We start from the raw sequence: 60,948 nt of genomic DNA on the forward strand, positions 1-60,948 counted from the left end.
GTAAAAAAAAAATTATAAATTACTAATTACAATAATATAATACTACCAATATACAGTAAATAGTACTTCTTATTATAACAAGAACAATACAAATACTAATGCAAATTAAATTGTCATTATAACAACAACAATAATAATCATTCTTTTAGGAAGAATTTACTTCGGCTCAGGGGAGCCAGTTCTTCTTATGAATTCATTTTAATTGATCTTTGTTTCTGTTTTATACGCGGCTCATAAAAGACACAAGGCAAGCTGGCGTTCTTTGAAATACACATACGTTTTATTGGTGACGGTGTGTCCATGAATGCTTGGCATTAATCAAAGTAGATACAGCCAATTGTTTTGTCTCGTGAAATCTAACAGCTAATAAAATAAAAACCAATGAACACGTTTGCATCGTCAACCTAAAAGACAGAGGAGACAGGCTTTTTTAAACTGTGTAACAGGTTAGAGTTTCTTTTTTTTTAAGCGTAAGATGGATATTGCGACAGAGATTCCAGGTCTGGAACTACACTGCATGTTCTAAATAGTGTTGAGCAATTAGTTTTTTTCGCTATGCAAGCTAGCTAGACCGTTGCCCACAATTTCAACTCTTTCGACTCGGCCCACGTCCGGAATTTCCAACAATTTTCTAATCGACATATCTTGAGTTGATATATGAAGCTTTCACGCACATAAAATATCACCTTGTTTTTGCTTGGGGTGCTGCACGGCTACACACGGATATCCTTTGAGTCACATAATAAGTAAAGGTTGCACAAAACACATTGTAGTTATTGGAACGAAAGACAAAACAAACTAAAACAGTGTTACAGTAATAACTTCTTCAACTCAAACGTGCTTCCTCGTGTCTGGTATTGAAGGGACCCGACCGGGTTAAGTTTTCAGCTCAGCAGAGCAGAGATGGGTGCAAATTGGGGAAATCTGTGATCTTCTGCGATCCTCAGTGGGAACCGTGCGGACTTGCAAAGCCTCCAAAAAAAACGCCACCGAATCGGGTTCATGTGCTCAAAAACGTCTCGCAACTGGTGAAGACAGCGATCGGCTTTTTTTTTCTCGTTGTTTTGGGTTGGTTTTTTTTGGCTCATGCAAAAACATGCGTTCAGGAGGCGACTCAAGCTTCTGCAACGACGCAAGCGAGACCAGCATTGATTCACAGGTTGAAAAAAGCAGTCCCCCCCCCCCCCCCCCCAAAAAAAAAAAGCCTCAGAGGTTGTAAGGTCGCTTGCCAGCACGCCAGAAAGAGTTTTTGGGCCAATGTGACGCTCACGACAAAGGATACGGATAAGACTGGAGCCGGGAATTCTTTGTGATGGTGTCCCTCAGGGATTACATCTGGAGCCCTCTGAAATTAAATGCTAAATACACTGCATTTCTTTTTAGGAATTACGAAGGCAAACAGGAGTTCGCTGTATGTTTTTGCCTGAGGTGAAGCAATGCTGACATCCCTATTTGTGTGTATACCTATATATACCTATATATATATATATACCTATATATATATATATATATATATATATATCTCTCTCTCCAAACACACACATATTACGTAATCCTTTCCTTATAGCCCACATGGATGTTAGCCTTTTCTACTCAATCTGAACAGAAGATACCTACAGCCACTATGTGGTTATTGCTCACTATTAAATCCACAATACTGTAGAGAAAATAAGCTATGTTTGTTATGTATTAAAACGACCCAATTCAATTTGCAAATATTCAGCAGCAAGCTGGAAGCATAAAGCAAAAAATTAAAATAAAATAAAAAAATGGATGCATAATATCAACAATATTTTGAATATCTGGTCAATTGAACACCAGAAAGCTAAATGATTGATATTGCTGGAGGGTTTGGATGCTTACAAACTCAAGGCTGAAGAAAATAATACGGAAAGTAATACAGTGGAGAAACGTGTTAATGTTACTGCTATATAAGTATGGAGGTATTCAAGTTTCTTTTTTTGGGATTGCTTACACAGCAACACACAGGCAACATTTCCCTTCGCTCACTGATTGAATACAGCGATCAAACCGCTAGAGTTATGGCTATTGAGTTCAAAAAAAAAAAAAAAAGAAAAATCAAGAGATGTCAAAGCACGCACACACACACACACACACACACACACACACACACACACACACACACACACACACACACACACACACACACACACACACACACACACACACACACACACACACACAACTCTCAGCTCTAAAGCTGCTAAAATAATTGCGCTAAAAATCTGTACAATATTTAAATACTGTATTTACAGAAATAAACACATAAACCCGACTGGCATGTATTTCTGCTTATGGGCAGCAAATTTCTTAAGATTAATTCCAAGTGGGAGCGTTATGTGGCTTTTTGATCCACGGCCGTAAGCATGAATATGAAATAAAAAGGCAGCGAGTCATGTATTTCATGGCTATACTTTTTTTTTTTTTTTTTCCCCCCCAGATTTAAAGTAGCAGCACAAGTGACCGCCGTGTTACGGAACGTTTCACATTCTAGGATTCACTTTACACTTTAGAACGCCTCAGATCGTGGCGAGGCGGAATTGGGACGCACTTTGCAAAGCCAAGGTGTATTGTGAAGACACTGCCGACAAACTAGTGCACAATTCATCAAGTCTCAGCAGCCATCGTTAAAGCAACGTGAAGGTCACGAGATGATCAAAAAAAAAAAAAAATGAACAAAAAAAACCAAAACACGTACTTCCATTTCAAGTGTCAAGTGAAACAATGATCAAGTATGGCGTTACAGTAAATCAGATTTCCATTCCTTCATCTTCAGGAACTCTCAAACACTTAACTTCACAAGCTTTAAGACAAGAATTAAGACGTTAGGAAGATCGCTTGTGGCAGCCCCCGGGAATTTAAGCTCTCAAAATTGAGTTTCTGTACAAGCGTTTATGAAAAGAGGTTCACGGCGAAGGGTTTTGGGAGGAAGCAGGGGTTGGGACATGGTGTCAGTATCGGTTCATCCTGCCCTGGTAGAAACAGCGAAAGCAAACAGCCGTTACTACGCTATCGTGGTTCCTACTGTTGAATCTTACTATGTAGCATCAAACAACATAAAACATTGTGAATGAACCACCTTCAGAAGAGGCTTGAAACATAAATGGATCCGATTTGTTTTTCTTCCAAATGATAACAAAGGTACTACATCGGGCATTCATCTACCACATGCTACGAGGAGATCTGACCGGGCCACAGACTTATCGACCAGAATTTTAACTTTAAACCCCAAACTTTGACAATGATATTGTTGAGTGCAGCCTCCGGAACATCGAGATTGTCCGCACTCAGCGATTTGCATTACAAACACATCTGCAGTACGGTTGCTGCGGTTACCGGTGTTACCGGGTGTTCGGGTGTACACCGATTACAGTACTTGCCCGGCACCGTTTTGCTTTTTTACATATTTCTTTAGAGGGATAAAACCCATTTAGTTCATTTTTGCGCATCGGCGCCGGCCTTCATCACGACAAAGAACCTCTTAATTTGTAAAATACTAAGCGTGTTATCGATACTAAGTCGGACGCTACCAAAGTGAAAGTTTCTGCTTGTGTGCGCAGCAGAGTCCCAGCACAGTCTGCTCATCACGGGAGGGGAGAAGGCCACAGAAGACCTTAGATCATGTATCGACCGGGACCGGTCTCCCGACATCCGTAATTAGCAACCCTGCATAACTGGGAGACTCCAGGCTCCAAGCCCAAACTGGTTACATTAACTGGTGGGAAAAATTCCTCACTGTGGGACCCCTTGATAAACATTGTAGAAATATTTATTAGATTATTAAGCTGCGGAGTACTGGATCCTGATTGCTCAATAGCGGCAATCGGTGGTCCAATATTTCTGAATAATGACAGCGGGCCTGTTAATATTGCCCGTTGTCACGAGCAACCACCTCGGCCTGGTTTCACATCCCTGGTATCACCCTGCCGACATGCTAATGGTGCCATGTTGTGATGCTACATAGAAACTACAATGGAAGACTTGAGGAAATGAATGCGGATGTCGACATCAAAATCCCAAAATGTCCCATTCGGCGTGACTCATTTCATGATGAGTGTGATTGTCCAATTGAATATTAATAACGGTAAATAGTTAGGCGATTAGTTAGGTTGTAGCAGTGTTATTCATGTGTCTGTGGACTGTTCTTCTTACCGGAAGCTATTCAACTAAACTAGTTTTAATTAATCCAGTTTTCAAATCGATGTGAATGCGGACAATCCAGATTCTCCAATGATTGATTTGAACCCTATAACACTGCACTGGGTAAGCTTTAAGAGGGCCCATATTGCAAAAACTTAACCCCACCCCCCTCTCCCTCACCAAACTATGAAACACTACTCTAGTGGTTGAGGAAGTCGATGCCGGCCTTGACCGTGCGTTGCGTGGCCACGTCCACGGCCATGGCTCGGATCTCCGTGTCTCCAAACTGCATGAGCGTCTGGATCTCGCGGCGGGGCGCCGAGCTCTCGGTGCCGCTGACGTCCAGGCGCAGCGTGCCGCACTTCCTCACGCCCGGCTCGCTGATGAAGGCCACGCCCTCCCGCTCGGCGCAGTAGACGTGGATGACGATGACCTGCTGCGACGGCTTGGCCGGCGTGTAGCTGCGCTTCACCAGCTCGCCCAGCGCCACCGACTGGTCCGCCGCAATGAAGGTGTCGAAGACGTCCGTGCACCAGCGCGTGCCGTCCTTCACCAGCAGCTTGTCGGGGGGGTGCTTCCCCTCCACGAAGCGGTTCAGGACGCCCACGCCGTAGGTGAGCGGCGAGCGGCGGACCTTAATGATGCCCGGGTCCAGGCCGAACAGCACGGCGCCCTTCAGGATGGTGAGGCCCACGTCGTGGGGGATGATGATGCGGCTGCGGCCCTGCAGCATGTTCTGCACAGCCTGCTGCAGCAGGGGGGACTCGGCGAAGCCCCCCACCAGGAAGAGGAACTTGATGTTGCTCACCTCGGGCTTCTCAAACAGATCCACTGGAAGTGAAAGGAGTTACGGAGTTAGCAAACTGAGGCTGCGTTTGAAAGAGAGGGCTCTACATTACACATCAATTGAGGCCAAATATACTTTAAGACATTGTCACATCTATATAGAATTGTTGTATCTTTTAACTTAACATTTTCTTTACCTATTAAAGTCTTGTTTTGTGCGGTGTTGCCATGCGTTTCTCAAATAATACGCACTGTCTCCACAAGTGAAGTTCCTGCTTAAGCACCTTTCACACATGCAGTCTATCCCTGAAATGTTCCGGAACATTTCCTGCACGGGGTCATGTGTGAACGGGAGCAGTGATTGATAATCCGGAAAATCTGTGCCGGCAATTTCCCACCTCAAGACAGAGTAACATTTCCGGGAAAATGCCGGTACGGCTGTGTTATGGCTGTCTTGTGAATGGAAGCAGTAACATTGATGGAATAAGCACGTAAAGTGGGGGTGGGGCAGAAATTCCGAACAATGTATCTGCAAAGCACAAATAGTGGGTTGTCAGGAATATTTATTTGGTACAAATACTTCAAAAATTTTTGTTTTTCAGGAATAAAAGAATAAACGCATAGTCCGAATAGTGGAGCTTAGGTCGTTTTATCCTTAAATTTTATTATTTTTCTTCTTAAAAATGCCACTCAGACTCTAGACATGTCTTTTAGAGTAAGGGGTGCGGTGCGGGGACATTAAGGACAAGCACTTTTTGTGTCTGCCGGCTGCACCGGAGTGTGGAGCCAGAGGGAACAAGCGGACAGGGAGAACGGGTGGAGAACGTTCCTTCTCCGGAGGCAGACAGTGTAGAACAGGTTGAAAATGATCACACTGATTTATTACATTGGGTTAGGGTTATTGCGTCTGGGGACAGGGGCTCAGCTCCTTCAGCGGAGGAAACCGAGTTAATCCGGGAGGTGCGGGGAGACGGGGAGGTGGAAATCAAAGCGCTGGTCTCTGATAGCCAGGAATTTTTTTTTAACAGATTCAGATTGTGGGTCGGTTTCTGACAGGTTGTCCAAATGATTGGAACAGACTGTCCCTTGCTCCTATTTAGAGATTGTCGTGGCATGTGTGAAAAGGCGCAAGACGGAAATGTTCCGGAATGCAGCTGCATGTGTGAATAGTGGAGCGTTAAGATGAGCAGATGTGTTAAAGGGGACCTATTATGCTCCTTTTTACACATGATAATATAGGTCTCCCCAGGTCCCCAAAATATGTTTTTGAATTTTTTGCTAAAAATACCACTGAGATTATGCATTCGGGTCATCCTAACATGCCCCCATACCATAGTGTTCCAAAATGGGCGGTTTCAGTGTGTGCAGCTTTAATTGTATATGAGCCAAGCCCCTAGTTCTGAGCCAATGGGGTTTGAGCACAAATTCCGGGTTCTGTGAGCCAATGGGAGTTGAGCTTTACTCCAAGCTCCCGTTTTATTACTTTATAAAGTAAACTTTCACTGATTTCACCGAACCAGTACACAAAAATGTTTTGTGTCAAATTTGAGGTGAGAAATAAGCAATCCAGTTGCTGAATCTTCCCTCATATCAGATCTACAAGGCCTCATTTAAGAGTCAGTTCCGACTTTGGTTTGCTGTGTTCCAAGCTTGTGGGAGACATGGACACTGCACCGCGACTTCCGCACGTGGGGATTTTCTGTTTCATGTAAGCATCGCAATAAATAAAAGAAAAGAAAATATTGTCAAAATTTGACAATTTATATATTTATACTTTATATACAATATATGAACATCCCACATCTTAACATTATATATATGACAGATAATAAGGAAAATGCATAATAGGTCCCCTTTAAAAATATAGATACATGAAAAACAAAGCTAATAATAACTCTTAAATGGATGTGATCTAAATTACTTTGTCATAAATTAATAAATAAAGTATGAAAAAAAGAGAACTATGAAAAATAACTCATTAATTAATTACAGTAATTACAATAATTATTAGACATTACTACTATAATAAAATTATAATTATAATTATATATCTCAAAAATAATACATAAGAAGAAACTGACCGTTACTTAATTGCAATTCTCGAAAGACAAAAGAAAACATTTTCCTATATACTGTATAAACTGTTCTCCACCTCGGGCATAAAGCAGACTAAACCACGCCAAAGCACTGTCCTACTTTCTCAAGGTTGAAAACATTGTGAATTATTGAGGTCGACTAGTTTTAGAGCGCTGCCAAACCAACTGCCAACCAGCACCATCGCTCCCCGTCGGTTATGTCGCCAGATCTCTCTTTCTTTCATACAGAAACATTGTACAGATAGCTGTTGAAACATCGATCCAGACATTTGTGTTTGAATTGCTGTGAGCTGAGTTAACTATCCACCTCATTTCACTATCAAGGTGACATTTGAACACTCACTGTTGAGTGGAATATAGTTAAAGCCTTTCAAATTGTATAATACATTTCCTTACACAATTCAGTGACACAATTACGTAAAGATACAGCTATTATGTTCCTTTCCACCGAATTAATATATGGTCTCTGAGGTCCCCAAAACAAGCTTTTAAAGGTTTTTTGCTGAAAATACACATTGAAGCCATTCAAACGTGCGTACAATCCACCCTGTCCGAAAACAGTTTGTTTCAGTGGGAGGAGCCACCCTGCCGAGGCCCCTGGTTCTGTGAGCCAAGGGGGTTTGAGCGTCGCTGTATTCACACCGTAACTTTCACCTACTCAGTCCACCAAAATATGTTTCCGAACAAATTTGAGGTGAAAAACGAGAAATTAGTTGCTTAATCTTTACTCACATTAGATCTACAAGGCCTTATTTAAAAGTTTGTCCCGACTTTCACCGCTGTGTCCAGAGCAGCGCGGAGCTTGGAGTCCAGCTGGATACGACGGGGCTTGGGCTTGGGGCATTGTTGTTTTATTCAGTTACGGAAAGGTCAGAAAACAGGGCACGACTTGCGGACTCATTAGTATCATTTTCTGTGCATAACGCATGGAGAGGGGCTGATCGGGGAGAGAGTTATGGAGAAAGTGTCCCCATTACACCTGGTTTTGTTCCATACACACTTGTTTTGCTCCACAAGGAGATGTGAAATAAAAACACACTGTTCTGGTGCGCTGTTCGCGGGCACCCAATCTTTGGTGCGCGCATCGCCGGTGTCGTTGGAAGGGGATAGGTGCGCGGCCCAATCCGATTTGACTTATTAAATTTGTTATTTGTGTGCATATTTATCTTATATTATTTTATTTATTTGTTTTCTAAAAAGTTTAATGTTCTCGCATATAGAAACTGTAATAAGATCTAGGTTTTTCAAGTTGACTGGAAAACCTTGCACTTGTTGACAAAATGGCGTGGGCGAGGGCTCTCCAAAATCGGGATCGGCATCAGACCCAAAAATCGGGCATCAGTCGGGCTCTAGTTCCCAGAGAACTATGACAGCAATGGAGAGCGAGTGGATCGGACGAGGTCTGGTGTGTCGGCGTTGTTCAACAGTTGTAGGGTACGGTATGTGTGCGGAAACAAATTGAAACACTCCTAATGCACAAGTTTTATTTTTTATTTTTCTACCATATATTGACATTTAAAAGTCTAAACCATGAATATAAGACAACACCACTTTTCCAGACGTATTTCCAGGAAAAAAAAACCTGTCTCATATTCAGGTCAATATGGTAGGTGATAAAATAACACTATTTCCTTTTAACACATCTTTAATGTTAAAGAATAACAAGAGTTATACGTACTCCACCTCCAATCCATGTGGCATAGATGAAAATCAAGGTTTTCAAAAGCTGCTTATTATATTCCCTTTTAACTTTAAGGCGTCAGCAGACCTTTACATTTTTCATAATAGTCGCTGCTTGATAACTTTCAGTGTCTGCTGCCATAGTAACTGTCCTCCTACATTTGTAATGGATTAACTGCATCACTTCCATGCGGCAGCGTTATATCCCACTTGAATACACTCCTGCACACTGCGTAATCAATCAAAATGTACTCAAATTTCCTCCCCCAAACAATGGGAATACCAAAAATTCAGAATGAGACATATGTCATATTTAAATAATAATAACAATAAAAAACAATAAATATCAAAGTTTCTCCTTTGAACAGAAAAATGTATCAATCTTTCCTATTGAGCGTTTTCCAAAAGGATATAACTCAAGTTGAGTGGATCTTTTCCCCCATCTTCCCTCTCCCTCACCGCACTTTTACAAAAGATTAGCTTTTGTTTTATCACAACGCCAATTTTTCAACAACGCCACAAAATACATCACTCTGAATAAATCAGTCGGCAAATTACGGCAAACGGCATCTTAATTCATGAAAGAAACCAGTACCATGAGTGACCACAGGGGGAAAATGCTGAAGAAAGCTGCTTGTCGACACGTCACAAACCAGAGGCGTCTCACTGAATTATGTTGTGTTTATAGCCGATATTTAACCAAAAACGTCACCACATGAAGCTTTAACTGTGTCTGTAATAAGAGAAAAATAAGTGATAATAATAGTGCGTGAGACGGCCAGAGACTTAAACAACGTCGAAAGAGACCCATCACACGGATGAAACTCACCCAGGTGCTGGATGATGTGGTCTATAGTCGGCTTGAAAAGGGAATTCATCGCATCCGGATTCATCCTCAGCATCCCCTGGGACGACCACTTGACAAAGTCCACACTAAGGGGAAGGAAGACAGAGGAGGAGGTGGAGGAGAGGCGGTTAAACGAAACGTTGGGCCTCATTCATGAACAGTGTGTGGCAAAGATGCAGCCTTAAATCCTGCGTACGCACGGTTTGCGCAACAAGGTCTGGATCCAACAATATGTTCTGACATGAATTTGTTCTTACTTGAGAAGAAAATTTAGAACTGCCTCGGATCATTTGTACGCAAAAACCACCAAGACGTCAGAACCCCGAAAAAATATATTGCCGAACTTTAACTACACATAAGTGGCATATTAGAACCAAAATTACAATTTTTTAAAAATTATTTAATATTATACAATATAAAAAAAATATATATATTAACCAATAATAATCCAACATCTATTATTTCTCCATTTCGTGTACATTGATGTGTGTGTGTGTTTTTCTATATGTTAGAGGCATTTAAGTGTGATCCTCCGGAGAAAGCAGCATGTACTGGCTCCGGTGACAGCAGACTCCGCAGCAGACGTGCGCTGTAGAGCTGGCTCCTCCTCTTTTGTTTACCCCTGCGCCAGAACTAGGAAGTTCCATATTTGGAGAAATCAAGGCGTGGTTTATGATAATTAGCAATCGCGAGCACGTGTCGGTCAATTTAGAACGGTTCAGATTAATCTACATACACACGTGTTTGGGGAAAAAAAAATGTGGCCGGTACGCACACGTCATGAATCCGGTGCTGACTATGCGTGTCCAGCTCTTTTGCGCGCAAACAACATTTCTACGCACATATTCACGAATGAGGCCTATTATCTAACTATTGAAATGTGTGCACTTAAGAACATTTCCTCCCAGATAATTATCATTTTGCAGCGCGCCTTGAAGAGTCTCCACGTGTAGAGTTTTTGCAGCTTTTCTTGAAACATGCAGAAGGATAGATTTTCTAAATTGCAGATGCACACGTTAGGATGTCCAGCTGCTCTCCTAAGGCCTTTAGGGGTTTCTGTCTGCCTGTTCAGCAGTAAATCCTCAAACAGTCCATAGTGTCCATTTGGTAACATCCACAGTGCTTCATGCTTTATGAGTCTTTTTGGTTTTTGGACAGCCAGTTTTGTCAGTATGTGTCAATGTGCACTTGTGAACCTTGGTGCTGTCCCAACCATTTGGGGAAACTTCAGCTAATGGCATGTGGTATTCAGATATATAACAATTGTATACATTTCTCAGAGAGAAATGTACACATCAGCATTTGAAGTTGTAATTTTGAATGTGTTCTTATTTGTGTTAAATATAGCTATGCATAATCTGTTTGAGCATTGAAGGACGTATTTGAAAATTAAACTTTGTTGACGGCTGAGGGCGGAATCTGTAAATATATTGATAATTATTTTGAGAGCTATTGGACTTAATGAATTATTCGAGAATTGCTCATGATAAATAATTAAAGAGCAATAATAATTCAAAATCTTTTGCTGAGGAATGATTGTGATCCTTGAATGTCTTCCTCTAAATTGATGACCCAAAGCTGAAATTGAGCATAATTATCGATAATAAATCCTTTCATTGTCACTTAGGAATGCAGTTGAGGATGAAATTAAACTCGCGTTCCCTAATTGTACACATACTACAGACCTGCCAACCTTGGGAAAATATTGTGAGTATCACAATAGTGTAAGAGGGAGTCTCTGTGGTGTTGAGTTACAGCAGCTAAATGACTCCATCAGTTATTCACACCGTAGCCGTCTCGTAACGAGGCTCATCACATCGTGTGCGAGCTACTACTGCTAAATATATATTTACTAATTTATCTCATGAGGATAAATCCCTTGAAGTGCACCATTTTATAAAGTTACCGAAGGTGTTTACCAACTGGAGATGCACCGATTGCAATTTTCCTGGCCGCTTCCCACTTATGATTTTTTTTTGACCTGCAGATTCTGATTTACCAACTGCTGTACGTCAATGACAAATACATCCTGTGATCCGACCACGCTCACGTGATAGGACAGCCGCGCACACACCGACTACCGCTGCAATTTTCAGTTACCACAATAGTGAGATTGCTGATTTGGACACTGTGTGTTTATTATTGTTCATTATTCACTATGGAACAATAATAGAACATGAAACTGTCCCCGAGTTCCAATAAAATAAAATATTACATGGAATGGTCAATGAGTTCCAGTAAACTAGAATATGGGACGGTCACCAAGTTTCAGTCTAATTCAACTTGTAACACCCACTAAGTTTTAATAGGACACAACATACAGTATAACTAAGATGGAAATGTCCAGTTCAAACTTCAAATGAAAGTCTTTTCATTTTTAAGTGCAAATATACATTTAGATTATATGTTTATGGTACTTGCCATTCCAAAATAAATTGCAATCATGACAAAAAAAAAAAAAATAATAAATGACTGGAAGTTCACTGGAAGTCCTCCTTCGCTCACCGTGGATTGAACCAAGTGAATCAAATGGAACCACTCGTTTTACTGAGTGACTCAAAAGAGAGTCAAACCTTTCATCACGAGCGGACCTCGTGTACTCGGAACAACCCGAGCAGACGCTGCAGTGACAGTGGCAGATAAATAATTGATCTAATCATCTTCGTTTACATTGAAGTACTTCTAAAGAGCCGACATTTTCTTTCTCTCGCTCTCTTTTTTGAGCGTCAACTTCAACTCAGTTCCATGACGTCGGTACCGGGTTTGAGTATCGGAGCAATTTTTACCAGTACAGTACATGGGAACAGTATGAGGCGTGTACATTTCACCGCCAAAGAATGGGATGTGTCTGACGCGGACCGATCGGTGCGTCTCACATTTTATATATTAACATTACGGTCACATGAGTGCTTGATTATTACTCCGCCACTTCCCATTTTACCTCTCAATGCAGCGTTGCGCCTCGGTGGATAATAAAGTACCGGTGCACTCAGTGGATGTGGAGTGAGTGAGAGGAGAGGGAGGGGAGGGGTTACAAGCCACAGGTCATAGCATCTGGTCCAATCTGAGGGATGTACTTTTAATACCCAATAAATGTACACTATTGTTTTGTATTGATTGTTTTCTGTAATTCAATTACAATAATATATTTTTTTGCGTGGTTTCAGCTGGCACTATATCTTTATACCAAGAATTGCACAACATGCGTGCAGGTTGGCAGGTCTGCGTACAAGGGTTAAAAATAAAGAAATAAATTCATTAATTAATAAACGTACTTGCTCTTGCGCAGGGCGTGTTCCACGCTGTGGCCCCTGAACTTCTTGTAGTAGTCGATGAAGGAGAAGGGCAGGTTGATGTTGAGCGGGTTCGTCCTGTCGGGGGCCGCCGCCCTCTTCCGAGACTCGAAGGCGATCATCAGGTCGACCCAGGCGGCCGGACGCTTGATCTTGAACTGGTCGATGAAGTCCTGACCGAAGATCTTACACAGGAGCTTCTCAAACTCATAGTCGATCCCGATGGAGCCGTAGGGGCCGCCTGGACCACGACGAGGAAGAGGGGGAAGAGGGAGCGGGGGGGGTCAAGGGAGGAAGTTTGAGTATAAATGGAATGATCTGCATTACATTTAATCAGCATTTATGTGTGCAGGCTTATTCTTGTTTTCTCCATTAATTCTCTCTCGTCCGTCCTTCAATCATTTGGAACGAGCGATTTCAATTGCTTGCTGTGATCTCAACTCAAATGAAGCATCAAGCGAGGGGTGGGCAATAGGGAAAAAACATCATGTCGCAATTTTTTTCAGGTAGGATCATGACCCACTATCTTATCTAATATAGCCCTACAAGGTAACAAAACCTACAAGAATTAAGAAACGACCTACTGTTTGATATGATTGGTGTATCTCTTTAATTGTAAGTCGCTTTGGATAAAAGCGTCTGCTAAACGCAATGTAATGTAATGGAAGGCGTGTAAAATGGCTTAAACCTCCTTTGTCACTTACTTTCAATACATTTTGGGTAAAATTTTATGTAATTTCCCATTGAAGTTACTCGCACATCGCTTGTTTGCCTATTTTAATGCACTTTAAATCTGATTTAAGAAAAAAAAAAAGAGAGAGAGGCTCTGGCTCGAGCTGCGGGCCGTTTTGGATTTCTTTTTCCGCAATTTAAATTTGCGCTCCGAGAGGGCGGATGGGGGAGCAACATACATGTTTTGCTCTTCATGTTATTACCGAAGAGAGACGTTTCTGGATCGTTTTTAACAAAATGTTATCGGATTATCCTATTATTCTGTCTTGATTAAATTGACAAAAAAAAAAAAAGATTAAAAAAAAAGAAACAGCCTCTCAGACGGCAGCCAGCTCCCAACGTAATAGCAGCCAGAGCCGCCAGCCGCCATCACTTTCTCTGCTGCTCTTCCGCGTTTCCCCGAAACAAAACAAATAGAAAGTGTTTTGTTTTAGGTTATATTATATTTATAAATTACAGACTAGCAAATATTGTGATTTAAGATGATAAAGCAATTTAGGATGCGTGTACAAGCCATAGAACCGCAACTGATAGAATTTGCGCCGGAGCACGATACTAACGATCTCTGAAAGGGCGGATCGGGGAGACATTTTAATGTCGTCATATCGCACACCCCTAACCTTGAGCATTAAAGCTAACCAGCTAAATCCACCGTGGGGAGCGCCGTTAAATCCCGGGAGAGACGAGGCAAAACCAGCGCTTTTCCAGTCAAAACTGAGAACACACAGGAAAAGAACAGAAAAGAGAAATGCACGGAGCTGGTTGCCGACGCTCTCACCCGAGGCCTTGTAGAGCTCCTTCAGGTGGCCTTCGGGGAGACGGATTTGGTGGACGGTGAGGTCCACAGTGCCTCCACCGCAGTCCACCACCACGTAGCGATCACCTAGACACACACACAAAAAAAGCAACCGTTTCAACAAAGAACAGCCATCTTCCTGTTAGTATTTTTTTTTTTAAGCTGACAGAATAATAGTAACTACATAACGCCGCCCAAAGCACCGATTATGTCACCGGAGACGCAGCTGGGAGTTTCAATGGGACTCGCTGACCTGGAAACAATTGTTTGAAAAGGCCTTTTGGGGAGTGAGAACGGTTGAGGCCAATTCATAGTCTGGTGCATGAACACAAACTTAAATATGTTTTCTGTATTATTCGTGTCATAAGTATTAACGTATTAAGGTAAATATTTGATTCAAGATATATTGCGTTAAAAAAGAATTTTTTTTTTTAAAATGAAAGCGTTCTCAGATACTGTCTTGATGACAACCCCCTATATGTTAATACATCTTATTTCCTCTCAGTATTCTGGACCTCCCTCCCTGAATGCACATACAATACATGGCTCTATTGGCAGATGTGTATTATTATAATATTATAGGCTTTTACTACGATAGTAGTAGATCAGTAATTTCCTGATCACGACAGCCCTAGTGGCAATCATAGGAGTTACACCCACAATCAAAATAAGTTACAAAAAAAGATACTACTGCCCCACCCTGCGAAACGTGAGAAAGCCGAGGATAGCATGGGAAACTAAAAGCAAGAGAGGTTACCGTCGAGGGGGAAACGGTGGCGAAAGAGGAGGAGTAAAAGAAAGAGAAAGACTCTACCTTCTTCCAGCTCCGACCATAGCTCCCCTATGACATTTTCGACCAAAAAGGTGCGGCTCTGCCGATTACGCCGGACGTGCTCCTTAGCTGGTTATTGACAGAGAGAGAATGACCCAGTGAGTGCGATGGAAGGGCAGAAGCTCCGTGAGGCTGCGAGGGTTGATCACAAGGTGAGGCAAGCAGGCGCTGGGTGCTCGTGTGCCATGGGCAGCCAAAAGTGCAGGGTTATTGATTTCTAATATTATCACTTATTATTCAAATCAACCATCACACCGGACAAATTCAATGATTAGTTCCTTGGTTATCTCTGGTTCAAAGTGTTGCTAACCAGGGAATTCATTCTTGTGTGGTGATTAGTTGGAATGAAACAGAGCTCAGGGCCCAAACATACCCCACGTAAGGAAGCAAAATCTGCGTTCACACTGAAAATGTGTCGCCTGGAAATTCCTAACACGACGACGTACGTTCCAGCTGCAGTACCACACGTTGCAGCGAGGGGCCAGTATAGCAATCGAGACTGGGACATTTCATCTTATATCCCTTAATTTATTTTATTTTTCCCCCCCAAAGTTATTTTATTCCTTATATATATATATATAAAATAATAATAATATAAAAAAAAGATTCTGCTCATTACTTTGATGAGGCTATGCGGGAACAAGTTTGCATACACATTTACTTTTAGAAACTCCTCGTGTGGGTAATTCAGTTGATCTATTCTTTTCTTTTTCTCCACTACAATAAGTGCAAGATGACACATTGCTCAGCATCTGTCATGTTTGTTTGTGATTGTTTATCTATTGCAGAATGGCAGATTATTCGACTAACCAGATCAGATTTGCCTTCTACTTCCCTCCTGGAGGGAGCCAGGTGTATTACATCCACAAAAACACAGGAGCACATGTTGAGTTTGAACAGCCAGAGCTTGCTTTTACAGTGCAGAGGCTGGGCATATCAGATCATTAGCATTTGCGTTCTTACGTAGGGTATGTTCCGGCCCTGCGTTTCGGCCCCTCGATATCACACCGTGACCCGTCCCCGTGGTGTGCAAGGTGTTTTTAGAGTGATTTAGGGTTGACGTGATTTTATGAACCGGGGAAAGATGCCGACATAACATAAGCGATAAAATAAAAATATATATTTTGGTTGATTACAAGATGCATGTCAAGTTCCTGGTGCAAAATTTCGTGTCGCCAACCCAGACACAACCCCATCGATAGGACCTAATGTACCTTTACACCCAAACGACGACACAGGTTGAAGTTTTAAGGTCTCTAGAAGTGGACATTGTTGATGACAAATTTGAAGTAGTATCAGAGAGCCTCCATCACTGCATTGCTATGAAGCTCTACGACTCCACATTGGTCAAAGACCAAAATAAATGTTATATTCATATCCATACCTAAGCAATAATAAAGAGGGTTTATTAGCACAAATGGAGTCAAAATAAAGAGCACTACGGCCCGCGTGGGCGGGGTGATGACATACTTAGAGGACGACTGCAAGTCCCTGACTTCACAACAGGAAGACACCGTAGTAAAGGGCGGGGCCGTAGCGACAAGGACGTCAAATGGACACTTCCTCCTCCTGCGCCGGGGGAAACAGCGGGAAACAGCTCGTTCCAGCACTCGTTAGCACCGTGGAGGGCGAGAGAGGCCCGTCGCCATTTAATCGCGGTCACGGATCGGTGGAAACGTTTAGCAACGTCGTTCCCGCTGATATATAAACAGCATTCCAAGGAGTGATTAGTGTTGGCGGAAACCGGTTAATGTTACCTCGCTGCGGGCAGAGCTGACTGACTCCATTGCAATCTATATTTTGTTATAATGTCAGGCTGGATGCTGTTTTGTAAAACAGATGAAATGGCGGAGTCTGAATTTTTCCAATGATTACATTTCAGATAGAACTCTGCCTGTCTGACGTGGAACGGCCAGAGAATGTTGATGTCAAAAGGAAACTGCAGCAGCTGGGTAGAGCGTAGAGTTTTCCTAGGAGATTCCCCTCACAAAAACAAAGAGGCGGAAACACCCCTTTCACAGTTATTGGGACGGGGAGGGTTCAGCTCGCACTCTGACGACTCCGCGTTTCGCATATAAAACAATGCCGTTGAAATTCCAGTGCGAAAGATCAATAAAATGGGACGATGGTGTACTGTATATCGGCAACGACATAACATCACTCTCGGGTTTGCCGCATTAGAAGTGGATCTCGCTTGTTCAAATAAATTATTTGGAGAATTCTAGACTTTGAGGATAACATACAGGAACTCTCAAATTAAATATTCAAACTTGATACAAAATAAGTGAGACCTCACCTCTAGAACCCACAATGTGTTCAACGTGCCATTGCTCTGAAGGGAATGGAGGAAGCATCTGAACAACAATTTTTGGTAATTTTGTATTTTTAGCACACTCTCACACACTGCCCTCATTTAAAGTGTCATGGCGTTTAACAGGAAGTTTGTTCGTGTTCACGAATGTCAAAAAGCTCAAAGCACATGGAACAGCATCGGAATATCTGGTTTTCAAACCCGAAGTGTAAGGAGCGGTAAAACAGGCCGTTGAGGCGTCTGCGCGGCGGCCAAAGCGTTTTCGCACATGCTTCAAGGACGTGTTCCCGACCTGCGCGACCGGCAACACGTCCGGTTAACGCGTAAACGTTAATCAATTAGTCGAGTAAACGTGCCTTTCGTCTCACGGCCGGAAGGCAAAACCAGTCTATAAATAAAGAATTAAATAAAGAAATAAGCTGCCAGCTAGGGCAGAGCTGCGGGGGTTCAGTGTAATCTGTCCTTCTCTCGTGACAGTTGAAATGTTTTCCTAAATGACTGAACTTTGCCCAGTTAGTCGATCCGCTGGGCCCGTTACTCAAACCCAAAATATTTCAACCAACATCTCAAGCTGGATCGTGAACAGATTTTGATCAAAAACCGCTCAACCAAAACACACCGTTTGCAGCAAGTGCGTGTGCAATAGAATCGGCACACGGAGTAAAGACCTGTGCGCGCGCTTACAATGCGCGCACGCGCACACACACACACACACACACACACACACACACACACACACACACACACACACACACACACACACACACACACACATATACACACACACACACACACACACACACACACACACACACAATGTAACTGCACTGAAAGCCCACTCTATTGTGTCTGATTTAATAGCGTATATTCTTCTCTAAACCTTGAGGCGAACACTTGTCCATTCATCAACAACCTAATGTCCATCTATTCCCATGTGCTACAATAATGGAACAAATACTACAAGATTCAGGGAACACAAAGATCTATATCTCCACTGAATGTGCGGAAATGCTTTTTTTTTTTTTCCCATGTTTTTTTTTTTTAACGCCGCTTTAAAATGTGCAGCATCCTAAGACATCTATTTTGCTTCATTTCTCAAAAGACGCAGATGAAAATGCCACAATTGTCTGCTTTATCTCTTCACGCTGGATCAATGAGCTGTGGATGCTCGGTGAGGGGAATGGCTCAATTTATTCACTGAAAATGTGAAAAAGATTCACAGTGAAGTACCTCTCCAAGGATGTAGTCTTTGATTGCTTTTGAAAGGAGGCTATACTACGTCCCCCCACTTTAAGGAGGCAGAATAGAAATAATAAACGTTTCTCTCAACGCTACATTTCCTCTGCATTCGCTGTTTGGTCTTTTACTTTGTTGGAACCGCTGAGTGAAAGGCACGAGTAAAACCCTTGTTGGCGCACTGAATTGTAGATGAATGGATAGATGGGAATGGAGGACAGATTAAAAATTTTAAACCCTGTATTTGTCCCAAATGAGAGCTTTTCTCGATAATAGTTATTTGTCAATAGTCTGTTAAAATGGAATTGGAATGAACAAAATATGCTTGTTATGAACCACCTTACTTTGAGATGAGTTAAATACTCGCTTGACATTATGTTTTCTCAATGACATAAAAAAAACAAAAAACAAACAATCAAACAAACAAACATTCTCTGAATAAGAAGCAAAAGCAAATGTTAAAAGGTGATCGTGGGAGAGTCGATAACACAGATTCGTGGGGGTCTCATGCATTTTTTTTGGTGTTTAGAATTGATAGAATCTTTACCATGACAAGGGGAATCTAGCACAACCATCAGAAGAAAGGGGAGGGAAGCAGAACGTTAAAAACGACAACATGAATAATAAAATTTAATCGACACTTAATTCAATGAAACACCCAAAGGGAGAACATACACACATTTGGTGAATAACAATGTGAGAGCTTTTCAAAGCCCATCCTAGAGTATACGCTGTATTTGCTGTGACAAGACAAATAGCAATAATGAAGCCAGGGATTTCAAATGAGTCATCTTAAAAAAAAAAATCTGTGAGTATGAAAGGTGCTCGTCTTTAACATTTTTATCGATCGTCGAGTACCGTGGTGAAGGGGGAAAGGGGGCGGGGCTCACCCTGGGTCATGCCGGCGCCCACGTTGTCGGTGGGGCTGAATCCGTTCTGCGTGGTCCTCGTCCCCAGGTCGATCATCTGGTGGAGGCGGAGCTTGCGGCAGTAGATGGAGGCGGCTTCGGGCTCCAGGGCGATGATCAGCTGCTCTGGGTTGTCGCGGAAGACCAGGCCGGACTAGCGGGGCGGCAGAGCACACAGACAGGAAATGCCACCTCTTTAAGTTCAAAATGAAGTCCGGCTTTATGTTGGGCTGCCCCGCAGGGGGAACTAAAGAGGGAGATGGTATGCTTGGGAACAGGAATCTGAAATCTGTCGAGCGTTGGCCTAGATTGGGCCCAACTCCCCGTCAGCCGGATGTGAAATCACATTCCTGTTGTTATTTTCTGTCCTTGTGAAATTCAATGATTTCTCCTATTTCTCCAGTACAAAGGCAGACAAACACCATTTGCACTCCACGTTGCTCGTGTAGCTGCATTTTGATCGGGACACATGCAGTTGATTGAATACTACTTTATTGGGCACAAATGACTTGTGCTTGTGCACGTCTATTGCCCACACAGACATGGCCACACAGACAAAGACACAGACAAAAATGTTTCCAAGATGAGGTGCCCATATTTTGCACTTAAACCGGAAGACAAAATTCCATTGTTGATAATCAGATTTGCAGTTTGTCCTTAATTGCATCTGCAGATATGATGCTATAAATAGAGGTTTTCAAATAAAATTACCTGTCCATTCTCAGGTGTAGAAATATACCTTTTATGTAACTCAGTAGTTCTCTGACAATGCTTTGGATTATCATTTTATTGATTTTTTTTTCCATCAAAATGACATAAGAATGAATATAAGCATTCACTCTGAAATATTCTTAAGGAAACAATAGTGGCCCAATTTCAAAAAAAAAATCTCAAAATCACCAAAACCTGGGAAATTAATATGCATCTCTGACATACCTTGTGTAATTTGCAGTGTTGAAAAAAAACGTCAAATATTGTCATAAAATCACCACTATATCTATTAAAAACATCCATATGATGGACTCCAGCCATTAATTCCAGCTCTGGTGCAGCACGTCACTAAATTATTCATCTCATTTTTGGGCGGTCGGACTGGTCTGGGCGGAGAGAGCTGCTCGAACAGGAAATTACCGCGGTTAATCATAAATCACACTGGAGCAACATTAAAGCTGAGATGATAAGGGCTATCACGTTTCATATCTCCACAGACGCCCCAGAGATACGGTCTCTTTTCGCCTTTGCCGCAAGGAACGGGACCAGGAAGGACCGGAAGCACAACATCTGAATAATTAAATAACTGCCAGAATATTTGGAGCCATTCAGGGAATGTTGCTTTTAGGGAAGAGCCAAGTTGGCGCGGGGTGGGGAACAAACCTCTAATTTTACAATTGAAAATAATCGTATTTGACCAACCAATGACTAAATATTGACAAAAAAAAATGGATTTTATTTCCGTTTGACCTAAAGTAGGCAACATCAAATGAGAGGATTCAAAAGTCGTCTGCTATAGAAACTCCTTGGTTGATTTGGGACTAGCTCGCATTTATCTTCATTTGGCTCAAAACAAGATGCTCAAGCACTGAATGACGGACTGAGAAAGAGAGACAGACAGAGAGAGAGAGACAGACTGAGAGAGAGAGAGAGAGAGAGAGACAGACAGAGAGATGGACAGAGAGAGAGAGAGACGGACTGAGAGAGAAAGAGAGTTTTTAAAAACACATGGTATCTACTGATTCCGGTGGCACAAGCCCAAAAATTTTAAAGACAATTCGATAAATAAATAAATAAATAAATAAATACATAAATAAATAAATAAATAAAGCAATAAATGAATAAAGAAATGAACGAATATGAGTAATAATGACATAGTAATCATAATAATGAAAAATAAAACCCACAAAAAGGCCACGAAAGCAACCGTTTCTATCACCGCACCATGGAAACAACCAAACAGGACATTTCCCTCTAAAACAGGAAATTATGTCCTTGAGAGAGAGCGAGAGAGAGAGAGAGCAACATGCACTGGTTTTGGATGACATAGCGTTCCCCAGAGGACAATGAGGTCTGATGATGAGATGGTGGGATAGAGGGGGAAAAACAGAGGGACGCAGCAGCACGCCAGACGAAAGGGCGGGTGACTGGATTGTTCAATTTGTTTCACATTCTCCAGATGCTGAATCACCCTGGTGTCCCCTCCCTCCTCGTCCTCCTTTTCTCCCTTTCCCCTTCTCCGCCCCTGTTTCTCTCTCTCTCTCTCTCTCTCTCCAGATATCAGGTGACGGAGCATCTCTGTGTCCTCCCTCCGACAATCCATCGATCCAACCCACCCCACACAACGATGGGGCGGGCTCCGATGTCCTCACTCCTCCGTTTTGCTGTTCCATGGAGCCGCAGGGGAGACTCCGGCTACGGTAAACTACAGTGGCCGGCATTTTCTGAGGGGTTGTAAACACAACGCAGGCCTGTACAAATTACCCAAAATGCATCTGAAATTGCAGCTGGATGAATCGGTTCACTCCAGATATCCCAACATTCACAGCGGTGGACAACAGGTTTGTGTTTTTTTGCCGAATAATTCCCTGTGGAGTGAACTATACACATTTTAAAACGTTGTGAGTGGGGCCAACAGGGGAATAAAAACCTTTTCTTGAATAGCTGCTAGTGGATGGGTGGAGGGAGGGCAAAGCAAGGCGCGCGCACACACACACAGACACACACAGACACACACACACACACACACATTCACACACACACACACCATTCCTCCTCCCAAACTGCTGTGCCCACTGCAGAGAGAGCGAGAGACAGGGAAAGAGAGAGAGAGAGAGAGAGAGAGTCTCCAGACGGGAGGGTGCTCACATAGCCAAGCCCAGGTCAGACAAACAAGACGCACACAGGCACATCCGTGAATCAGCGAAACAGAGTCACGCCGCGGAGAAAATCCACCCACCAGGCTTTCAGGGTCACGCTTATCTCGATTCAGCTTTATCCGTTCTTTCCTGGATCGCATGCGTGGAAACTTTGATTTCCTGTCACAGCGTTCCATCCACGATAAATCCTTCTGGTGTTTTTTTATTCAAGACTGGTTTATGGAAACACCTCAATTGTCTAGACACTGTGTGTCCCTATGTGGCTCAAAGTGTTGTTTTTACTCAATTGTCACTCAAATGGTAATTGGTTTATTAACATGGATGTTATTAATTTGGAAAAAGGTAGCATTCAGCTAACTATGACTTGCATGTAAATTGCATCAGCTGCGAGTGGGAAGTGAAAATTTTTCCATCTGTTTAGGTGTATGATTAACTCAGTTCCCTTGTCAGATACTGCATCAGCACGGCAATGTGTTGCGTGTTCAAAAAAGGTAATGAGGGGCGCAAACCAATCCATTTCTGATCAGGGTTTTCCCCGGTACTGATGCCTTATAAGGCGCACGGTGCAATGGCAGAACGGAGCCTCGCTGCTCCCAGTATTCACTCTCTCTCCTCTCGCTTTGTGTCCTCCACTGCTCCTCCTCTGCTTCTTCATTGCTCTCCTGCATCCAGTGTCCTCTATCCGTCTGTAGGTCAGTCTGACGTGTTTGTGTGTGTGTGTGTGTGTGTGTGTGTGTGTGTGCATGGGCGGGTGCTTGACATTATGCATAGTTTGCTATATGTGACCGTCCCTGAGAGCTTGTGAGTGTGTGTGTGTGTGTGTGTGTGTGCGTGCGTGCGTGCGTGCGTGCGCATGCAAGAATGCAGGTTGTGTATGGCTGCGATTCCTAATTAATGTCTGGCGGTGCAGCACACTGAGCATTTACACCCCACCCCCCATCACAGTAGAAAGACAAAGCAGGCAATACGATGCTGGTCCAAAGTGGAATGCACTTCGTCCATCTACACTGAAAAAACAGGTTGGATTGGAGTCATTGGATCAACATAAAAAATGCTCTCGTTTGTTATACCTAGATTTTTTTAGGTTTTCCGAACAGAAAATGTATACCATCGTTCCTACATTTTAAATTGAGATGCACAAAAAAAATTGAGGTGTAACAAATTCCAGAAATCATGGAGGAAGATGTGCAGAACAGAAGGTATTGGATCCAGATGAGCTGCTGTGGCGACCCCTAACGGGAGCAGCCGAAAGAAGGAGAAGAAGAAGATTTGAAATGATGATGGTCCAATGACTCAGGCTTTTCAATGTACTTTCGAGCGGGGATGTGAATTAGCAAGATATTGTCTTAGATATTACACAGATATCTTTCTGCCAGTTTGATATTTAATGAGATCCTTTAAGACTTTTAGCAATGCATTTTTGAATTGCACATTGTACATTTTGCATTGCTCATCAATATTAAAATGATAAAAAAAAATATATTTTTTTAAATTGTATAGCAGAATTAACTATAGGGCTACACAAGGACCATTACTGTAGAATCTTCATATAAATATTGTGCAGGTCCTCACCTTGTAGGCGGCCTCCCTCATAAACTGCTTGGCTGGCATCTTCCAGATGGCCGGCACCGTGATCACCCATCTCACATCGTTGTTGTCAAAGTCGCTGCCCATCTGGTCGCTCAGCTCCTGCGGGTAGCATGTTATAAATATAAACACTGGACACAAAAAAAACCCCACTCAAAGCCGCATTTTTTACTCCAATGATGGCATCAGTAAGTAATTAAAAATGCATTCATTGTATAAGAGAAATTATGGAAGGAAAACTGTATTGCAAGCATAATGCAGATTCTGTGTCGGCACTTAAAGAGGTACATTACCTTTAATGCCTGCTCCTTGAAGAAGGCCAAGGCGTAGGCAAAAATATCCAGCGCTTTCACCCTTTTCCCATTGGCCGCCTGGATATCCGTCTCAATAGAGAGATTCTGATTTGGCGGAGGAAAGATAAAGAAGAGGTCAAAGGGAGAATCGTGAAGAGCGACACCACACAAGCGGGGTGGATTCACCCACCTGCGTCCACCAGTGCTATCGCTTACGGAGTGAAAAAAGAAATGAAAGCCACTCACACTGGATACCTACAGGCCAAATGCTTATGTGGATGGCAGCTAAAGCCGAGCCACCTTAATGGCCGCTGTCGCCATACTGAATTATGTGCAGTAAGTCAAACGTACGCCTGCAGATGTTGGCAGGGACGCTCCAACTTAGCAGGAACCAGCGCAGAGCGGCGTTTTGCTGCAGTGTCAGTTCGGACCCGGCTGCCCACCAAGGACAGAAAGTCACAGAGTACGTGACTGAGGGCGAAATGTGAATGTTTGTGTGTAGAGCAAAGAGTTTGTACCCTAAAGTTAGTTCCCAAAAGGTCTAGATGCGTTTCTACTTGAATGTGTGAGTGTGTGTGTGTGTGTGTGCGCGCGTCCTTGCTGCATCCATCCCTACCGCGGTGGTGTGGAGCTTCATCTTGAACTTCTCCAGGTAGAGCCAGTGTTTGGACTCGCTGGGGTCCAGGTCGTGGTAGAAGTCACGCGCCGCGTAGCCGAAACTGTGGAACTTTCGGTCCGGCGTCAGCAGGATGGTGGTGGGAGTCTTCTGATTCGACACGCCGGGGTCGCCGCCCTCCCAGCGCCTGAGCAGGTACAAAGTCACAGTCATGTGTAACGCACAGTCAGTGTGCATAACAATAACATGATAAGACCGGTAGAAGCTTACAAAATGCACAGGGTTATCTTTTCAATGGGGAATAATAAAATAAGGGGAATCGGAAATATATCTGTGTGTGTGTGTGTGTGTGAATGGTCCGGATCTGGACACGAACGCGGCTCTCCGTGCACCCCGATCACGGACAGCCACGCCCAGTTCCTCCAACTAAAAACAGTGTGTTTTTAGTTGTTTCATTTGGAGTAACGGGGACAGGGCACAGAGGAGCCAAAATCCAATTTGCCTAGCAATATTCCGAGTCGGGTACAGCCCTTGAAATAATCAACAATAATCTGACACACACAAAATGAATCCCCCCCATGTTTAGTGGACTGTCCCTCCGGGCGCGCAAAGCTGAGGTGACAAGCGGGAGCAGAGCAACTGAAAAGTTTAGTTTCCCCTGAAGCCCTTCGACATAGGACAGCAGACAATCAATGATGATAACTTATCAATGATTAATGTGTTTCTATTTCATATCACACACCATATGCACTCCTGTATCTTTCACCAGCAAAAAAAATAAATACAAAAAAAAATTTGTTTGTTTTTTTTCCTTATTATTATTATTATTATTTGCAGTGATGACGGCAATGAGTTCAACCCCGTGGTGACGTCAGTGACCGCGTAATTTGCAGTATTGCGGTCACCGCCCTAGTTGACATTAATTATTAAATCAAGATGTTAAAAAATCTGGGGAGGATTTTTAGTTTCTGAACCTGGAAGGTTCCACCTCTGCTCCTAGAATATTGTTAAACCTTCGGTTTTGTTGTCATTTATTTCAGGAATACCTAAAACTAGAGTATTTTATTTAGATTTCAGAATTGAAACATTTTAGTAATTAATTAGTTCACTATATCTCATAAAATTTTGTGTGTCAAGTGCTATCTTTGGTAAACATTATCAACATGTGAAAGTAGGTTTTCAACAATTTCAGCATCGCTGACAAGCTACATAGAAAATGTAATTGTCAATTAAATTAATTAATTGTTAGTTTGACTGAAATGTTTCGATCAAGCACTGATTGTAAGTACTCCATCACTTTAAATATTTTGAATAAAAACTGAGAAGCGCAGGTGAGACAAGTCACACCACTTCATAAGGATGGTACCGGGGCCATCTCAGTACTACCTCCAAGGTAACTGAGCTTATTTCCAGGCAAATGAGGGGCAGTTATTATTAGCGGTAGCTCGGCTCCCTGGGGCAGAAATATGTGCTGGATCTGTGCACATCGGGATTATAGAGGTCACCTCATCAGGGGTCCACTGGATGTTAAGAAAAGAGAAAATGAGGGTTCAAAGCCTTTCAGCTATCTGAGGGGTTATTGTCGGAGTAGGTATTAATATTTTAGAAAATTCAACCATAGAATTTCATAGTTTTGTTCAACCCTTGATTTTTTCCACAAAGTAGACCTTTAGCCCCAAGGAAGACTTATTCATAGAATTAAGCCATACTAGGGTAAATGAATCCAACAAAAACAAACAAAAACAAACTAACGTGTAAACTAGGCCAAACTGCAATCATTAAAAAAACACTACCATAACTGTAACCTGAGCTAAGATATGAACAGTCAGAGCAGATTCACTGAAACATGTCATGTGCAGCAAGGGGTGATCAATAATGCATGTGGTCTTTTAACTATGATTCGGATAGCAGCATGTTCATCCACTGGAAGACCACGCCATAAAAGATTATTCCACATGGTCGTGGGTTATTGTTACATACACACACAATTTTCTCATATATGCTGCAGATTTGGGAAAAGGGCCACTGCCTCAAATACAGAGAGAGCGACAGATTTTGAGAAACCCAAGACGCGGCTGAATCACAATTGCTTCACTATGAGTAAGATGTTCTTCTTGACACAACACGGGAAGCCGTGCTCTGCTCCTCTCTGAGGGCTCGTGGCCCAGAGCCTGCTGTTTGGGCAGGGATTTGGAGAGCGGGCGGCTCATTCCAAACTAAATAATCCGAGTGGGATCTGTGGCTGTTTTTACAGGAAGGCGAGCGGCATGAGAGGAAACATCTTACGAGGGCTTTTATCTGATGGCCAGTGTTAATGAGACGCGGGAGGATCCTCTGATCAGTGCCAGGGGTTTGTTGTGCTGGTTGTTGTAGAAACAACGTAACTCGGCTGCTTTTCCAAAATGTTAAATTTGATAGGAAAATAAATGATGTTACATGGATTCTTGTTGATACAAATGTGTTCACAATTATCACTGAAGGCATCAGGGTGTATATATTACAACGATTTTCAATCGTTACCATGAAAAAGAAAGGTTCCGTGAAGGGGTGGACCAAAATAAATAATGGTATCTGATGTCGGTCGAATACAAGGCTAAAATAGAGTATCGGAGTATTGTGTATCTGAGAATATTCAACAAAAGTGACTTGTTTTTCTGCTTCTTGCCACCAGCCATTTAAGTTTTCTTTAACTGAGAAATGAATCATAGTCATCAATCTGCTCGAATGAACCCAAACTCACCAAAACAGTAGTGAAAACACCTCGTCTTAAATGTTACATTTACTGTTATATTTAAAAGTAGACAATCATTTTGTGAAGAGTTCTCTAACAAGGTAGACAAAGCAGAAGAGAAGGAAAAGGAATGAAATGAAAACGAACAAAGACGGCGGTTTAGCCGGCGAGCATTTAGTCGGGCATTTTGTGAAGTGTTTAACTCGTGTTACCAGACCAAAAGACATACAATCCGATGCCGCGGCGAAACCAGCCGCTCGGTGTCACTTTAAAAATACTCGCGGCTTGTAAGCAGGTCTGCGAATGTGGAGAATCACAACCCAAGAGCGACAACTTTTAACACCTGTCAGATTGGAGGCGGGAGGCGGCTGACCCATGCCGTGCCACACACACACACACACACACACACACACACACACACACACACACACACACACACACACACACACACACACACACACACACACACACACACACACACACACACACACACACACACACACACACACACAGAGAGAGAGAGTTAGGGTCATGGGATCCAGCTAAATTTCAAAGCTTTTTGGCTCATGCCGTTGACACCCGTGAATTGTGATAAGCCTTTCCAGAGCTCTGGTCCACTGTTCTTACCTACGGTATGTTCTCTAAACCGAGACCTTCATTATGACCGCAGAGCCATTTCCACAGCACAAATACGTAGATTATTATTATTTTTTTAAACCAAATAAGTAGATTTTTTTTTTTTTTAAACCACATCTGTTCTAAGTAACAAAATAATAACATGTGCCAAGGAACCCTGCAAGAACAAAAAAGGAAGAATGCCACATAAACAAAGCAGAAAAATTTGTTTTTGTTGATTTGTTGATTTGTTTTATCATTGCTTCTGTGTGTGTGCTTTAGGTTGAGTTGAGACTCAACTCTGACCATTTCAGTGTCAAAACAGCCTTCTCCACAATGACCCAATGAAGCAGCTAACCATCTTAAACGGAGTCAGTGCTTCCATAGGCCGGGGGTTGTGTTGTTAAGAGTCAATGAGGCACATAACAGACATGGTTCTCTGACCCTGCTTGTGTAAAAATGAAGTCCCACTACTCCTGTCACGATAACTAGTTCTGTTGGACGATATATTGTCCCAGAAATAATTGCGATAAACTGTATTATTGTAGTTTGAAGACCATTTTTTGTAATGTAATATAATAGCATAATAATGCAAATTTAAAATAGCAATGAACATTTTATTCTTAAGAATATTCAGACATTGTAATGTGAAAATGTGTAAATAAATGGACTCTCGGGCTCGAGTAACACATTATCTTCACTTGGTTCACTGTCGGTGTGTGTGTGTGTGTGTGTGTGTGTGTGTATGTATGCATATATATATATATATATGTAGGAGCTGCCTGAGCCCCGCCCACAGTGAGACTCCGACACAGAGCAGACGAGAGGACAGAAACAGCGCAACAAGAAATGACAGCAAAACGTGTCTCAGTAGTTTCTCTCTGTTCATTCGGCTCGGTTAGATTGATTTGTAGCTGTTGTTTATTTGTGGATTTAGAAAAACATTTATATAATTTTTTTTTAGCCTTAATTATTTGAGATTGTAGATTTTCGTATTTATTGATCCTTTCTCATTAGTATTTATCACATTATATGTATTTGTGAATTGCGGCACATAATTCCTTTCAAAACGTGTTTTTATTAACTTTGAAACATTTCGGTTACACAATGTAAATTAGCTGGCACTTTTGTTCCAAGCCATTTCCAAATATATTTTGCCATAGGTTCAAATATAATTTGAGTAGTTATGGATATAAAAAAAACAGATTTGGTTACCAAGTCATTTTGATCCTAAATTCCCACCTGACTTGGACGCAGCATCTGTATGGTGGCAGCGTCCACTGTGGATTCCAGTCTAGCAGTAGATAAAACTCAGGGGGCCAGGGACTATGATTGCCGTCATTGTGAAAACTTCAAAAGATAAGGAGATTGTGATTTCGGAGGATTTTTCTGTTGCCGAGGTACTGTTTAGGTTTTGTCGCGTTGATACTTGGAGTAGCGGCGTCGCTCCCCAGTGCTGTGAAAAAAAACACGCGTTTTTTTTTGTTTTTTTGTAGGCAAACACGTATGTAAACACAACGGGGAATTATAGAGGTCAAAAAAATTATGTCCGTATATCGAATGATAGGTCAATATAGTAATTAGCCCAACAGGCCGAGGTTCCACGCCGTTATGGCTCAATCTATTTCCCTATAGACAGGGGCTAAATTGGGGGTATGGCTGTGGGTGCACGCCATCCAAGGGGTTCAAGGGGTATTCAGGGGATGCTCAAGGGGTTCCCTTGGTGAAGTAGCAATTTTTTTTTTTTATATGGGCCTTCCGGAAGGGTTGAAACTCACTGACAACTTTGAGGAGTAGCTAGTCTTCGTAGTTAGTCTTTGCAAAAGGTGTGTGCTGATAATTATACTGGATTGCTCCGAGCCCAACGTGCTATTTGACTCGTGAAAATAATGACTCGGATGCGGAGACGGCTCACCTCATGGTGTGAATGCACTCTGGTTCCTTGGTGAAGGCGTAAGCGTAGCCGCTGGAGGTGGTGCCAAAGTCAATGGCGACCACAACCACGAACGAGGGTCCCGATGGCACCTGGTCCGAATCATTTTGCTGTCGGGCGGGTCCGATTAAAATTCACACAAGGCATCGGCAGATACAAACAAGCGCATTTTTCATGTTTTATTCAAATCTACAGTGTCTGAAATGTTGCCTTTCAGATGGTGAAGGAATGTTTCAACAAAATGTTCTGGAACACTGCACTACAGAACCTTATTTGTCACTCCAGCTCTCTCGTCCTCCATATCTCGCTGTCTGAGAGGAAGCTGGCTATTGAAGGGGACAAGGAGTTCCAAAAAAATTCAGAGCAATCAATAAAGAAGGTCCAGAACTTTTGGAGGAGTTGCCTAAAGGACCAGCATATGTACGTTTAGAAAATATCTGCCCGGCCGCAGAGAGCCAATACCCGTTGGGAACGACAGCGAGTCTTTTTGAATTCGGGTTGATGTTACTACCGGAATTATTTTCTTGAATAGAAGTTAAGACACTTTAAATAAATGCATCTGACGAGTTCAGAAAGGTCAAGCAACATGAAATACTTTTTTCTATAAACTGTCCTCACCTGGGTGTGTGATGGAGACAGCGGAGTGATTCCAGGGTCACCCATGCTCTTGGCTGGAGATGGAGTCGCCATCGTATCTGAAGAAGACGAAGGCAACGTCAAAGGACCCGTCAGTAACATTTTATTTGTTTGTTGCGCAATTTTGACCGTGGAGTATGAGCGGGGCGTTCGCAAATGTTGATCGATGCCATTGTCCGCTGATCGATGCCAGTGTCACGCCCCACACTCCCAGACCTGTCAATCTCCACTCAATGCAATCAAGAGAGTTCTACTACTACCACAACTACTACTACTATTACAAGGCTTGTGGTTGCGGAGCATCATGTTTGGCAGGGTTGGTGTGGTTTCTATGGCTTCCTTTAGTGGGCGCGGTGCGTTGTTACCAATCGTTGACCAATACCAATAAGACCAGTAATGTTCATTATAACAAACAGCCCAAGACAAAATTGGTGATGTTATCACCAATCATTTAGAAAAATTATGAACTGGAGATTTTTTTAAACTTGCAGACAGGAAGTGATAAAGCAAAAGTGTATATATATATAAAAAACATAGCAGGAATTGTGCAGGAGAAGGAAGAAAACCCCAAATGGCTTCTGGAAAACCTCCCCTCTAGGATCTACAATGAATCCTAATACTATGGATATTCGTTTCCAAAATTGAAAAATGGTTCTTCAAACGCGAGACATCTTCATATATGTATACATCTTACAATTTCAAAAATGAGTGAGCAATGGCTAATGCGCAACTACGATGTTGTTTAACACAAACGTTCACGAATGCTGTCAGAAAACAGGTTCATTTTTTTGAGTTTCTAGAAAGACGTTCATTTCGCAGTCGATTGCACAAGCGGTAAAGTACTTTCATTAATACACTTGTGGACAAATTATTGCAATTTTGGAGGAAACTTTCAGCCCGTTCAAAGGCTGCAGATGCCCGTGTCACCTGCCTTTTTAGAATCCACAGTGACATTTCAATTGAATTAAAGACTCTCTCTCTCAATTTTCCCCATCATCTTCATTAGTTTAGCGTAATGGCCCTCACAGAAAGCACCTCTTTCATCATACACAACAATAATAATATTCTTGCAATGTGTTATAAATGTCTGCGGGAATTGTCTCGCGACAGGACATCGGGTTATCTACCTCGTCTTTCTGCCTCGCTCAACCTTTTCTCTTGCCCTCCCCCCTATGGAGCGGATGAGTAGTCTGAACGCCCGTAATACACTTCTCCAGGCAATTACAGTACAGAATTACGGACCACCTGTGGATAGACTCTATCTAACCACTACCCAGCCAGCTTTCCTCCAATGTCTGGTCAAAAGAGAAAGCGTCCCTTACATCCTTGGCTTTTTATTTTAAATGATGGAACACACACACACACACACACACACACACACACACACACACACACACACACACACACACACACACACACACACACACACACACACACACACACACACACACACACACACACACACACACACTCGCGTAAGTAAATTGCTGTAAATACCATTTCAGGCGAAGTGTTATTTCTGGAATGTGTCATATTTATTTTATTGTATTGGCTCGGTTTGTTTGTGAGCGTTGAGAGATTTAATTACCGGACTGTTAGTCAATGCCGACGATTATCCACATCAAACTTTCTTCTTTTGAAAAGTGTTGTTGCTTTTAATGGAGCACAAACAGTATGACATTAAGTGAAATCATAACAACCAATATTGTGAAGAGACTCTATGCACTAGGCAGGTATTAGTTCATCCAGAAATCATGTCAGTTATCCGGAAATGTTCGTATCTTTGCAGTTGTTTAACATTCCAGAGGCCATTGCAACGGTTGCATAAATAATGGCACATTCACTTCCTATTGTGCTTGGATTTGTGCTTGATTTTTATGAAGGACCCTGGGTTTGTGTTGCTTGAAGAGGTAATTCTTCGGGATAAAAACTTGACATTTAAGTACGCCATCAAATGAGGTCATGAATACAAACAGTGGCCCGACGTAAATTCTGCTTCCGCAGTCCGGAAAACAAGAAAATAAACATTGACGCGCGGCAAAAAAAGGCTTCAGCTGGAAAGGGCAATGCCCTACAGGACGTAGAGGTTGTCGAGGATTTCCACGCCGCACATTTCTGACAGGCTAAACATCTGGGATTCACAGGGGATACCAGCCCCAGCCTCCAACACACACACACACACACACACACACACACACACACACACACACACACACACACACACACACACACACACACACACACACACACACACACACACACACACACACACACACACACACACACACACACACAGTGATCCAAAAGGTGCACCAAAATTACATTTGAAATATTTTCATTTCTTTGAACGACTTGCTCGCTGAACTTGCTTAGCGACTGCCGGACTGGCTATGCAGCTGAAAAGGATGTGAGCATCCTGAGGTTTTTTTTTTAAGGCCTAGAATTTACCCTCCTCTCGGCAGGAGTGGTGACTTCCTGCATTCCTCCTTTTCCCCAGACGACTAAAGGGTTCAGTATGTCATTTGGCGCAGATGCCAGACCCGGTTTCTATGGGGTATGGATGGCTGAGGCAGAGTACAACTATGGAATACACCTTACTTAGCCTACAAATGTTGAAGCAGAGGCAAAAATAATAATACAAACATTTTTTCTTATAGCGCCTCGGTGGCTAAGAGCAGGGTTATGTGGAAATTCGCCAGGCAGAAAAAAGAATCACTCATCTACTAAAGTGCTGGCTTCCTTATAATTTTATAGACCTAGAAGTCTAGATTCCGAGAAGAGAACGAGGACGCCAATCTTCTAATAGGTGAGATTTGCCTTCTCCATGGGACGGCCAAAGCCCACTCTCACTTATTGAACTAAAAGAAGGGGAGCTAATCTAATCCATGCTTTTAACCTGTGCCCCCGTGGCACTTTGGGGACAGATGAGTGCCTCTTTCAGTCACAGTGACCCCAGACGGCAGGATTTGCCCTCGGAGAGACAACGGAGAATGAGAGGCACGCCGCAGCACCTTCCTCACGTGGCTTCTGAATGTCGTTACTTGATCCTTTCAATGGAACATATTTATTTGTGTGGAGCAGGCGGCAAGTCCTGAGATGGTGTTGAAAGAACGAGAATATTCCAGGTATTTTGCTCATAGCGGGGATGTTCTTTGCCCGTAAGCGGTTCAGACCGAGTCTCCCGTCACCAGCCTTTTTCATCCATAGAAATGCATAGGTATAACCTTTAGCTACTGCACCCTATCTATCCTAACACATCTGCCATCCATTTGAAATGTGGATATAGAGTGGTCTGAGTTTCATTTGCCAGTGCAACTAGTGAGGTCAAACCTGTAAGAGAAACATGAGTGATCTTAATAGGCCGACAATAGTCGTCTGTTTCAGTGGACACTGGGGGCTAAGATGGCGACTAACAGGGCGGATACAATGTGAGGCCCCAATCGACACCTACAAAGGCAAAAGAGGTCCCTCATTAAATTCAACGCCATAAACAGACACACGCACATGCGCACACACACACACACACACACAAATCAGCAATCAAAGACCCACATTCATCAGGACAGAGGCAAAATGAGTTCCTTTTGGAGCGATTGTCCCATTTCTGGGATCTGAGGTTCCATTCATGTCATTTAGGAGCACAGCAAGCAGCCAGACATGGCAAGAGAGAAAGAGAACGAGAGAAAGCACGCAAGTTAAAGAGAGAGCGACAGAGGGAAAGAGAGAAGGGGGAGCAGAGATTATCTCCCCTCCATCTCCCTATTTGTCTCTCCAATGGCTGCGTCCAGCTGGCAGCCATCCCAGACACAGTGCCGAGGAGCAGTCCGACTACAGCTGCGAATGCTAGAGAGCCTTGCAAGCTCCACACACACACACACACACTTCGGTCTGTAACTGCTATTTCTGCCATGTATTTAAACAGATATATGCAGGTTATGACTTCAGACATGCATTGAGCCTTTCCCTCTGCAGAGACAAGACAGCATCACTCCTGCAACCCAAACCGCGAAGCCTTATATATACCAGATTAGAGTTGTTGCCATACCGATACCAGTATCGGAAATGCCTCCGATACTGACTAAAATGCTGGATGAGGTATCAGCGAGTGTGTGGGTCTATGCACCAATCCGATGTCACATAATTTATCCCCTGATGATTGTTATATTGAATAACGGAGGCTGTACCCGGAGCCGTAGTCAGAGCCTTACTCCATTAAATCAACACAGTTCACAACAGAAAATCAGTCACGTAAAGCAGACACTACACTGTCGCAAACGTTGCCTTAAAGCGAAACATGGTGCCGTCACAACAGTGCCAGACGCATACCTAGATTTCTTTTGTTTTTAAGTTGCCGCTGCACTTCTATTTTATACTGTTACTGTACTATTCTTTTTGGCTGCACTTTAATATTTTTTTAAGGGATTGTTATTTATTTCTACATTTATTAATCTATGTTATTTTTCAGTTATGACTGAATATCATAAAAAAATTAAAAAATAAATAAACGACATATGTATATTTCTATATCTTTTTTTAAAGCACTGGTGTCTGATCGATTATCGTATGTAAGTTCAGGTATTCGAATCTCGTAAAGTTCAGGTATCCGAATCGGTATTGGAAGGAAAAAATGGTTGGGTCCTACGGAAATAATTATCTGGGCTGCGAAGATGTTGAGCTCCAGGTGGAGGTAGGATGATTCCTTGGTTGTTTTATGTATATTGCTGTGCTTTCCAGCAATGCATGGAGCGCTCATAAAATGTACCTTGTAGCATAAATTCAGGTTGGACACGGGGTAAAAATAAAGATTTCACACTTGTAAACGTGTGACGCCCTGTCATTTTATTTCAGTTAGAATGACTTTTTTTATTCCCCCAAACTAGGCAGATATATATTTTTTTTATGAAAATAGTACTGTTTAAGAAACCGAAGGAGCAAGGTTTGTCCAGTCATGAAGGAAGTCACTGAAGCAGAGCCGCATTTTTTTTTTAAACCAGACAATTGTTCTCTTAGGAGCATTACCGCATGACTGGACCTAATAAACTGCCTTTGTTCCACAAAACTGTCTTGGTTTAACTGTTCTATGGAGACCAGTTTCCATGGTGTTGATAGAAGTGATGGATAGATCAGGAAGTCAGAAATCAAGTCAGGAAGACAGTCCACATGAAAAGAAAAGGTTGCAGAGGGCATGTAAGAAGTAGAACTAAGCTGCCCTCCTAATAAAGGCTAATAACATTTGTATAGTGGCTAATAAGAATACCTTCTTACAGAGGATAATAAAACAAAACGATTATACTAAAAAACAAGATAATAAAAAAAGAAGTAAGTATTGAAGGGTTAAACTGTTAAAAAACTGGTGGAAATCTGATTCTGATTTAAAACCAAAACCAAATTTAATGTAGGCAATTTATAACAGCTTTAACATTCAATTGTTCAGTACAAAAACTCCGCCCCAATGCTTCCTAAAAGTACCAACTCGCTTGTGGGGACTTTTTTTTGGGACCAGGAACTATCTCAATTCTTGGTTCCTGGGGTGCAAAACTAATGACATATAAACTAATGACAGTCAACATCTGGACAGTCTTTCTGAATACATTATGCCCATGAATCCAAATATTATAGGTGAGCAATGGTCTGTTTGAATATAACCTTCAAACAGGCAGACCTGCCCAGAGGGAATAGCTTTATTGATGACAAGAGTGACAAAACGCCACAAAGATGGCTTTTGGTCAAAATAATACAAAAGGATGAGGTCCTGCTGAGACAAAACACCTGCTCACAAAAGGTGCAGTCAAAATGATTTGTAATTCCCAGTTGGCGTCAAGGTCGCTCATCTCCTTTATCCATTCATACAACTTCTCCTCTATCCATTTATACAACTCATATTCACTAAGCTGGTTGCCACGTTTAAACAATAAAATGGCCAGATTGGGTCGGACGTCAGCCTGAGCGCAGTTGAGTGCAATGAAGAAAAAGCTTGCACGCGAAACAATGAACAGATATTTAAAGAAAGGAGCGAGGCAGATCCCTGCAGAGGGCAGAGTGCTTTTTGGTCACACTCACAAAGGAAGTGCCTTCAACTTTTCCGCTGAACAATGGACTTCCTTCCTGCCTGTCCACATTGGAAAAGTTGATAACTAAAGCGCCACAAAAATAGCCTTCCAACATGTGACCTTTCACTTCACCGCAAAGTAGACAAACAGATTACGTCTGTATTGGCACGTCCATGCATCACATAATAGAGCATCCCTCTACAACGCTTACATTTATGCTTTATGCATTGCCCCAATGTGAGGCAGCCCATTGTGTTAACAATTGCAATGCATCCACATTACAACTGCCACAATTTCCATCAGATCAAGTTTTTTTTTTTTTTCAATTATTCCCAAAAGAAGAATTTAAATCTCAGGAGAGCTTCTGAGTTCCCGGAATGCCCTGGAAGCAGCTTTGAGTTTGGAGTTGTACAGGTATACCACACTTCTGACGGACGGTAGATAGTTTATTACTCCCCATGGGGAGAATGGCGCAGGTTGCCTGCAAACTCAGCACCGGCCACTCAGCCTAACTGGTTTATTGTAAAAGGTAGACCTACATGGGGGTGGTATGCGGATGAGTTCCCCCCCCTAGCAGCGTGAGGACGCCGGTGGGAAAAGCAGAAAAACACTGAGTCAGAAGAAAAAGCTAACACACCATTTTATTTACATAACTGAAATACCACACGCAACATATGAGAGCAATTATGATCTCATCGAAAAAACAAGAACTGCCTCCACAGTTCAAGCTTGCGCCGAGCATATGGTGGGTTTCTTGCCTTCAGAATACAATGCCTTAAAAAAAAAACCAATTGCCATAGTGCAACTGTATATTGACTGCATTTACAAAAAAAGAGTGATTACCCACAGCCTCTTTTGTCTTCCAGATAAATTCAATGTTCCTCCCCGCCTCTCTCACATAATGGCATGCAGGCAATGCCTCCCTCATCCTGCAGCTCCCACTATTTCACAGACCCAGCACCTCCTCCACACACTACACACCCATATTTAAGGCCTGACATAATGCTGAGCAAGGGCCTTCAGCTACCCGTTCCTCCCAAGCCTGTCCAAGCCAAGAAATATCCATTTTCGATTTCTACGTACGTAGGTTCTTCTCGACTAGGGGTGAAAACGGATCGCAAAACTCACAGTCCGGATCGTATCACGGTTTTGAGCCACGGATCGGATCATTTTTCAGATCAGCAAAAAAAAAAAAAAAAAGGGTGGAGACAGATACAACTTTGTTTTCCATTCATTCTGTAAAACACTTAAAACAAGGAATTGTTGCACATGGTCTTACATGAAAACAACATTGAAGATGTCCAATGTTTGAATAAAATCTTCAAATTTATTAAATACTCAATACTTAATTGTTAAATTAAAGTGCAGTATGAGGCAGGCATGACACCTTCTTCCTTTAAACATGGTGGAGAAAGAAAAAATATGATTAGACCCCACTCAGTAACTGAATTAAATTCCAACAAGTACTCATGTACTCACTCGTGTTCAATTTCTGACGTTTATCACAAACCAAATTTCATGAAAATCGGTTCAGACTCAAGCAAGTGACGGTAGATTTTGTAGAGAAGTCTGCATCTCTCAATACACATTGTATTTGTTTACCAGCAGCTCTTGACCATTTCAATATGTTGGCCGCCCACACGCCTCACGGCGACATTGCCTGTATCCACAGCTCATTCCCCACGCGTAGTAAAGTAGCACAGCACAGAGTACCGTGAAGCCACCACTGCACTTCATAGTAAAACACAGCATCTGCCACGCATCTGTCTTGTCTATCTTCTTTTCTCTGCAGCCCTGCTTCGACATTTAGGGAATTATTACTTTAGAAAGTAGAAGCGGCAGTAAAACTGTATTTCACTACGATGGTTAAATCTTGCAATTAATTTGCGGTTCACATGCGGGCCGAACCGTGGGGGGCGATCTGTGCTGCTCACGGAGCAACTACGTCCCGTTAGGCCACTATTCTCTACTGTCAGGGACTTTTTGGATATATAGTCACTGTGTAGCAAGTATGGGACTTACTTTATGCCACATTTTATTTCTCCTAAAAGGTTTATACTGAAAAACCAGATGTCTCTAGGCTATCAAAAGGTGTGAGCAATCCTCTCACCCCTGAACACCTGATTAACGATCCATTCTTGGTCATGATTCCAGCTTGTTCCAGACAGGACCTGAGCACTGCACAGCACACAAAACATCTTTGCTTCTTTTATTCCTTGGCTTCAAATATAAAGATGGGCGGCACGGCATGCTTTGATAAAAAACGTAGCACTGTGACACTGAAGAGGACTTTCTTTCTTCATGGCCGCTGGCTCAAATGGAGCGCATATGATGGTCTGTGCGCCCAATAAATTGAGTTAATATGATAGTTGGTTTGTCAAGTGAAGTAAATGTGTGCTGTTGTACAACAATGATAGCTAGCGTGTGTTTGTTTTGACCCTCAGCATCAATAACTCTAACTGCCAATAAATCCCAATTGCCAATAATGACAATGCAGATCAATATGTTGTAAAACATATAATAATTTTGGCCGCACAGAGCCTGTGTATATTCCCTGTATACACAGGCCCCCGTCCACCGTCATGAGATTCTCCATTACTGCTGTAATGTAACCCGTTCATACAAAGGCTGCCGTTCAAGCATTCATCATCCTTTAGTGCACATAATGTGTCCGTGAATTAACTCACTAGTATTCGCCTCTTGATGAATATGTTGTCAGAAACAATTATGGCTTTGTGGCTTCCACCGTCTATTTAAAGGAGCACAGTGTAGTGATTCTCTAGTGTTGCGGCTGTGGCTGTTTACACAGTGGATAAATGTGAGTACATTTACAATACGTACAATACAACCATGACATTTTTGCTGCCAATCGATCAAATAATGGAATTGATCGGCATTATCGTCTCATCCGGGGGGTGTTCACGAATGGGCATTGAGATTTCATTGTAAACAAAAGAGCTGTATTGTACTGTATATAGACTTAAAGAGGGGTCCCCAAACCTAAGACCCCTGTTTACATTTGACGGTTGTTAGGGGGATGCTGATGGGGGAACCAGTTCTCCCAGGGACGCACAAAGGTGGAGCGGAGTTGAGAGCAGTTTAGAGAGAGGAGTTTTTTTATTTAAAATCCGAATACCAATTGTCAATTTTGGATAAAATAGAATATGTACGACAAAATAATAGCCAAATTTAAGCAGGCGCCACTGTGTGGTTTTAGTGGGGAGAAAGAAGACAATACCTCCTTTCCTGACATTAGTTTTTATAATCACAGCAGGAGAATAACGGGGCAACTCTAGTGTTCTAATGCGTCATATTCCACAATAAATTACTTTATTTAGCCAGTAGGAAAAAGTTGATGAGAAAGTCCAGAGGAGCAGCAGGAAGAAAATTTATTTTCTGGGCAAGATATGAATATTCATGATGTACACATTCTGAACGTGTCCTCATCGACCTCTCAAAGTGACAAATGGTAAATATGTTTAGATTGGACTCAAAGATCAACTTCTTTCTAAAAATAATTCAGGGCCATTTTTCATGAGGGCAGGTATTTTTGATTAAAAGGGCCAGACTGCATTTTGGTGGGAACTCCTGGTTCTGGAGTTGTCCTCGTGAAGTGTTAACAGAAAGGTTCTCTTCGCCTTCTTAAAAACTGCTTGTGCAAAAAAGCTATTTATTAATGCGGCGGAGCAAAGGCCGTGGTTAAGCCGCGGCTGCGGACGGCAGCATGGCTTCCTTCCCGCGGCTGCCCAGCTGTCCCGAATCGAGGGAGCTTTCTTCATCTTTGTCCGTCTTGCAGAGAGGGATCGTTCATTATTCTTCCTTTTGGCCAGCAAACCTTTTTGTTCATTATTATAATAAAAACTCTCGCTATGTCGGCAACCCACTGCCAGAAAGACTCCGTCTGCCTCACTAAACCCGTACGTGTGGGTAGAGACTCCCACAGTCAAATGTTTGAAAGAACAACTACACATTCTTTTTTTTTTTTTTTACCAAATTCCACATGTTCTAAATCAGCAAGGTCATACAAAGTGCTTCTTATTTACATACATTAACATAAATCAACATAAAGAAACGCCTCTCAAATTCCAAAGGCTATCAAACCTCCTCTGCACACATACCACAGGAGCCATCGCTTTTAAGTCAGAAGTGTGATAACGGCTCAATCCAAAACAAGTGAAAAGCATTTCAAACTTTTCTGCTACAATACATTTTAATTTAAAATTCAGACAAAAAATGTTTTACTGCAAAGTGTGAGACAATCAATTTCTCCATTCCAGTTGGGAAACCCAGTTATGGTATGGAAGCAGTGTGCAAATTACACTAAACATAAAAAATTGAGAACTGTGTATGTTGTGGTGTTCACGAAATACTTGCATTAAGGACCGACGACATAATGCAAGGGTTGGTTGTGAAATACGGGATGTACTATGATGCCATTTGTGCAGCTTGTCTTTCCTCCATGACTCCTTGAAAGCTGCCTGCACAGATCCATTAAAATGGGTCTGGGAAGAAGAAATCGACTGATAAGCCAGTCATCATTTTCTGGAATAAATAAATAAACAAACAAACAAAGAAATAGATAAATAAATAAAATAAAATCTATGCGCAGTTAAAAATGTGCTCGCTGTATAATGCTGCTTGCACCAAAACAAGACATGCTATTTGACAGTCCTTCACAATATAACCTGACAGCTGACCTAGATTACCCGCACCAAAATTGGCATGGGCATCCGAATAACTATCCATCGTTACAATATGTTATAACAGCCGCAGCACGGCAGCGATTACTCACTGAACACTTTGCAAGTAGTTGACAACCATGGGTGCAAGTGATAACATTTGAACTCACAAAAGTAAGTGATGAAAAATCAAGGAAATTTCGCCCCCACCCCACCACCTTCAAGGAATAGTATTTTAGGAATTGTCATTACATTACATTGTTTTTACATTTGCATATATAACCCACACGGCAGCGTTGGATGTGTGAGGCTGCTCACTCGTGAACCGTGCAGTCACTGTTAACAATAATTGAAGCTTTCAAATGTTACCTTTGGGTCCACATCCAATGAAATAATTAGGATTTCTGCATCAAAACTGTGCGTTTGTTTTTTTTCCCCCAATTTATTAATCAGGCAAAGAACTTGTGTTGTCCAAACTGCATTTGGACACCAGGTCTCTGCTGAATGAAGAACTATATCTGAAGATACATTTCATTTATTTTGCATGCTATCTAGTCCAAACACTTTTGGGAACATTTGACCCATTTCGGTCCCCTCGGTAAAAATGTTGAATGAGATTATTCAGCAACAATGCAGCCAAATGGTGACAATTTCATATTACATAACACAATGGAATCTTTTTTCTTTTAGTCTTTCAGTCAGCTTCATTTGTTATCCTGTCCTGATTGTCAACCCAACTCAACTGTGCATGTTCTTTGATTACTTAGGGATTATGGACATTGAGCTATCGCTGTTTATCTCCACACACACACACACACACACACACACACACACACACACACACACACACACACACACACACACACACACACACACACACACACACACACACACACACACACACACACACACACACACACACACAGGATGTAAACAAAGCGGCTGGCTAGACAGAGAGACCGGAAATATGAAGCAATGATGAAGGGCATCCTGTGCAACAATAATAACTAAACGTGGGTCGCGAACTACGAGTGCATGTACAGTGTTTAGGAAGAAATTCCGGCTCCAAAAAGCAGGCGTGACTTTGGAAAAAAAAATTTTTTAACCTGAACTATACAACTTTGCAAAATACCCCTGTGGCCAGGAGTGGCAACTGCAACAGAGTGGTAGTTGCTGGGTGGAAAACGCAAAAGAAAAGGAATTGAACCTGGAAAAAAAAAAAAGCAGCATGAAGAGGAAAACAATCAAATATATATATATATATATGTATATATAATATTATTTATTTGAACATTTGTCACTATTCATTAAATTAAACTAAATGACTGTCAAATGTTTGTCACTCAACCAGTGTGTCTAATGGAGAACGACGCCATTATTCCTTCTAGTATTTACATTCATTTTTTAATGACTTCTTGTGCAACTAGGATTTTCCACCCTAGACACATTTTTAGATTTAGGTTTTTCCTGCAACAAACTGGCTTTTGAGGACATAGCACATTGGTCATTATTTATTTTTCAATGTATTTAATTATAATCCCTGACACTAGTGAGAATATTTTTTAATAATCTCCACTTAATTTAGTGGAAGAAGCAGGTAGAGTGATTCCAACAAAACTAGCGGCTTAAACAGCTTGATCTCCATAATACTTTATATATAAGCCGTAATTATTGGGCCTGCTTTCAAAGGTTGCAGGGATTAGTCTTCACGCTGATGCTCTTTGTGTGTATGGATCATTGCGGATGTCACTTACAGACTTTTTCTAATCCAGAAAACTCTATTATACTGTCACTTTCTGACTCGGCACTAAACGGTAAGTGGTCTGGATTAGATACCGTGCCCTTTCTTGTTCAGGGGATGCGATTTTGGCCTCACACAAACACACACACACCTCACTCAAAGACATGCTACCGGGGGGAGGCCGGGAATCAAACCAGCTTCCGATTACCAAGAGACCCACTTGATCCCCTGAGCTTCTGTCACCCGAAAAAGAAAGTGGTATCATAAAGGTTATACAGTGCAGGTAAGTGCATGAAGGGAAAACCTTCATAGATCCCAACTTCATCAAGTTTCCATAGCAATTCTTGTTGATTGCGATGATTTATGCTCTTTATTATGAGACAAAACTGTGTCTGATTATCTTCTGGACTGACGAATAAACTTGCCAACAATGAAACAATTTAGACCGTCAACCACCACAACAAGCAGACTACTCCTAATTTCAGCAGTGTTTATACTGTATTTGGGTGTATCCATGGACCCTGTGACTGGAAATGAGCCCCATTTATAAAGCACGGGAGGGTGGAGGCCCTGATCCTCTAATATTGCATATTGCTCCTAACACTGTTTGAGGTTCGGGTTCAGCCGAGCATGGCTTTAATTGAAGTCAACTCTCCATGTTTACAGCTTGCACCAACACTAAATTGTGATGCCTTCAAAGGTGAAATTGCAAAAGATTAAAACGGTGTTAAATGGGCTGGTATTTAATTGAGAATATCCTATACGTACGTCCTAACACATAGCATTTCAGCTGTCAAAACTGACACCACTGTAATGTCCTCATATTTTGTTTAGAAATTAAACCAATGAGGTCAACTTTTGACTCATCTGGCTCATGCCTTTTATTGGGAGTCCAGCAGCGAGCACACTTTTTGTTCTCCCTGACATTTGTCAACCCCGACAGGGTTCAGCTGACATCCTGCACAAAGGGCTTTTTTTTTTTTTTTATCAGCAGCCTCACTGTATCACTGTGGGAATGGGAAAAATAAGGAACCCGGGATGCAAATTGAAAAGGAATTTACTGAATCGACAGCCGTTAACCTCAACGAACAATCGTCGATTAATTGATGACATAACAGATAATGACGTCACCACCTGCGTAGGTGACCTACCGCTGAGATTTTGTGACTTGGCGCGAGGAGCGTTTCTCCTCATTTCGTTTCATTTGAAAAACGGAGAAGCTCGAGGCAAGACCCGCTCGGCTGGTTCACGCATACGGGAATATTTATGACCCGCCTGTGCGCGAGTCAAATATTTTAACTTTTTGCAGTCCTCAGCGACGGAATGAGCCAGATGTTACAAAGCGGATCAAGTCTGGTGCAGATATGGACAACGAGACGCAAATAAAAAAATCACTAAAGATTACCAAAATTGTTATACAGTGGTACCTCGACTTGCGACTGTAATTCGTTCTGGTGGTATGTTAAAACAGTCGTATGTCGAAGCAATTTTGCCCATATGCACCACGCTAATATTTTTCTATGATTTCCTTCTTAGTTTCAATGGGAGTCATTGCCCTCTTCTTTTTCCCATCATCCTTCTTCTTAGGACTCATCATGAAGGGTGAAAATAAACAAAATACACAGCACAAACACAGTAAATATGAAAAAAATATGGACAAGCCACAAACTACGTGCACACACGATGTAGGTCCCCTGCTGACTGACTGCTGACTGACTGCTGACTGGCTGCTTACCGACGAGTCGATACAAATTTTCACGACTATCGCTACTCGTATCTTGGATTAGTCGTAAGTTGATGCAGTCGTAAGTCGAGGTACCACTGTATATAATTATAGACACAAAATAATACCATTTTTGATATTTAATTGGAGTCATCGCCATGGCAACATATTGCTTGAGTCGTTTTTGCCGTCGTACCTCTCCGCCATGTTTGTAATTTGTCATTAGTCTGGAAGCCTCCATCTACTCCTACTTCCTGCTCCACTGGGCATTTCTTTCTCAGCTGCTCCCTTTCGTTCCGGTGAGTACTACTACTTCGTGGCTAGGGTATTTTTTTTCCTCTGAACGCCCTGCAGCCCCCGTTGATACGATAACAACAAGACAGCAGATTGTTCAGTTCTTATCAATAAGACAAAATCTTAATTGATTCAATTCTTATTAGCAATTAATCGATAGCTGATGAATTGTTTACATCCATATAAGGAACGCAAAGATTGGAACATAAACACACAGTTTACCAAGTACTTCACGCTTACTCCAGTTTTCGTGACCAATGTGTGAAAAGGCCCAATACACATCTGCGCGTGACAAGCAGTTCATCGTCAAGTTCACGTTCACGTGAGACGACCAGACGCCAACCAGACGCTCACGGCTTGGCGCTAACTTCTCCGGCCAACGGGGGATGAGCTTGTGTAACATCCTGCATCACACCAAGCGAGTGAGCGACATAGAGGGAGGGAGGGATGGGCAGCACAGCAGGGGGCATCATCAGCATGAGACCAGGGTTTCAAAGAGGGGAGTTCACACCTACCCCCCACTTCAATGGGGTGCGACAGGCAGCCGCAGCAGGGCCTTTGCCCCCCCCCCCCCCCCGCCTCAGAAAGACAGGCATTCCTCCCCGAACCCCGCCGTGGCACGCACAACTTTGTTACCGTGCTTTGCAGGACGCCGTCTCAAACGGGAGAGTTGCAAAAGAGGTCGAGGGGGGACACCGGGTGCTCTGCGGTGAGAACGAGGGAGAACAAAGATCGAAAGGGGAAAAGGGAAGATCCGTCCGGCGAGACCGTCTCCCTCATCTCCTTAAGGACAGACGCTTTGGTAAGAGTCAATTAAGGCACAGCGAGACAGACGGTCTGTCACGCTTATGACTGAAAGTCAAATAAACGCATCTGGTCGTAGGGCCATTCAGTATGGGGGAAAAAAATTAAATAAAATCACGATATTCTTGGGGCGAATACCCCACTTAGGGATGGGCATTTTGATTTTCCTTTAGCGGTCGACAACTAAAAAGAGTGAATTAGTCAATTGCCACAGTACATAAATAATAAAACTACAACAGGTGCTTTTTGAAATTATTATTCTGTTTTTTTTCCAAATAGGCCAAGTGCCGGAGCGGGAGCCCGAGCCGCAACTTGCAGCCTGTGCGTTCTAATAATTTCAAGAAAAAAAGTGTGCTCCCATTCAATAGAATATGACATATTTTACAAAATGTGGCAGAACAGAGTACTAGTACGCGCCGCATAAGAGTAGTTAACGTTATGGATGTGATTTGGACTGTGATATCAAAGATAAGATCATAATGTTAAACGGAACATGATGCCGCGGTATGATGAGTAGAATTAGGGGAAGAAAAAAAAATCGTATTAGAGAAGAACGTACAGAGCGGGCACGGATGTGGCGGGCGGAGGAGAAGAGTCGCACTTGCAGTGGGGTTGAAAAGTTCGGCCCCACTACGAAAAAAATAACAATATTTATGATGATTAAAGTGACTGGACGCTATTGTGACAAAACGACAAGAAGTATTACCACCATCACTCTCTCATAGACGCACGTTATTCTGCCTGCTACACTTATTAGAGTCCTTGCGGAAAAGCTGTGTAGAAAAATTAATCAAGTCAACGGGGGGAAAAAAAAAAAAATCAACAGTTGACGCCACTGCCCCGAACTGACTCATCGATTAGTCGACTAATCATGCCCATCCCTAACCTCAATATCGATAACCATATCGACTGACGATATCTTTGGGGGGCGGCAGCTGGTTCTTTCAGCGAATATTTACACCCAAGAGAATCAATCATTCATCAGGTGGATATTATCACCAAGGTAGGAGGCGTTGATTAGAACATCTAGAACAGTCCACTAAGTCCAGGAATGCAGCCTTGAAAGACAACACTGAACTTACATCGATAGACAGATAGACAGATAGACAGACAGACAGATAGATAGATAGATAGGTAGATAGATAGATAGATAGATAGATAGATAGATAGATAGATAGATAGATAGATAGACAGATAGACAGACAGATAGATAGATAGACAGATAGACAGATAGATAGATAGACAGATAGATAGACAGATAGACAGATAGATAGATAGATAGACAGATAGACAGATAGACAGACAGATAGATAGATAGACAGATAGACAGATAGATAGATAGACAGATAGACAGATAGATAGATAGACAGATAGATAGACAGATAGACGGATAGACAGACAGATAGATAGATAGATAGATAGATAGATAGATAGATAGATAGACAGATAGACGGATAGACAGACAGATAGATAGATAGATAGATAGACAGACAGATAGATAGATAGACAGATAGACAGATAGATAGATAGACAGATAGATAGACAGATAGACAGATAGACAGACAGATAGATAGATAGATAGACAGATAGACAGATAGATAGATAGATAGACAGATAGACAGAGAGACAGATAGATAGCAATACACCCGCCATGTGTGAAGTAGATCGGATGAATGATTGATGACGTCGAAAGACATAGATACATACAATTACATACATACAATCACAGGCATTCATACATAAATACATACATTCCCATGCATACACACCATTCCATACATGCATACATACAATCACATACATAAATACACATCCATGCATACATACATACATACATACATTTCCATACATACATACAAACAAACATACATCCATAAGTTCCTTCCTTTATTAGTTAGATAACAATTTGGTGGGTGGGGAGTGGGGACCATCTGGAAGCTCTTGAAGGACCCCTGGGGGTGGGTCCGCGGGCCCCACGTTGAGAACCACTGCATTACGGGTACCTGGGTGGGGGTGGTGGTGGTGGGTGGGGCGAGGCGCGCGGGCTTTTCTCCCCCCCCCCCCCCCTCCTCCTCCTCCTCCTCCTTTTTTGCTGCATTGAGTCAGAGCTGCCTCCCCTGGGACGGCACCACGTGACCCAACTCCGCAACACGGTTCCGGGGGAGCCGCCGCCTCCCACGGCGCCACAGTGCGCGAATACAGCCCAAATAAAGACGTCCCGCTGGGATAAACGGCTGCGGGGCACGGGTTGGGTGGGACGGCGGGCGGACGGACGGACGGACGGACGGACGGGGGGAGGGGAGGTGGTTCAATGCGGGTCCCCCCCGCGTTGATATGCGACGGTTCAACGTCCGTAAAATCTCCCAAACAACGAGCTTTTCTAAGCGTTAACTACGTGTGAACGTCCGCCATAGCAAGCGCCGCGCCGCGCCGCGTGGGTGGTTGTTTTGTTGCTTTGTTTTTTTTGTTGTTGTTGTTTCCCCCCCCCCGCCGCCCCGCTCCAACTCCAACGGTGACGCAGTGAAAACGCCGAATTACCTGATATGATGTTTTCCGCCGTGGGTTCCTTCTCGGTCATCCTCTCCCGCTGCTTCGCCTCCTCTCGAGCCTTCTCTCCGATGCAGCTGCACCACGCAATGTTTCTGGGCTGGGTGTCGGGGAAACCACGGGCCGGGAGGGAGGGAGAAGAGGCACTAAAGGCGCAGGGAAAATGCCCTCCTCGTTAGTTTCCTCGGTGCCCCACCTTCCTTGCTCAGTCCCGGTCCCCGCTGATCCGAGTCCGACACATGGAAAGGAGAAGGGGGGAGGGTGGGGGAGAGGCGGGTGGAGGGGTTTATTTTCTTTTTTGGGGGGTTTGTCAAACTCGGCCGGGACCTGCGGAGGGAGGAGGAGGGAGGGAGGGAGGGAGGGAGGGCGTTGGAGGCGACTCCCCGGCTGCTCCACCGCCTCCCTCCCCCCGCCCCGCCCGCCCCGCACGGCTGCCGTCCTGCGGCGGAGTGGGCAGCGTGGGCCGCGGTATCTGCGCGCAGGACCCCACGGAAAGCAAAAGAATCCCCGAAGACCACAAAGGGAGCAGAGGGTGGAGCGCTCTCAGTGGAGCTCAACGTACTGCACGGACGGAGCGTCGTCTACGTTCGCAGACGGGCAAGACCGATAGATAGACAGACAGTCAGATAGGAGGGCAGGCAGACAGACGCACGGATAAACCGATAAACAGGCAGGAAGACAAACAAATAGACAGGCAAGCAGGCGGACAGACAGACAGGTGGATAGATAGACAGTCAGATAGACGGGCAGGCGGACAAACGGACGCACGGATAGACAGGTGGACAGGCAGGAAGACAAACGAATAGACAGACAGGCAAGCAGGAAGACCAACAAATAGACAGGCAAGCAGGCGGACAGACAGACAGGTGGATCGATAGACGGGCAGGCGGACAAACGGACGCACGGATAGACAGGTGGACAGGCAGGAAGACAAACGAATAGACAGACAGGCAAGCAGGAAGACCAACAAATAGACAGGCGGACAGACAGACAGACAGACAGGTGGATAGATAGGCAGTCAGATAGACGGGCAGGCGGACAAACGGACGCACGGATAGACAGGTGGACAGGCAGGAAGACAAACGAATAGACAGACAGGCAAGCAGGAAGACCAACAAATAGACAGGCAGCAGGCGGACAGACAGACAGGTGGATAGATAGGCAGTCAGATAGACGGGCAGGCGGACAAACGGACGCACGGAGAGACAGATGGACAGGCAGGATGACAAAAGAATAGACAGACAGGCAAGTAGGAAGACAAACAAATAGACAGGCAAGCAGGCGGACAGACAGACAGATGGATAGCTAGACAGTCAGATAGACGCACGGATAGACCGATAAACAGGCAGGAAGACAAACAAATAGACAGGCAAGCAGGCGGACAGACAGACAGACAGGTGGATAGAGAGACGGGCAGGCAGACAAACGGACGCACGGATAGACAGATGGACAGGCAGGACGACAAACGAATAGACAGACAGGCAAGCAGGAAGACAGACAAATGATAGATAGACGGGCAGGAAGACAAACAGACGGACAAGCAGGCGGACAGACAGCTAGCTAGACAGGCAGGCAGATAGACGGACAGACTGACAAATGGAAAGATGGGCAGTCAGGCAGATAGACAGGCAAAGAGGCAAGATGACAGACAGGCAGACGGACACATACTGCATTCAAATAAGCAGTATATAGCAGCACAAAATACTCTGTATGCAAATTATAATATGTACATATCCTGTATGTAAACAGTTATACACAGAGTAACAATACAAATATACACTATATATACACAATACATAGGCAAGCTCCATTGAAAACAAATAATAAGAATAAGCATAATAACATGAACAAGAAATACTTTATTAATCCCGAGGGAAATTTAAGTGTCACAACAGCACACACAGCAATTGAATAAAATTATTCTTCTTCTAGAATAAAATAAATCACGTTAAATAATAAAATACAAAAAGTTGTTATTATACATTGTGCAGTAATAATATACGTAGTATATAATAAAATGTGAGTGGTGAGAGGATAAAGAATAATTATTATCCATTGTCCAATGATTATATACATAGTGTATAACTAAATGTGATTTAATAAAAAATACAAATAAATAAAACCAGAGTGGAGTTACTATTATTATACGGTGTGCAATGGGCAATAGAAACATTGTTGTTATTATTATACATTGTGCGGATCGATAATTATAATTATATAGTGCAATTCTCAGCCGGTAATTAGTTATTTGTGAGCAGGCGGAAAGCAAAGGGCAGAAAGCGTCGGCCTGATCACAGGTCCAGCTCAATTCCACCTCCTACGATGGAGGGATGGACAGACAGGACAAAAGTTTTTCACTGGTGATAGATAAACCGCATAATACAGACTCTCTTTCTGGAGAATATGCGTTTGCCTCAACTCACTTGTAAATATGAGAAAAGAAGACCGGTTGTTCATAGAGAAACACTCACTTCTTAAGCGTAGAGCTTCCTCAACATTCTTTGCATAAGTGCACAAACACCAACCTTTTGCATTCCATAAACTCCTCATTGGTGTTGTTAAATGACCTGTTAAATGTGTTTATAAATTGCTATGGCGGTATTGATCAAAGGGGCTGGAGAATTGGCAATTTAAAAGTAATTTCACTTTGTGTGTTGTTGCATAACACTTCATTTCGTACATGAGAGAGCCCCAAAACACATCCAACGTCTTTCTTGAATTCTGTTCTCAGTTTAGGTGTGACTTGATCCGATTTTAATTCATACAAAACAAACTAAAAAGTTTTGAATTTCATCTCCAAGAGACCCACTGCAAGAGAGTCAGATACACACTGCAAGAGAGTCAGATACACACTACAAGACTAAGATGCACACTACAAGAGAGTCGGACACACACTACAAGACTAAGATGCACACTACGAGAGTCATATACACATTACAAGACTAAGATGCACACTACAAGAGAGTCATATACACATTACAAGACTAAGATGCACACTACAAGAGAGTCATATACACATTACAAGACTAAGATGCACACTACAAGAGAGTCATATACACATTACAAGACTAAGATGCACACTACAAGAGAGTCATATACACATTACAAGACTAAGATACACACTACAAGAGAGTCAGATACACACTACAAGACTAAGATGCACACTACAAGAGAGTCAGATACACACTACAAGACTAAGATACACACTACAAGAGAATCAGATACACACTACAAGAGTAAGATACAAACTACAAGACTAAGATGCACACTACAGGAGTAAGATACAAACTACAGGAGTCAGATACACACTACAAGAGTCAAGTTCAAGTTCAAGTTCAAGAGGTTATTTGTCACATACATATACATACGGTCATACATATATGCAGTGAAATGTCATGACACCCGGTGATTACGCACAATAAGCTTTATAAGCTGTAAAAATACTGAAATGTGCGTAATCGACACAAGGTGCTCACGCAGGCAGCCGCAAGATACACACTACAGGAGTAAGATACAAACTACAGGAGTCAGATACACACTACAAGAGTCAGATACAAACTACAAGAGAGTAAGATACACACTACAAAACTAAGATGCACACTACAAGAGAGTAAGATTCACACAAGACTAAGATGCACATTACAAGAGAGTCAGATACACACTACAAGAGAGTCAGATACACACGACAAGACTTAGATACACACTACAAGACTAAGATACACCCTAAAAGAGAATCAGATACACACTACAAGAGTAAGATACAAACTACAAGACTAAGATACACACTACAGGAGCAAGATACAAACTACAGGAGTCAGACACACACTACAAGAGTCAGATACACACTACAATAGTAAGATACACACTACAGGAGTAAGATACAGAGTACAGGAGTCAGATACACACTACAAGAGTAAGATACACACTACAGGAGTAAAATACACACTACAGGAGTAAGATACACACTACAGGCCCACCCATGGAGCCCTTCCAATGGGTGGGCCATTATTTGGCGTCGTTGTGGTCTTTCTTGTAAAGCAGCCAAGCGTTGCAGAACACGTTAAAATTATACCTGGACATGGTGCTGCCATCTTCCTAACACGCTCTTTGCTACACCCGATGCGCCCCAACAACAGGCTACACACCACAGGTATTGCTGATCAAGGTGTGGTTGTGCCACTTGACTGCAACAATGTCCTCTTGTAGTGGTAGTCTTAGGCCCCTCCCTCTTCCCTCTCAGTCCTTCGATGAGAAGGATGATGCTGCTGCTGATGATTAAGATGATGATGATGATACTGGTGTTTGGTCTCTTCGCACTATGTCTAAAACTGGAGCTTTGTTGTGACTGTAAGAAAAAACAAAATAAACTGTAGGGTCAGGGTCCTTCACCGTTCTGTCAAAAGTTGCCTTTGATGACATCATTCAGCGGACGCGTTTGCCCAAAGCGACTTACAATAAAGTACATTTTGTTGGTAGTATCAAACCACTGCATATCAAGGCCACAGCTAAACCTTCTCTTGGAATACGTTGCATTAGTAGAGATAGAGATTGTTTTATGGGACAGTAAGTTCGGAAAGTAAAGTTGAAGGAGATACTCACGCGGTGGACATTAGAGATAGAGATCATAGAGATATTATAGGTCTTCAGTCTGCGACGAAAAATGGGAAGTGATTCAGCCGTTCTCCCACTTCGTCTCCCATGAGCATGACCCGGACTTCAGCCGTCTGCAAAATGTTGAAGAGGGAGGTCATGTACTACTGCCTCTCTTGAAGTAAACAGATAAAAGCCCCATTACTGAGGCTGGTTGGCAAAGTACTGATGGAGAGTCCCTGCTCTGCCTTTGTTTTGTCTATGGATTGCTTTTGTTTGGCTGGGAGACGTAGACACCAGAATGAGCTTAATGTGTCTGGCGTTGCTATCAATGGATATCCAGTATAGATCATGATGATAAACAGTCTATTTAGTTCCTAAATCATGCCACCATGACACTAACGATGATGCAGCTATTATTATACCAAGTTGAGAGTTTCACTGATGCACTTTGCATAAGTTCTCATTCAAAATGGGATGGAGATGGGATGAGGATGAGGATGAATAAAAGACCCTGCTGGACTCTAGTCAAACACATCGATACTGCTGTTTTTTTCCCAAAATCTGATGTTAAAAAAACTAATAGTACTGATAAAATGCCATTACCATTTATTCAGAGCCATGTCACTCAGACAATGCAATGGTAAAGGTGAATGAGCATTTCAAATTTTCTTCAGACTTCAGACTTTAAAGAACCTGCCCTGGGTGTTTCCCCATTTCAGCACCGTCAGTAAAAACGTCCTCAAGGTGTGCAGGATCTTGAAACTTCGTCTGGAGTTAAAACCATTTTCCGGATTCCAATAACCGTCCGGTGAAGAAAACCCGAACAACCAATGTAAGAGAGCAGCACAACCAGAATCTTTCTTTCGGATTAGTGTGAATGGGACCCACTTGAGCTGCATAGAGATTTGTACTGCACTGTATGGCCAAAATGTTGTCAGAAGTAATGTATTTTTTTATGTATTGGTAGTCAATTTATTTCTTGGGGCACCTGGTACACCCGCCAGCTGATTTCCACACCTTTCTCCAGCGGCTGCTAGCTTCTGATATGTCACTGCCATCTGTCATCTTTTGTGCCATCAGTCTCATCTCCACTGGAACTGATCTGCCCTTGAACATAGTGTGGATATCCAGGTTCATTCGGACATAATCTGTCTTATTCTTCTGGGTCAAGGGTAACCAAGCCTTAACTATTCCGTTAATTATGGAACTAGTGAAAGACTAAAACTAAATTCATTATCTGGCAAGCATGAAATCCCTGAACTAACTTACTGTAAATATGTCAAAATGTAAATAATAAATGATTATGATAATTACCAATTTCGGTTATGTATGTTGACTTCATCATGCTGAATTTAATCTATTCTTGGGCGCAAATTAAGTAGTCAACTAGTTCATCATAGATCACTGCCTGTTGGGAAGGGTCAACATTGCATGATTGCATTGCATATATTATTATATTATTATTTATATGTAATATTTTTCAACCATTTGTTACTCTTGGGTAAGTTCTTTCCTGATTGAGCTTTGTCTTTTAGAGAAGTGTTTTTTTCACACACAGGTACTCCTCACTTAACGACCTACCTGTTTAACGACTGTTTGGACTTACAACCAGCTCTCTGACCAGTCTGTATTGCGCGCTGTACACAATACCACGGCTTCTCAGCGTCAAGCATCATATACTATATACACAATATATACTATATAGTATATAGTATATAAAGTGTATATTGTGTATATAGTATATAAAGTGTATATAGTGTATATAGTATACTGTATATAGTATATAAAGTGTATATAGTATATACACTTTATATATACACTATGTACTACATATATGTACAATATGTACAAAATATACTACATACACTATATATACTATATACACTATATATACGAGCCACGCCCCCTTACCGTGAACTAACACGGGTCCTCACTTATCGTCCAATTCGCTTAACGACCTGGTCCTTGGAACGGAACTCGGACATTAAGTGAGGAGTACCTGCATCTAAAAGGGTATATTATTGACGATCCTTCCAGAATCAAAAGGAGGCAGCCAGCCCTATAGGTCTTGTAAGTTTATATGATATCCTTGCCCAAATAAGGAGCTCTCAAGGTAAGAAGAACCAAGAACAACCAAAATTTGCTGGTTGCCCCTTGCAGATTTCAGTTTTCGCGTAGGGGAAAGAGCGAGCTTTCACATACATGTCTCATGTTAAAGTTGAAACCCAACCATGCGTATCAAGCAGCATTTAAGGATGGAAACATTCATAAGGATGAATGGGGACCGGAACGGCCACACGCAAAGGCCGACATTGGTTTGGTGGGAAGCCGTGAAGATTCAACGGATAACCTTAAAAAAGTTAAAACCTGGATTGGAGGAGGCTGCATACCTGGGCTTCCCTATCAAATGCCAGAAAGAGAGAAATATCAGAGTGTAAACAGAATTTTAGAGATGTGTACAAGCCTGTGTGCCAACCTCACCTTTGGCAAATCAGACCATAATATGATCCATCCGACCAAAGTCTAGAGCTAATGTGAAATCAGCCCCTCGGCCACCACAAAGGTAGTGAGCAACTTCGTGTTCCACTTCTTCTATTTACACAGAACCCCCTGAAACAAACGTGTCCGTATTTCTTGTGTATTTCCGTGTTTCTAAAGAGAAGTAACATGTTTGGCTTGTTTGGTCAATAGCCCTCTTCGGGAGATGTCCCTGGCGTCAACTTGACGTGGGCTGTTTTGCCAGAAAATGTCAAGACATGAACATCCAGTATTAGACATCCCTGTCTCCAGGCTACCACCTCCAGAGCAGTGACCTTAATGTCCATTCCATGCAAGACCATGGGAAATCTTGTATGGCACTGTATAGCATGTGGGCCCTATCCCCTTCTGTGCATGGAAAAGTGACACACTTTCCGAAAGATCTTCAATAGCCACAGTCCTTTTTGTAGATATCTTTGGTTAGAGACTGTGAAAACACATATTCTGCTGGCATTATTGGTGGCATTATTCTTTGGATCAAAGTGTCCCTCCCAAAATCGCCCTCCGAGGGTTTCCACAAATGGAATTGTGCCACATTTCTCACTTTTCAAAGATGGCGCGAATGTTTTATTCCCATTATCATTTTTCTATTTAAAGTAAAAACCTCTGCGTTTTTTTTTTTGTTTGTTTGTTTTTTTTGACTGATTTGAGTTTAAATGTGAATATGATGACTCTGACTCTACTTGGTCTTCTTGCTGAACTGGACACTCTCATAGAGACACACTATTCGAATGATGTCCCTGCCATCCAGGACTGGTGTCTGCTAAGGGCTTTGGAACTCGACGTGCATAAAACACAAGAGGTGATTCTTATAAACCAAGGCAGCTGCAATAATAACCCGTGTAGGCGACAAAAGTGCCAGTTCCAGCTACACCTCATTAGGAAACTACTGTGTGACTTTGAGGTGAGACTGGAAATTGTATTGTATGGAGCTGGACAGCAAAGACACAAGGCTATTTTTAGACAATCAATTTTATGATGACTTGTAACGATCAGCTTCTTCATCAGCCTAGTTTCCACAAACTTTTTCGGAATATACCGTAAATTACTGTTTGTTAGACGGCCAACGTATACAAAAACTTGAAGCAGACTCAATAATTGACTCTCTCCGTTTATTTCATAAACCTACTGAAAAAGTTCCCGGTTTATAATGTTTCCCCAAATTTCTGTCTAATGGAAATTTAAATAAATACAAGTCAAGGTCACCGTCCTTTTGTGAAAATCTGATCTTCCTTGTCGTAAATGCACAGTTTGGGGTTGTAAAGTAAATGTGCACAACAGGTAAAAAATATATATATTTTCTTTTTGAGGCTTGCTACGGATACAGTGGAATAGATAACGTACGCACCTCAACACCTCCACCCAGCCCATGTGTTTCCATCTCCATTTCCCCATAGACACGCGGCAAACACTCTCCCTTCTCCTCCTCTGTTGTCTTTCCCTCCACCTGTTTAAAGGGAAAGAACCGGAGTTTCCTCCCTGCCCAAAGAAGGTTCTGAAAGGTATATCATAGGACATTCCTACAACAACCAAAAAATACAAAAAACAGTTGAATAATGGGTGGTAAAATCTTCTTCTTATTATTATTGTTATTGTTATCATTATTATTATTGTTATTGTTGTTATTGTTGTTATTATTATAACGCTGGGGATAAGTTCTTGTTTATCTATTGATGTTTTGCAATGTTTTATTGAGGGAGGTGTTCCGTTGAAGTTTGATCCAAATCGATCCACATACGGAGCAGATATTAAAAACCGACCAAATTTTGAGCGATATTACAGAGCCAGCCAGCACACCTGACGCCGAAATATGTCCAAACTCCAGCTAAAACCATCTGGAACACATACTTGGGTATATGCTACCAACACAGTTGAAGCGCCGTTTAACGTTGAACGTTAAGCGTCGTATGTCACATGCATCGAGTGGGTTAAATTTCATACAATTTGATGCACATACGGAGCAGATATGAATGAAACACCGAACAACTTTGACCCGAAATATTCAGCTGCTCTCGGTTAACTGACACGTCACACGTCTCGTTATAAAATGAACGAGATGAGTTTTACAGTAAGACACTTTATGACGTCATCATATTATTTACTAGAAATATATCGATTCTGATTGAGAATGTCCAGTTGGATTGTGATTTTCGTCTATTTTTATATAGCTTCTCGCCTGTTAGATGTCAGTCGATCTGTTAGATTTATATTTTAAATCCGTGGTCCACATTACTTTGCCGGATTAAAAAAATATATAATAAAAAAATCAATCCTTTAGAGATTCGTCAGCGCGTCCCTCGAAAAAAACTGAAGCGGGCGACTGATTGATGACTTAAACATCCAGCGAGGGGTCGAAATGGTAATTACTCACAGGAATACCACAATGTTTTTCGTATTTCATGGAAACATAACTGACTGCAAATGTAACCCAAGTAAAAAACTCAACAAATAAATGATGTGCCCGACATGGCACGAAATGGCCACTTTTCACTCAAGGTGCAATATTTCCACAGACAACACGTTGATTATACATGGTTCTGGTTTACAGGCAAACACAGGCGGGTGTTTTAAAGACATGAGGGTTGCGTTGTGTAAACCGCATAGTGGTTGCTCCGCGAGAAGAGCAACCAGGGGATGACAGACCGGCGGGAGCCCATGCTGCGTTCTGGTAAACTCGGAAAATCATGCTGTGTTTCAGAGAACCCGGGAAACCATAAAACGCACCCAACACGACTGAACTGGACCCCGAAGCCGGCAGTTATATGAATAATTATTATTAGAATTGAGAGTGGAAGGGCCAGCTGTGATCTCGGGTAGTACAGAACCAACATGGTGGGCAATCTGCTCCGACTCAGACAAATAACAAAGCAAATTGCAAAAAAAAAAAAAAAAGAGAGAAATAAAAGAAAAAACACACTACACAAATCCAAAGTGGAGGACCTAGAGGATTATATTGATTATTACTGTAATGAGTACGTGCTGGAAGAGGTCCAGGTAATAACAACCCCGCGAAGGGGAAGAATACAGAGTCAGTCACAGACACCGACGACCTACTCACTACTGCTGTAGAGGTTAGTATCCTGGATGAGATTAACAAGAAGCTGGACATACTTGTTCCCCTTCTCCAAGACATTATCGAGATTAAAGCCAGCCCTGATTTCCAGCACCGCACGGTCGGTGAGTTGCAAAAAGACAACGCAGATCTTCAAACCTCCGTGAAGCGTCTCACAACAAAGATGGAGATTGTAAAGAAATTAAATAATGAAAGAGACTATCCTGGATATCCAATCCAGAAGCATGTGAGACAATCTCATCTTTTCTGGGATCCGCGAGAGCAACACCGAGACCCCAGAAAATATGGTGAAAGACTTCCTCCACACCGCCCTGAAACTCACCATGGACACCATGAAGCAGATCACCTTCCACCGGGTTCACCGACTGGGACACAGTGTGGGGAACCGTCCCCACTCCATCATTGCTAAGTTTGAACACTTCAAGCACAAGGAGCTGGTTTAAAGCCAAGGACGGGAGCTGAAAGGAACCACACTGGGTATGAACGATCAATTCCCCCCGGGAGATCAACAACCGACGGAAGGTGCTGCACCCTATCCTGAGAGAGAACCGGCAGAAGGGTAAACCGGTATCGCTGGTTGTTCATAAACTATATATATAGATGGTCTGTTATTCCGAGACTCTGATTCTGATTATTTCTAAAATTGCAAGATGTAGAAATTAGCACCCTATCTATGTCAAGATTGTAAATATTGCTCACTCTTTCATCATCTCACCTTCCTAATCCCTCCCTCCCTACTTCGCTCATCGTTCTCACCCTCTATTCACTCTCTCACTATATGGATGTGACTCTGCAATGTTAACTTTTCCTATATGTCCGTTTTTTGTGTAGATATGTAGTCCTACAAACGTCCTGCAATACTAGGACAGTAAAAATGTAAAGGAGAAATACGCCGACTTATCTATAGGAAAAAATGTGCACGATAGTATAGCTATTGCCTTGGATGCACTGGGCTGCTGCATGGGAAAACTACAAATACACATCCATCACCCCCTAATTTACCTCAATGACACCCATTAAGTTTGTTAGTTGGAAAGTGAGGGGCGCAGGCTTCCCAGCTAAACGGAGCAAAATCGAAATACTGTTTTCACACCAAAATGATGTTGGTTGACCATCCGGGTCGACCCAGGTTTTTTTAAATAGGCGGTTTACACCTTTCCCATTGCCAGAAGCAATGCGTTTTCTTTTGGTGCGTCACATTCGACGTCACAAACACGATGGAAAAAGGGGCGTGTCATGGTTCCAGTGTGATTGGGAAAAAGCAGTAGAAGAGACAGCAACTTAAACAAACGACATAAAACTGTAAAACTTGAAAAAAAAAAGTATTTTGAGCCGTTCAAAAGAATCAGATCATTCAAGAATGACCCGACACTACAGTAGAAGCAGCAGGAAGTGACCCGCGCACGAATACTCTGATTGTGTGGGGGTTCTCCGCTGTGGTCCCCACGGTGTGATCCCGGATGTTACCAGGTTTTTTGTGCAGTGGGAAAGGGGTATAAGTCACCTCACCAGGATGAACCCCAGCTTCGGTCTACTCTAAGAAACTCAGCTCACTGCATCCGAGCACCTCAAACTGAAAGCTAAACAGGTGAATGAGATGTTTTCTGCATCATATAATTCTAACAAAAATTGATAAGAAATTGATAAAACCACAATATCAGACACAGAAAGGTGATACATAATGATTAACATAATTTAAGGAAACATCAAATTAACCATAGCTAATATTTATGGCCCCAATGAGGACGACCAAAATTTCTTTCACAATATACTTTCAACACTCTTTCAATTCTCTGACTCAATTATTTATACTGGGAGGAGACTTCAACACAGTACTTGATCCAAGTTTGGACTGTTCACAAACCAGAGATAATCACAAGCCCTGGCGTTCGTCTGACATTATAAAACAATGAGTAATCTTGCTCTTGGCGATTGTTGGCGATCAAA

At 42.5% G+C, this 60,948-nt stretch overlaps 1 protein-coding gene across 3 annotated transcripts; it reads right to left on the minus strand.

Moving 5' to 3' along the window:
- Positions 1-4,360: 4,360 nt before the first annotated feature.
- hspa12a (heat shock protein 12A) lies at positions 4,361-48,938 on the minus strand (the record flags this gene model as incomplete). Of its 3 annotated transcripts, none has more annotated exons than XM_080017188.1 (12): positions 48,789-48,938; positions 30,945-31,018; positions 30,306-30,433; positions 25,045-25,231; positions 24,429-24,533; positions 24,121-24,237; positions 19,661-19,832; positions 15,206-15,292; positions 14,374-14,478; positions 12,846-13,104; positions 9,553-9,656; positions 4,361-4,992 (listed from the first exon to the last, which is right to left on the minus strand). In XM_080017188.1, exons 1-12 carry the CDS (start codon positions 48,826-48,828, stop codon positions 4,361-4,363), a joined length of 2,010 nt encoding a protein of 669 aa, XP_079873314.1. In that variant the 5' UTR covers positions 48,829-48,938. The 3 variants fall into 3 exon arrangements, with proteins under 3 accessions (XP_079873314.1, XP_079873313.1, XP_079873315.1); XM_080017187.1 differs by having other exon boundaries at positions 30,942-31,018; XM_080017189.1 differs by lacking the exon at positions 15,206-15,292 and having other exon boundaries at positions 30,942-31,018.
- Between the last annotated feature and the right edge of the window lie 12,010 nt (positions 48,939-60,948).

Source organism: Zeus faber, assembly GCF_960531495.2.
Source record: "Zeus faber genome assembly, chromosome: 16".
Classification (NCBI taxonomy): Eukaryota; Metazoa; Chordata; class Actinopteri; order Zeiformes; family Zeidae; genus Zeus; species Zeus faber.